Genomic DNA, 72,089 nt, shown 5'->3' with positions numbered 1-72,089 from the left:
ATTACCATTAAAATACAATTAAAACCCCAGTTAATACTCTCAGTCCAGGCCAGAAAGCTCGAAGAGCCAGGTCTTCAGGTCCCGGCGGAATGAGCGAAGGTCAGGGTCAGTCCTAAGCTCTACAGGCAGCTGGTTCCAAAGGGCCGGCGCACCCACAGAGAAGGCCCTCACCCTGGGTATTGTCCGCCGGCAATCTTTTACCGGTGGTACCCTGAGAAGACCCTCCCTGTGGGAGCGCACAGGACGAAGGGAGCTTGATGTCGGCAGCAGGTGTTCCCTCAGATATCCCGGACCCAAGCCATTTAGGGCTTTATAGGTCATCACCAGCACCTTGAATCTCACCCGGAGGGCAACCCGAAGCCAATGCAGCTCATGGAGTAGAGGTGTTACATGGGAGTATCGGGAAACCCCATCACAACCCACGCGGCTGCATTCTGCACCAGCTGAAGCCTCTGAGTGGTCCTCAAGGGCAGCCCCATGTAGAGAGTGTTGCAGTAGTCCAATCGGGAGGTCACGAGCACATGAGTGACTGTGCGTAGGGCATCTCGGTCCAGATAGGGCTGCAACTGGCATACCAGGCGAACCTGGACAAAGGCCCCCCTGGTCACAGCTCCTATATGGTCTTCAAAACTGAGCCGCGAATCCAGGAGGACGCCCAAGTTGCGAGCCCTATCGACGGGGGGGGTAACACCTCACCCCTGAGAGGGTGTCGAGCAGCTCGGACAGGGCTGTTGCCACACAGCTGGGCGCCAGGTATGTAAGCAACAAGCCCATCTGAACCCGGGGGCCACATCTCAGGAGGAGGGACTCACTCCTGCCAATGTGGACAATGGTGGTCTCCCGCGGACATAGAGTTTCCCTAATAACCACCGCCACCCTTCCACCCCTACCCTGAGCCCAACCAAGTTTCCGTAATGCATGCCAGATCCGTGCATTCCTCTTCGATCAAGTCACGAACGAGGGGGGGCTTATTAACAATGGATCTGGCATTAAAATAAACCAGCCTAAGCTCAGGGACCTTATCACCCTCACCCCCGGGTGAGAGGGTGCTAACCGGAGGGTTGGAGCGCGCCACCGCATGAAGACAGTGGGGGCGCGATCCCAGATGTTGCTGCGGCCCTCCGTGCAACCACCTGCCGCCATTCCCTATCGTCGTGGGGATTTGTAACCCCACCCCAGCACACACAGAACCAGTAGTCTCCATCCCCAACCCTATCCCGCCAGAACCCTTTACAGGCCCAGACTGAGTACCAATTAAAAATTCCCTCCCCACCCTGCTATCCCTCTCCTTCCCTAACCCTTTAAAATACCCAGCTAAAAAATGTATCAGGGGCCTCTTAATGCGTCTCCACCAGAGGCCCCTAGTTAAGCCCAGCCACCTCTCAGGGTCCCAACAATTGGGCCCGTCATCAAGGGAAATGATAGAAAGGGAGGCTGGTCGTATCCAGGAGGGAAAAACCCCCCTGAGGGCGTACAAGTCCGATCTAGAATATTGTAATCGAGCCATGAACTAATAATGTCCGTATAAGCCATTAAAACTCATTTTGGTGGATAGGGCCCATTGTTCCAGTTTGTCAAGATCTTTTTTAATCCTGACCTTGTCTTCTGGGGTGTTGGCTATTCCTGCCAATTTAGTGTCATCTGCAAATTTTATGAGCTCCCCTTCTGTTCTCTCATCTAAGTCATTGATGAAAATATTGAAGAGTACTGGGCCTAAGACAGAGCCTTGTGGTACCCCACTGCTTATTTCTCTCCATGTGGATGAGTCAAACTAGAAGATCTCCAAGATCCAGTCCAACTCTGTTATTCTATGTTCTATGTTCTCTTCTTGGCTACCAGACATTCTAAGCCAGACATGTCAAACTCGCGACATCATGTGACGTCGCGCAACGTAGCGGAGCTTTTTCTCCATTGCCGGCAATGGAGTGGGCGCGGTTTCCTGATGACGCATCTGGCCCATGGGCCAGCAGTTTGACACCCCTGTTCTAAGCTCTGCTGTCTCTTTGCTCTCTGGGAAGGAGCCCCTTGCTCCTTTAATTCCACTACAACCTGCTGGTTGAGGCTAGGGGAAACTGTAGTCTGAAACCAGTGCACTAAGCCATGTTGAGAAAAGCTGTAACTGAGTTGCCACAAAGCAAGTCTAACACAGTATATTTGGACAAACATTCTTCATTTATTCCACTTCTCAAAAATGGCTCATTCTTTTACTTCATGCTTTTTCTGTCCAAATCCATGCTTTGTATGCTTCCAAATTTATACGTGATCAGATACCTTGAAATTGGCTGCTTCACATGTGCTGAGTGAAAGAGAGTTAAAACTGAGCAGGCAGAAACAGAACAAATAAAAATGAAATCACTCTGTGTTTGTGCCCTGCAGTCTCATTTCTAACTTTTATGGCAAAAACAACAGTAGTGTAGGCCCACAATTGAGCAGTTTGAAGAGTTTGTCATGCTAAGTTTTGCTAACCAAAGAACATATTCACTAAGTGAATTTCATACAGAATCATGACAATAATAAAGCTCATTAAATAAAAAGCCAAACTTTTCACATCTTCAGAAATGTGTGTGTAATGTATTGGGCTTAATTGAAACACCACATGGTAAGCTGGAGCTAGCTAATGGTTCTCAGCACCTCAGACACCCTGTGTTCAGTGGTGTTATTGGCTGCCGCTAGGCGGCAATGGGTTGCTTTAAACCTATTGGCTGCCACCTAGGGGCCAGGCTATAAATTGCTGCAAGCTGCAGCCTAGTTCCCCAGTTCAGATCCTGCAAGCAAATACACATGATCATTGCTGAACTCACTCGCCTCGTCTTCGTTCCTGCGCAACGAACTCACTACACAACAGTGTGATTCTGCATGCAGTTAAGGTCAGGGACATTAATCAAAGACTGTCTTGTTTTTGTTCTTCGTACTCTGAACACCTCTTTTCTAGATTATGATATGTCTGGTAAATTGCATCTGCGTAATACCCATTATTTGCTTAACAACCACTGTTAAAACAATCATAATATCAGGTCCAGCCATGTGGCAGTCTCTTATGACCATCATGATTTGTGACCAAAATTCCAGTCCTAATTGCAGTCATAATCAAGGACTACCTGTATCCTTGCTATATTGAGTATGGGAATATAATCCTAAGAAATAATTTTAAAAAGTTCTTTTTATTTCCACTCAACTAGAAACAGAATATTACAGTAGTAAAATGGAGAAGTTATTGCTACACTCACACATACTGTATATACATATGTACACACTCATACACATATTGTACATGGACAGGTAATCCATTTTTTTACCCTCAGAATATCCCAGAACCACTCAAACAACAAAAAATGTTGTATATGTGACTGATTTTTCCCCTCATAAGACGGTTCTTAAACAATGAGTGTTTGAGATCTCAGTAGGCTTCCAGCACCTTAAGCTCACCAACTTACAGTACCTGCCCACCCACCAGTACTGGCCATGGCTTACTCTCTAGCGATACTATGTCATCAGTCAAAGTCCTGGGCCCTCAAAGGTGAAAGTGCACCCACATCTTGATTACAGGGGGATATCCACAAGTTATGGGCAAAGAATTAAGATGGTGGTCTACATGCTGCAATCAAGACTGTGCTCATTTCTATGTGCAGCACACATCAAAAATTGTGGCTGTTCAATCACACCATCTTGAATCTTGCAACCTGCAGACACCCCCCCTACCTATCTCTGCTTTAGCATGCATGAACATCACCTTCAAATTTTATCTATTTTGTCTCATACATAGAGTAGTAATGAAAGTCAATGAAACTAAGCCTTGCTTTCTAATCATTAGGAATTCCTCCATAGAATGGGTAAAATTGAAAAATGTTGGTTTGACATTATTACACTCTCAAACCTTAACTCCTGCTGCTACATGAATTCCAATCAGCTAGAGGTAAGGCATTTATAGAATATGAATCCTGAAGCAGAGCTGACAAGTTTATTTTTTCAGAGCAAGAGGCAGCTGTCCCAGACTACATTCTGTATTCATGACTTCATCATCATTTATTTTAGGATGTCAGAATTGAAGGTGAGTCCTAGATTGCACTAAAATGAGCAGATAATGAAGGACTGACTTTCCAAAACTATGTATTGTTTCCTTCACGAAGTTTTGTTCTGCATGTTTCTCTCTTGGTTTCTATCCTTTTTGAAAAATAGTTGAACTCTGTTGTCCTGCACTTCATCTCCTACTGTTTAAGGGTCATTATGATTACAGTTGGTTGCACAGTCAGCCATGTGTTTAGACTGAATTTGGCATTTTTAATCCACCTATCAAGTCCTTCCCAAGGATCTGGATAGGCAGATGTTGCTATTGTGATATGCATAAAAACATGAAATCATAGCTGCCAGTTCTTTACTGGTGTTGGTCTTCAATCACTCTGAGTTCTTCCCAAGAACCTAGGATGTTGTAATGTATCAGAATAGTGTATATGTGAATCCAAACTGTGGAGCCTTTTGTAATTGACAGATGGAAATTTTGTCAATGCAATTTCTAAGTGCCATCCACGTTTTTTTGATCTAGTACCCTGTGTGGCACTTCAAAAATGTGGTGCTAAAAATCATTTTTGCCCCTGAATTTTGGTTACATAAACTGGGGATACTCCAGGGGTGGCAAAAAAAGTGAGGCTTTAGGTCTACCTGTTGCCTCTGTCATAAACTATGATTTGAATAGTTCACAAGGGTTGACTTCCCAAAATATGCCAAGAACAAAAAAACCTGACTATGGCTGAACAATACGTGAATCCTGTGTTACATCACATAATACCAAGAAAATTCTAAAAGAAAGTTGAACAATGATTCTTCAGCATGCTGATCACTGTGAAAGAAGACGTGTGATCTTATGCAATGTGACCTATATATAAAGGAGTGGTTTTCCTGGGGAAAAAAGTTCAATTGACTTGGCTGATTTTTGTGTGCAACAACTGTCCCCCCCCCCAAATGATGCAAAGACAAATGTTGGCTTGGCTTTTGCTGATCGTCTTCTTTTCCAGGGCAAGCATCTATTTAGGAGCAGCTGAATTTCACCATCCATCCTGTGTATTTGGCAATCTGCTGCCAGTCATTTCCAGCCAGCAGCTCCTACCATCATGTGACTTTACACAGACCAGCCTGAAAAGTTATTGTTTGACTGTAGTGATGAATGAAAAGCAAATAGTTAACAAGTGACTTGAAGTCCCTAGAACCTCTGACCTTCCATAGTCCATATAATGTAATTTCAGGCCACCGGGTAATAAAAAAGGCAGAGGTAATATTTGCAGACATGTCTGGGATACTGTAAGTTATTTGTTCCCTTATGGAGAGTTATTAATTATCCCATATGGAGGCAGATGATAGCATATCTGTCCTGGCATTTATGCCGAGCAGTCCTGATTTGCTTTGAGATGCCTTTCTTCTGGCAAATGAGATGCATTTCTCTGTTTCCAGAGGATCTGATCAAATAAGTTCAACATCTGTTGTTGTTTTTTTAATTCATTTAACAATTAGACACTTTTTCAACAATAGGGAAGGGTATAGAAGTGGCCGCTTGCTCATACCACTGGGATGAAAAAAGACAAATTCTTCAACTGAATAGATATTTCCCCCCTATTCAAAGTACAAACTGAACTGTTTCACTGTTCTAGCAAGCAGATCCCACAATGTTAAAATGTGCAGTTCTTTTAAAAGAGGAAAAGTGGGAAGATTGCCGTACAGAGAAGTCAAAACACACGTCTTCTAAGCTGAAAGTCAAAATACCTGATTCAGAAGGAGAGTCTGTGATTGGAAATCTTAGTTTTTGGCCTCCAGTGAATTTAATCATTGAGCCTTGCAGAGGATATAGGATTTGCTTAGTTAAGGAAAGATGAGATACTGTTTCATATTTCAGGAAAATAACATTATTCCAAATCAAATTTGTGATGAATCTTACATCTCCCTGGACATGATTGCTAACTCTTTGCTGGTGACATGAGTCTGTTTATTAAAATTCCACCCTAAGAGCAAAGACAGGGAGAAAAAAGAAGGCTAGCTACCAGTTTTCATTGATCCTGTGGTGTTGAAGTAATATGTAAAAGGCACCAATTATCTTCAAATAGATCAGCAAGATTGTCTTTACTATTTTCAAGAAACAACAGGGAGAAGGAAAACACAACTATGGGAAGAAAGGAAAAGTTTGAACAAATGATAAGAAGTATTTAGGCTTCAGTAAATTATTTCTAATGCTAGTCTTGATAAATACAGAACCTTGAAGTTTGCAAAACGAATTTCCTCCTCTCGTTTATAATTAGTTTATAAAGGTGGAGTCTCTGAATGATTGGATATGCTTCTTATCAGGTTTCTCACCACATGGGCTGCATTGTCCTTTATCAGAGAAGTTTTTGATAGACTTGTTCTCAATCTCTTGATTGTTGATGGTAACTTTAGTGGGAGGGAATTCTCTGGATATTATTGCATAAAAATCAACTAAAGATATTTGTATCATCTAGGATTAAATGTTCACCTGATAGTCTAAATCCCATTATTGGGAGAAGGAACAGGCTGATTCTAAAGTTCCTGGGAGCAAGCAATTACATCTTTGATATAAGCCATCAGCATGTGTTAGATGGGTAATTACTGCATGTCTTCTAAATACCATAGTGGTTGCAAACAAAACACATGGTTTGAGGTCATAGACATCTAATATGATCAGCCTATAAAATTCTACAAATCTCTGCACAACTCTGAACTATTTTTATAGGTTTGTTTTTAATAGATCAGTGATTTATAGCTGGTTCTGGAAAATGTTGCTTCTAATGAACTGTATGTGATAAGTTTCCAGGTCTGCTTTCATATGGCCTTTGGCAATATCAGGCTTCCAATGTTCTGCCTTCCAGAATATTCCAAAGGGTGGAAGTCACCACAGAAAAGGGTCTTCTCCTGGACTCCACCAGCTATAGTTCCTTGGCCAAGAAGATCTGCCAGTACAAGTGGGGTGGGCTGATCACACAGGGTGAGACAGTTATTCCTATTTAACTGAGACAGTTATTCCTATTTAACTGAGACAGACTATAGTCACAATCTTGCAACTCTGACTATGTTTCCTTTCCTTCCCTGTTATATTCCTGAGAATCAAGAGGAGAAAGTCTATTTCTAATACTTTCCTTCCTCCCTGTTTCTGCGTCTGCTGCTGCTGCCTTAACAGCTTTCTCCAAGGTCATCTCTACAACTCCCTACAGACGTTGAAAAAATATCCTGGAAGAAGGCAATGACAATTCATTTCTGCTTTGTTATCAAGAAATAAATATAGATATATCACCAGGAGTTGAATTGAAATCAAGGGAGTTGATCATGAAAAATCTAAGCTAGATGGTAGTTGTATCTCACATCCAATAGTATTTGGATGTGAAATTACTAGGAAATTCCAAGGCTGGGAAGTTGAAAAAACATCCCGGATGAAAGCATTGGCCAATTGTTTTCCTATTGCTGCTAAGGAAAAATATAGACATATCCCCATAGTTAGTAGAAGCCAAGATCAATACTGGGGAAACACTGTCATCCCTAGACCCAAACAGTAGCAGCTGTCTCATCAAGAACTGGCACATTTGCAACATGCACCATATTTTGCTATCTAGATAGCCTAAAAGGTTCATTATAGCCAAATATAGAAATATGGATAAGAAATTAAAAATAACTACTATGTTATCTTTCTGGTCAAAAACAGATGATGCTATATGGGCAATATAGTATGCTCCAGACTTAAAACCTTCACCATTGATCACGCTTCCAGGATTTCATGGACAATGCATCTAGAAAAAGATTTATACACACAACTGGTTCACACAACACATTAACACATCACATTATAGTTAGTTTATGAGCCTAGCTAATACAGTTTGTAAACTTGATGTTGTGACCTAGCATGTTATGCAAACCCAAATTGTAGTTAATAGACTAGACCTAAACATTATGAAGGATTTAGGAGTCCAGTAATCTACATCCTCAAAACCACATTATTGCTAGGAAACAGCCCAATTGTCAATTGTCTGACTAAAAATAGGTGCTGCAATAAAATAACTTTATCTTAATTGTAACCTCCTTAATACGTCATAAGTCCTGATTAAGATACACTTATTAAAATTAAATTGATATTGTTTCCTTCAACAATACCACTCCCACCTCAGGAGAATTTCAATTACTTCTTTTGTGCAGCTAACTGAGCTCTGATTAAACCATCATTAGCATACAAATGAGAAGTTCATGCCAGGAAAACTGCACAAGCCATCTCAACCATTAGCAGTATTGTCTCAAATTAAAAATTATAAATACAGCCACGACAAGGAACAACAGGTTAGTTCTGACTTGTCTGCATCTCCCAGGGGAATGATTCATTGCTTACACTTCTCTAGACTTTTCTTTTTCACAATCTGGCTCCATTTCTGAAACTGGATTATGCCAGTAGGTGAGTGGAATGTTCCTATATTTAGACTTTTAGCAAACTCATTCGTCTTCTGAAAGAATAGGTGTTTTGCTCCTTCCATTGTTTCTCTTCTCCCCCTTCCCTCAATTAATGTATCTCAGTTAGTAGACTGCAACCCCTCACATCATTCTCAGTAGCCTATATAAAGTTGTTTTTGTTTCTGTCTCAAAACATATAGTATCCCGCTTCTAAGTGCCAGATACAATGACTTAGCAATGCTAATGGCTTGCATTTTATGCTGAGACATCCATTCCAGCAGCTTCCAATCAATTTTATCTATGTTTATCCTTCTGGAAGCAATTCAGAGGCTCACTTCATTCAACAGAGCCACTTGGCACAAGTCCCATGATTACCAAGATATGGATGGCAAATCATTAACATACTGCAGATCCTTCTTTACTAAAGGAAGGTGCATCTTTCCTGGGCTTTAAGAAAGATTTCAAAATCTTCTACTTTATGGAATGCATGGATGAGACAGCAAGCAATGCAGCAGCTATTCTTAAGCCATTAAATAGCTTCCACAAAAAGTGCAGGTCTCAGTCGCATATTGATTCAAGTGTGAGTATGTGTGTCTGTGTGTACATAAAGTTAGCCAAATCAGTTCATTGCCAGATGAAGCCTCTTCACTGAAATTGCAGATAATAATGACACCATTGGCATTGACAAAATCATCATTAGTCAATTGCAAAAGGCAACTTTGCTTGGAACAGCTTATGTCCTGCAATGATACCTTTAAAAACATCAAACAGCATCTGCCTTTCCCACATCTTTGGGAAAGATTTGATAGGTGGATAAAAATGATAAATCCAGCCTAAATATTTGGCCAGTCTAAACATCTGGTCAGTCTAAACATCTGTCCCAAAGTTCCATACTTGTTTCAACCCATTCCAGATCAGAAGTGTTATCTAATTGCTTTGGCATAGTTCATGCAAATCCACCAATTCTTCCTCTTCCTCCGAGGAAAAGATAGAAGCCCAGTAGTAGCTCTGGGTTGCTCAATCAGACATTCACACTGCCTGCATTTCTAGAAGCAACCATTTCTTCAGCCAGAGCCCCTGTTAACATGCATACTGCTACAAATCAGAAATAAAGCTAGTCTGGGTTCCCCACTAAGCCAGAAACATAACATTTCAATAAGCTGGATAAACTGGAGGAGCTGAAGCAAGCTAAATCTATCTGGAGTTGAAGCAGAAAGTGCAGAGATAGGATGGGGTGGAGACCACATTGCAGGAGAATCAAGGTAGCTAAGGAAGTAGCAGGTCAAAAAAGAAATATTTTTAAAATGTTTGGTCTTGCTTAGAAGATGACCTTGGAGAAACTATGCAACAGCAATTAAAAAAATAGGAGTAGGACAGAAACAAAACATTAGAAAGAAACTCAGCCTAGCTCTGCCTTAATTATTTTGAGCATGGGGGGGGAGAGTAAGAAGAATTTAATCAGGCTTTCAAGATTCATTTACTGTAGCCCATACTGAATCAATACAGTGCTAACCTTCTGATCTATCTCAAAAGGTTAACAATAGCATTTGGTGTTCAAAAACCATAATTATTCTGTGAACCACAGTTAAGAATGTTGATAAGTCTGGATTACTAATTACTCTGATATTTCTTATTTTGAAGACTAAAATGTTGAACCATCAACAGGACCTGTTGTTGTTTGTCTCCAGACAAACTCCAGTTAGAAACTTGTAACAGAGTGTTACTTCAAAATTATCAGTGTTATGAAGTTCCTATATCATTCTTTCTCCCACCCCATCCTCTCACTTTATCATACACATCCACCATCTCCTCAGAAAGAAGGGAGATCATTTTTTTCAAGGCCTACTGGGAATCTCATTCTGAAAGATGTAGAATACCCATTCATCTATGCATCATTTCTTGAGCTTTTATCTTCTACTGATGGACATCAGACATCCTGGATGATGGTAAGGAACCTGTGTAACTTCATGGCAAGTGAGCAGTTGGAGCAGTGTTTCTCAACCTTGACAACTTTAAGATGTGTGGACATGAACTCCCAGAATTCCACAGCCAGCCATGCTGGAATTCTGGAAGTTGAAGTCCACACATCTTAAAGTTGCCAAGGTTGCAAAACACTAAGCTACAATAATACCTAAGTTAGCCTTCATCCTTCTGAAGCCCTCCAGATGTCTTGGGACTCAAAATTCTCTAGCTAGCATGACTAGAAAAAGTAGAAAAGTGGGGGATGAAGGTCAGGATCTGAACTTCTCCAGCACATATTTCTTTTAAGTGCAGCCTTTCAGATTCCCAAAATACATGCTGAATGCTCAGAATATGCTAAAATAGGAACTTTGGTCTCCTATAAATTTAGAATGTGTTATTTTCTCATGCAAGGATTTAAGGATCCCTTTTTGCTTTAGAAAATTTCCCAGTCCTGGTGTTTTGGAGTGAGTAGGTGGGAGAGGCCCAGTTGTGAGGCTAGCTCCAGAACAGAGAAATATTTTAAAATTCACCTTCCAGTTATCATTAAACTTTTATTGCTTCAAAAGTAGCCTTCTTGGTTATAGTAACTCTTAAAGGGACATTTATTTCTCCAAAAGACGTGGCAGGAAGAGAAATAGATCCCTGTAATTTGTGTTTCCCTCTGTGATTCCAAATTCCAGTGGTAATTTTCAGTGAAAATTTTACAACTGAGTTGGGGGTTAGAAGCAGCCCATCCTATTTATTTGTTTTGGGGTTTACTGATTGTTGCTGTAATTATTATTTTGTTCTACCTAAAATATGAGTTGTCTTCAAAATTCAAGTATATTTTCCCTTCCTGTTGAGAGTACCCACCCCCTTCCAAAATTTTTGGATGGCACTATCCTTGCAAGAAATTCAGCATCTTCTTAGAGAAATAGGACATTCGTTACCTGCATTATAAGGAAATGGAAATCAACATAATGTAGACAAAAGTTTTTTTAATGGAAAACAAGTCTAATTTCTGCATAGAATGCAAGATATAATGCTCCTATTTCCCCCCTTTTTTCCTAGACAGGTTTTCCAAGATAAGAAGAGAAGAGAATGTGTAGTATAGATAATGCGATCTAGCTTGCCCCATCCTCCTGCTCCTAAAATCCTTTTGGCATTTTAGATCAGTGGGAAAGGTCAGTAGGTAAAAATTAGAAATGGGTTTAGCCTACAAAAACTCTTAGTTTCTGTGATGAAAATTAAAAGTGTCAGTACAGTAAGTTATCCTGGCACTGGATAAATCCATTTGGCTAGACTGAAATGTTGTGTTCAGAGTATTGTCAAAACCCCCAAAATGCTTTGTCATGTTGTATGTACCAGGCCTTTGTGTATTAACCCATAATTCATTCTTCTTTCCATGGATGTAGCCTGTTATATGAATACAGCAATGATGCCTTGTTAATCCTGGTTTGTTGTATAACATTTTGTGTGAACCTAACTTCAAAAGTCAGGGACAGAAATTCTTTACTTTAAATCAGTAGTTTTGGCATATTTATTCTGTTGGACTTGATAATTTCAAGAACATTCTTACTCTATTTTTAATTTTATTTTATTTAACTTCAGCAAATTGCACTTCTTTTTTTAAAAAAACAAACAAACAAAAACACCAGATCCCTTACCAGTTTATGGTTGTATATACAGTATACAACCAGGGATGCGGTGGCTCAGTGGGTTAGGACGCTGAGCTTGTCGATCAGAAGGTTGGCAGTTTGGCGGGTTGAATCCCGAGTGCCGTGTAACAGAGTGAGCGCCTGTTACTCATCCCAGCTTCTGCCAGCCTAGCAGTTTGAAAGCACGTAAAAATGCAAGTAGAAAAATAGGGACCACTACGGTGGGAAGGTAACAGCGCTCCATGCACCTTTGGTGTCTAGTCATGCCAGCCACATGACCACGGAGACATCCTTGGACAAGCGCTGGCTCTTTGGCTTTGAAACGGAGATGAGCACCAGCCCCTAGAGTCAGAAATGACTAGCACGCATGTGTGGGGGAACCTTTACCTTTACCTTTATACAGTATACACTAATTATAATATAACTGTAGAACTATTATGTAAAAACCTATGACCCTTCAATGTTAAATCAAGAAGAGATGCAAGACATCATTTCTTTCCATATGAACAGCAGTATTTTTTCATTTTAAAATACCTATCCAAATATAAGCTTGCATTGCATTTGTAAATCTTTGTTTGGATTTAGAGAATTTATATCACCAAAAAATGGGTGTAGCTTCCCCCAGACAGTCTGAGTATTACAGCTCCTATCATTTCCAGTCAGCAGATTCTGGAAAACCTCACACAGGGAAAGATTAATCTAATCTTGGGATTTTTGTTTTAAAAATTATTTTTAGGGTTCTTGTGTTATTCTCATTTTAAAAGAACTTCAAGTTGGCTTTGAAGCTAATGGGAATACTTGGATGTGAGGTCTCATGATTGGGAGAAGAGCTACTATTGATTATAGAAATGGCTTTCCTTATTTTAAGCCCTGAAATTGCAACATAATTCCTATAAATGCAAGTATGCCATAAAAGAATCACATATTTCAAAACCCTTTATACTTCTTTCCTTATTTTAGATTCTTTAAGGTTATTACATGGAAGTTGAGTAAGTTACAGAGGAAAAGATGGCCCCAAGCAAACTTCAATTTGCCAGAATCCCTAATACTTCAAGACAGGTTCTTGGTAAATAACATTGGCAGGTGGTTGCACACTTTGATGAAATTGTCTCTCTCTGCCAGACAAAAAGTCATGGTATAATGAGAGGAGATGATGAAGAACAACCATCCCAATATTCTTATGATCAATGGTTTTAAATCTATGGCTCTTCTATGAGAATTGTATATTCTCAACATATCAAAAATTGAGGAGTCCTGTTTTAACCCCTCCTTGAGATCTATTGTATTTTTTTCTTTAATTTCAGTTACGTATTATGTTACTATCTTCCAACAATATTCTATGTCTGGTTTTTTTAAAGGACATTTAAAGAAAATGACAGTAAAAGCACAGAGATCCAGATCAGATGATGATGATGTACAAAGATCAAGGTAACGTCTTCAACCTGATACCCTTCAGCTGTTTGGGGACTACATTCCAAAATGGTCCAGCAATTGTAGCTCTTGGCCATGTTGGCTGGGAATATTCTTTAAATCTAGAGAACAGAGACTGACTGCATGCAGAGAATGCTGAACCAAATTCCTGAGCAGATTTTGTAATCAGATTTTAAGACTGAGAATGCAACTCCAACTAGGATGTTTGGAGGTTTTTAGCCAAAGCAGACTAAACAGCTGTTTTCAAGAAAGATAACCTGAATAACCTGATGTTCAGGATAGTGTTAAATTGATTGGATATATGACCTTAAACATATATTCTCTCTCTCTGCTCCAGAACACCATGTCAACTGTACATTGAATTAGGGAGGAAATGTTGAACTGCTTGAAACACTTGGTTTATGGAGCACCTTGATTTAGCAGCCATGTAAGTGTTTATCAGGTTATTCAGATGACCCAGATCTAGAGTTATAAGAAAATAACCTGTTGTAATGGCTGGAGATGGAGCAACAGCTTGGGGCTTTCCAGGAATTTTGAATTCTCATGCCTAATCTTTGTGGCCACCAAAAATAGTTGTAGGATATAAAATAGAATCTTAAAATCCTGAAAATTGCCCTCAGAGGATCAAAGTGAAGTAATCTTGATCTTCTTTTTTACACCCTTTAGCTTTCCCAAGGTCAATATGATGTTTATTTAATTATTCTTATATTCTCCCCTCAAGTTAATTTATATTCTGTCCTCAAGTTAAAGTTAAACCTCAAGATATGAAAAAGGGCCACTATGAATATTCCTAGGTTGCACAGAATATTTGAAACAGTTTAAGACAGGGGTCTTCAAACTTGGCCCTTTTATGACTTGTGGACATCAACTCCCAGAATTCCTCAGCCAGCGTGCTTCTGGGAGTTGAAGTACACAAGTCATAAAAGGGCCAAGTTTGAAGACCCCTGGTTTAAGATCATCTCCAGGTCTGCCATTGGGTCAACAAGCAAAGTCAAGCATGAGCCATATGACCTCATAACAAATCCATCTTTTATTTTGAAGTGCTTTGCCTGGGCAGAATCTTTGGACCATCATTAGTGGGAACTCTGGCTTCTCACTGTCTTCTAGCTTTTTCGCTGAACATTAGCATTGTTCTTTTCAAAAATGGAACGAAGACCACCACAGGTTGGTTTCCAAAGACTTCTGGAGTTTGGGAGAGTGGATATAGTGGTGGGAAAATTTTGTGTGGAGGTGCCCTTAGAATGAAGGTTAGAATTATGAAAACCCAAATTCAACTCTCCATGAAACTTACTAGATAACCTTGAGTTATAATTACTGTTTATCACTTATCCTGCAGGGTTTCTACCAGCGCCCTGTGAGAATGTTTGAATTCTGTGAGAGATAACTGAAATGAACAAACCCAGGAGCATTTTATAGGAGACAGCTCAGTTTTATAATTCTAAGAATAATCTTCAGAAGCAAATGGAAGTATAGGTGGCTATACTGTTCCATTTTTATGTTACTTTTTATCAGCTTGGATTGTTATCCAGCTTGCAGGTTAGCATAGCCAGCAAATTCATAGATATAAGGAGCTATAGCTTCTACCCTAACCTATCTATAGATTCACCTGGAAAGGAACACAGAGGCTTCTGAAAGTAGATGTAAACAGTAATAAAGGGTCATGCTCATTTGTATATACAGAAGAATCTGTGCTGGGTTGAGCAAAGAGCATGGATCACAGTTGCCATCTGTTTCTGCACTGCAGAGTGTTCCAAGATCTTTATTGGCAGAACAAAAGAGTGTATTTTACTCATTGTTGATAAAAAAAACAAATGAACAAAATAGGAAATTAATTAGAAAAAATGTGCAGTATGTGGAAAAGAATATACAATGAGTTCTATGTTTATAAAACATACATATTAAATGTCCCAAAGGTACTTTTTCCAAAAGGCAACTGGACTTTCTTGATTTTTTTTTCCATTTGAAATGCTTCTCATCCAAGAAGCTCTTTCAGTTCCAAAGTTCTATTTAATTTTTGGATAAGAAGTGAAACATCTTCCCCCCCCAAAAAAAGGAAACCAAGAATGTCCAGTTGTTTTGGGGCAACCATGGCCTGGATATTGAGAATATTCTTAGACATATATATTAATTGCCTATTTGTGTTTAAAGCTATGTACATTAGATGCATACAAAAGTTCTGTATTTCATGGAAAATGTAAAGGGTCAAATTGCAATCCTGATAATTTTATGGGCACAGAGCTTTCCTGAGAGCAATACAGAAATATTTGGCCACTGCCATCTTCTGGGATATATTTTGAACTTTCTGACTAGCATTTCTTAGTGATCTCCCACCCAGATAGTAATGGGAGAAAGAAATATGGCACACATATGTACGTATATGTATTAAGAGCACTGGCTCTTAAACCAATTAAGAAAAGAAAGGAACTGAGATGATGATCTTTGAATGCAGACATTGCAAGAGCCAGTTATTTTTCAGCACTTTTCCCAGCTGACAAGTGACACCACTGGTAAATTTCAAGGCAGACTTCTGAGTGAATGTTTAAGAAGTTTAAAGTCAGTGATTATTCTACTCATTTTGTTTTTAATGAAGATTAAATAAACATGGGTGGGCAGGGCAGGAAAGGATTACATTTAAGCCCTTGCTGGCAACAAGAGTCCTTTGTGTAGCATTATTTCTAGCTTTAACACATGCCTATCTTGGAACTGTAGCAGAGATACTTGCAAAACTATTTGAAGCAAAAAAACAAAACAAAACCACATCCCAGTAAAATTGTTGAGGTATGTGTGTCCCTTTTCCAACCAGGAGTTACAGTCTATTTTAAGATCACCTTGACAATGTACATTTATAACCATGATGTTGGTACTTTGGTAGGATCTGTTAGAACTTGCAGTAATTCTTCCATCAGGATCCATCGCAAAAGCTGGTGATAATCATACTGCTGTGAGTAATTTCTAAGTTGATGTCTAGCAGACTTTCACATCCTGGATTACAGCATCTGCCTGTTCTTAGGATTTACTTGCATCACTTCCTTTTTTTTCTGCTTGTGTTTTATATGTCTATCCCTTCCCTCTTTTCGGTAGAGTTCTTTTTCAGATAGGGAAACTCTTTTAAAGGCTTAGTTCTTAGAGAGAGGCAGCCATCCTTTGCAGCTGCTCCGAACTGAAGCATGTAGGAGGCCATGGTAAGCTCAGCTCCTCAGGCCCATGGGTGGCTGGTTATTCTTATGATGTTTACATGTTAGCACAATAATAAAACAGCTGCTACAGATGGTGAGTTACTGTACATCATAGAATCATAACAGATTTAAGAATGGCCTACAATCAACGTGGGGAATACTTGGCCCTGCAGAACTTACTGAATTATAAATCTCATCATTCTTCATTTATGGTTATTCTTGTTTACGAGGCTGCTGTGATCTCTCATTTGGCAATCCCACAGGCTCTTTATTCCTGAGCTAGAGAACCAACCATGTACAGGTCTTTAACAGGGCCAATCCTAATATTAGCCACAAAAAAAGGAACATAAAAAGGTAAAGGTAAAGGTTCCCCTGCACATGCGTGCTAGTCATTTCCAACTCTAGGGGCCGGTGCTCATCTCCGTTTCAAAGCCGAAGAGCCAGCGTTTGTCTGAGGACGTCTCTGTGGTCATGTGGCCGGCATGACTAGACGCCAAAGGCGCACGGAACGCTGTTACCTTCCCACTGTAGTGGTCCCTATTTTTCTACTTGCATTTTTACATGCTTTCGAACTGCTAGGTTGGCAGAAGCTGGGACGAGTAACAGGCGCTCACTCTGTTATGCGGCACTCGGGATTCGACCCGCCAAACTGCCGACCTTCTGATCGACAAGCTCAGCGTCCTAACCCACTGAGCCACCACGTTCCTAAAAAAGGAACATATTGGATGGAAAATTTGAAAAAGCTCATAGAAGAGTCTACACAGTCTCTTGTCCAGGATTGCACTGAACATGTCGGGCTCCTTGCAGCAATTGACAAGTCCTTTAGCATCACTGCAAGGGCCACCTGTGAACTGGCTGTGGCTCCTGCCTGCAAATGCAGTTGTTAAAGTGAGTTTACAATGTGTTGCTTTCAAAACCCCACCAAAGCAACATGGGCAGGGCAGTTGATGGGCTATTCAGGGAGTAAGTAGGATTCTTTCTACTGTTGTGGAAAGGGAAATGCAGAATGGAAAATGAAGAAACTCAGGTCGCAATTCCTGCGATCCAAGGACAACCTGGTGGCCTCCAAAATCCTTTATAACTGGGTCCTTCTAAGAGCCTTTTTGAAGTTCATTCCAAATGCACAAGGTCATTACAATGAACTAGCATACTTTGGAGGGGACCTATCCCACTTGTATGAATATACAAATTTACTAGGATGGCCAGTGAGCAAGTACAGAGTGCTTTCCTATCACCAGTGACTAACAGCTACTGCCCCATTTATCTTGGTGTGTTTGATCATCCAGGCCTTATTTTTAAATCGGAATTTCCGGGAGGTTTCCTTTTAGTTTGCTGAGCATTATATCACGGTTGTATTATGAAATATTTTGTGAACCAGACTGGCCAAATGAAAACAGACTTCTGTTCTAAAGATAGAAAAGAGGATGGAAGGTTATACATCTTCAAATTGCAGATAACCAGGACAGAAGTTCATGTAAGCTTTCTGACACCTGCTCTGTAGATCATGGGCTGCAAACTCGAGATCTTTGCTCCTTCTAAGATAGCAATGGGATAGTTGTGTCTAACGCAGTTGGCTTTGAAGATTTTGAGGGAGGAGGGGTTATGCTGCTGAGCATCTTTGGTTTAATCCTCAAGGTAACCATATCCCTTGCAGCTTTCGTTGATATAATAATACCTTGCCAACACTTTGATGCTTCAAGGATAGTCCTGGCAGAAACAGATGATTCATCAAGGACAAGGGAAAGTAGAGCAATTATGTGGCTCAGAGCACAGGGCTGCAGGGAATTCTCCTCTCCCTGCTCCTCTAACGATTAACATCTCAATTGGATCTTGTCTTTTTATTTATTAAGGATTCCTCCTCCTTAAAAAACCTACACATTAATTGTCTTTAATTACATTGCCATATATTTTAGATGCTTTTTAATTGTTTGAAACAGAGGTTAACTTTAGAAATCTATTAGTAGTGCCTGAACGTATGTGAAGCCAAAGAAATCTCGGAATCTCCAGCTAATAGAAAACGGAGGGTACTATACAGAAAATGGGAAATTCTAAATCTGAAAACTGCACCCCCCCCACGTTGCTCTCAGGGAAGAGCAACTAAAATTATCGAAGGCCTGGAGACTAAAACATATGAAGAACAGCTGCAGGACTTGGGTTCAGCTAGTCTAAAGAAGAGAAGAAACAGGGGTGACACGATAGCAGTATTCCACTATTTGAGGGGCTGCCACGAAGAAGAGGGCATCAAACTATTCTCCAAAGCACCAGAGGGCAGAACAAGAAACAATGGTTGGAAACTATTTTATTTTATTATTTTATTACATTTATTTACCGCCCTTTCCAGAAGGAATCAGGGCGGTTTACAGGGTGATTAAAAAACCAAGATACAAAAGTTAAAAACAAATTTAAAAAAAATTATATTTGTCCCTGCATAAATAAAACCCCAGTTAAAATTAAGATTAATCCTCAGCCTGGGCCAGAGAGCTCGAAGAGCCAGGTCTTCAGGTCCCGGCGGAATGAACGGAGGTCGGGGGAAGTCCTCAGCTCCACTGGCAGCTGGTTCCAAAGGGCAGGCGCCCCCACTGAGAAGGCCCTATCCCTGGGTGTCGTCCGCCGGCAATCTCTTGCCGGTGGCACCCTGAGAAGACCCTCCCTGTGGGAGCGCACAGGACGAAGGGAACTTGATGCCGGCAGCAGGTGTTCCCTCAAATAATCCGGACCCAAGCCATTTAGGGCTTTATAGGTCATCACCAGCACCTTGAATCTCACCCGGAGGGCAACCGGAAGCCAATGCAGCTCGCGGAGTAGAGGTGTTACATAGGAGTATCAGGAAACCCCCATCACAACTCGCGCAGCCGCATTCTGCACCAGCTGAAGCCTCCGAGTGGTCCTCAAGGGCAGCCCCATGTAGAGAACGTTGCAGTAGTCTAAACGGGAGGTCACGAGCACATGGGTGACTGTGCGTAGGGCATCTCGGTCCAGATAGGGTCGCAACTGGCGCACCAGGCGAACCTGGGCAAAAGCCCCCCTGGTCACGGCTCCTATATGGTCTTCAAAATTGAGTCGTGAATCCAGGAGGATGCCCAAGTTGCGAGCCCTATCAACGGGGGGGTAACACCTCACCCCCCATCGTTAGAGATGGAATAGTCTGGTTGACCCAAGATGCCGATATGCACAGCCACTCAGTCTTGGCGGAATTGAGACGAAGCCTGTTTCTCCCCATCCAGACATGGACCGCCTCCAGGCAATGGGACATCATGGCAAGGGCATCGCTGGGTTGGTTCGGGATGGAAAGAAAAAGTTGGGTATCATCAGCGTACTGATGATACCCCACCCCAAAACCACGAATGATCTCACCCAGCGGCTTCATATAGATGTTGAACAGGAGGGGCAAGAGAACCGACCCCTGAGGAACTCCACAAATGAGAGGCCAGATCCGCACATTCCTCCTCGATCAAATCATGAATGAGGGGAGCCTTGTTAACGACGGATCTGGCGTTAAAATAAACCAGCCTGAGCTCAGGGACCTGATCACCATCATCCCCGAGTAAAAGGGTGCTAACCGGAGGGTCGGAGCGCGCCACCACTCGGAGACAGCGGGGGCGCGATCCCAGATGTTGATATGGCCCTCCGTGCAACCACCTGCTGCCATTCCCTATCGTCATGGGGATTTAAAGCCCCACCCCAACATTCACAGAACCAGCAGCCACCACCCCCAACCCCGTCCCATCAGGACCCCTAACAGGCCCAGACTGAGTGCCGGTTAAAGATTCCCTCCCCACCATCCTACCCCTCCCCCTCCCTAACCTTTTAAAATAACCGGCTAAAAATGTATCAGGGGCCTCTTAGCGCGTCTCAACTCGAGGCCCCTATCTAAGCCCAGCCACCTCTCGGAGTCCCAACAATTGGGCTCGTCATTAAGGGGAGTGTGGAGACAGGCGGTAGGTCGCGCCCAGGAGGGAGAAACCCCCCTGAGGGCATACAGATCAGCTTCGGAATAATGGAGACAAACCATGCAGCACTAAAATGTCCACATAGGGCAGATGTTACAGATATGTCCAAAGGGTAGTTCGATGGAAACTGATCAAAGAGAGAAGCAACCTGGAATTAAGGAGAAACATCCTGACAGTGAGGACAATTACCCAGTGGGATAGCTTGCTCCCAGAAATTGTGGCCGCTCCATCACTGGAGATTTTGAAGAAGAGACTAGACCGTCACTTGTCTGAAATGATATAGGTTCTCCCAGTGCTTTTTTTGTAAAAGAAAAAGGTGCCGGAACTCACATATGTCATACAACCCACCTTGCCTACCCTACAAGGTTCCATCCAAAAAAGGTGCCGGAACTCCGTTCTGAGCGTTCTATGAGAAAAAAAAGCCCTGGGTTCTCCTGCTCAGGCAGGGGACTGGACTAGGAGACCTCCAAGCACCATTCTAGCTCTATTCTATTCTAAAACCTAAAATCAGTGGAATTTGATGAGCTAAAGATTTTTTTCTCATAGGTCAGAGAAAATGCTTAATTCTGTATGATATATGCAATATATAATCTTTTTAAAGTAAAACCTACAGTATAAATGCTTCCAATCTCCAACTTCTAATATGCAAAGGAGTGATCTCATTGATCTAGGTAATTAGTTATAAATTCTAGAGGGACAGTAGAAGCAAGCCGCAAGGAAAATGTAGAAAGGAGAAATTGGCATTTTTAATGATTTATGCCATCTGTGTGGAGAGGATTTGCACGTATGCAAATAGTTTTTACATTGCCATATAATATAATAGGACAACTTCATTATGACCCAAATATATGATTCAGCTTTTATTAACATGAGAAAAAAATGGACAGAATTGGAGAGTGCCCCATTTAATCAAACATTTTGCTTCCACCAGAACTTGTGCTAAATGCTGTATCTCAGAAATGATGTATATTGAGCATAGCATTCTTAGTGCCACTTTGAGAGTAGCATATAGTCATTGAGTATAATAATCACCTCCTCCATGAATTCCATTTCTAAAGATAATCGCCCGGCCGCCCTGTTTAGGGTAACTCGCTCCCTCCTTAATCAGGAGGTGAGGGAGGATCCCTTACAGGGACGAGCCGAGGAGTTTAGTCATCATCTGGCGGACAAAATCGCTCAGATCCGGACCGGTCTGGACTCTGACTGGGCAGAGTCTGATGTGGAGGAATCGGACGGTCTTGAGCATGTTATCTGGACTGAGTTCGATCCTGTTTCCCCTGATGATGTGGACAGGATCATGGGGAGACTGAGCACCACCACCTGTTTGTTGGACCCGTGCCCCTCCTGGCTAGCTTATGCGGCTCGGGAGGGGACACGAGGCTGGTTCCACGCAGTAATAACTGCTTCTTTGAAGGAGGGTGTCTTCCCTGCCGCCTTGAAGGAGGCGGTGGTGAAACCCCTCCTCAAGAAGCCTGCCCTGGACCCGGCTGTTTTAAATAACTATCATCCAGTCTCCAACCTTCGCTTTTTGGCGAAGGTTGTTGAGAGCGTGGTGACGCATCAGCTTCCTCTGTTCCTGGAGGAAACTGATTATCTGGACCCGTACCAATCGGGTTCCAGGCCCGGACACAGCACGGAGACGGCATTGGTCGCGCTGGTGAATGATCTCTGGAGGGCTCGGGACAGGGGTTGCTCCTCTGTCCTGGTCCTATTAGATCTCTCAGCGGCTTTTGATACCATCGACCATGGTATCCTACTGCGGTGTCTCAGGGGGTTGGGAGTGGGAGGCACCGTTTTACGGTGGTTCTCCTCCTATCTCCTGGGCCGTTCGCAGTCGGTGTTGACGGGAGGGCAGAGATCCGCCCCGAGGCCTCTCATTTGTGGAGTTCCTCAGGGGTCGGTTCTCTCGCCCCTCCTGTTCAACATCTATATGAAGCCGCTGGGTGAGATCATTCGTGGCTTCGGGGTGGGGTATCATCAGTACGCTGATGATACCCAACTTTTTCTTTCCACCCCGAACCAACCCAGCGATGCCCTCGCCGTGATGTCCCGGTGCCTGGAGGCGGTCCAGGTCTGGATGGGGAGAAACAGGCTCTGTGTCAATCCTGCCAAGACTGAGTGGCTGTGCATATCGGCATCTCGGGTCAACCAGACTATTCCATCTCTAATGATGGGGGGGGTGAGGTGTTACCCCCCGTTGATAGGGCTCACAACTTGGGCGTCCTCCTGGATTCACGACTCAATTTTGAAGACCATATAGGAGCCGTGACCAGGGGGGCTTTTGCCCAGGTTCGCCTGGTGCGCCAGTTGCGACCCTATCTGGACCGAGATGCTCTACGCACAGTCACTCATGCGCTCGTGACCTCCCGTTTAGACTACTGCAACGCTCTCTACATGGGGCTGCCCTTGAGGACCACTCGGAGGCTTCAGCTGGTGCAGAATGCGGCCGCGCGAGTTGTGATGGGGGTTTCCCGATACTCCCATGTAACACCTCTACTCCGCGAGCTGCATTGGCTTCCAGTTGCCCTCCGGGTGAGATTCAAGGTGCTGGTGATGACCTATAAAGCCCTAAATGGCTTGGGTCCGGGTTATCTGAGGGAACACCTGCTGCCGGCATCAAGTTCCCTTCGTCCAGTGCGCTCCCACAGGGAGGGTCTTTTCAGGGTGCCACCGGCAAGAGATTGCCGGCGGGTAACACCCAGGGATAGGGCCTTCTCAGTGGGGGCGCCTGCCCTTTGGAACCAGCTGCCAGTGGAGCTGAGGACTGCCCCCAACCTCCGTTCATTCTGCCGGGGCCTGAAGACCTGGCTCTTCGAGCTCTCTGGCCCAGGCTGAGGATTAATTTTATTTTAACTGGGGTTTTATTTATGCAGGGATATATATAATTTTTTTTAACTTTGTTTTTAACTTTTGTATTTTGGTTTTTAATTACCCTGTAAACCGCCCTGAGTCCTTCGGGAATAGGGCGGTATATAAATGCAATAAAATAAAGAAAGAAAGAAATAAAGAAATTGGATGAATTTAGACAAGGTTTTCCACTTATAATTGCCTCGTGTGCCATTCCCAAATTAATGTACCATTTCTTCTGATTGTGCAATCAGTCTGGAAATATCCTCAACTCATGGACATGATCATAACTGATCTTGGGAATCCCAAATCAAGTGCCAATCCACTTCATTTAATAACACTGAGTTGTAGTAATACCCAAGATTGACTGAAGTGAGCTTTTCTATAGAGTAAGGCAGAGGTCCCCAACCTTTTGGGCACTAGGGACCGGTTCCGTGGAGAGAGGTTTTTTCCATGGACCAGAGGGGGTATGGTTTTGTGTGCTGCCTGCATCCCACAGAGGAGGCTTTGCTTGTTTGTGCGGACCGGTTGCTGGCATACCGTGGCCCAGTCCTGGTAAGGGATTGACAGCCCTTTCAGCTGATGATTACCATTGTGACATTTTACATATAATAATGTAGCCTTTTTCTTTAAATAAAAGCTATTGTAAAATGTTTGAAATTGTACCAATTGGTATTCCCACCCTGAGATGTCAGTATTATGAAGATGAATAATGTAAAACAGGTGAGCTCAGATTGAACCTTTTGATCAGGGCCTATTTTGTTCAACACACCCAGGAAAGGTTAATTGATATTTTATTAGCAGAAGCTAATCATTAAAGGAAGGATTCATGAGAGTTGGAACTATTTTTGAAATGGCTCACATATCCGTATCTAAAGAAGAAGATTGGTTCTCCAGTTGATGCCTGGGTGGAGTCAGTGATAAGGGATGTGAGCCCAGGGCAGGTCATTTCAAAGGAAGATGCAGAGAAGAAAAAAGTGAACCAAGAAGTTCTTGATGGCATTAGCCAAAACTGAGGATGCAATCTTGGAAAAGTGCTGGAATTGTTCTCCTGGGATCCTTGTCCTGAAAGAGTACCATTGTTCCCCCAGTGATTATATGCTTGTTCATAACACATTTTCTCATCCCAAGAAAATCATCCTGCTCTTGAAACTACTCACTGCTCAGGAATGTTAGGAATAATACTTTTAATTGTAATACTAGTTATGTAGTATTCTTGTTTCATGTGTGTTTCTTTACTATAATCATTGGAATAACTGCATAAGCCAGCCTTTTTCCAACATGGAATCCCCATATGAGTTAGACCAGAGGTCTCCAAACTTGGCAACTTTAAGACTTCTGGACTACAACTATGGTGGGCTGAGGAATTCTGGGAGTTGAAGTCCACAAGTCTTAAAGTTGCCAAGTTTGGAGACCCCTGTGTTAGACCAGGGGTCTTCAAACTTTGCCCTTTTATGACTTGTGGACTTCAACTCTCAGAATTCCTCTGCCAGCATGCCTGGCTGAGGAATTCTGAGAGTTAAAGTCCACAAGTCAAAAAAAGGGCCAAGTTTGAAAACCCCTGTGTTAAACTGCCTTTACATGCTTGAGTTTATAACAATGAGTTGTTTTATTCAATCATTTTGAAGAACTGTATAAAACAATAAAGTGATAGATACATGGCCTACTGCAGTGTTTTTCAATCATGGCAACTGGACTTTAACTCCCAGAATTTCCATCCTGGCTGGGGAATTCTGGGAGTTGAAGTCCACCCATCTTAAACTTGGTAGAGGACAGGAAGGCCTGGAGGAACGTTGTCAATGGGGTCGCGATGGGTCAGACACGACTTCGCAGCTAACAACAACAACAACAACATCTTAAACTTGCCAATGTTGAGAAACACTATTCTATAGAATTTTGAAAATGAGAGAGCCAAATCTGTTTCATTTGTTCCTTTCAAATATAAAAATAAAACATTCCTCTAGCTTCCAGGACATCTAACCCACAATTTACTTAATCAGAATTTACTCAGTTAGATGGTTTCACCTTAGCCTTTGAAGCATCAAAGAGTTGCACCAGTTGGTTTCACATGTCCTGCCAGAATTTCCCCAACTACCTTTGAACCCACCCAGTTATCTGAATCCTGACACTTACTTCTTTCTGCCTAGCCCTTCTTCAGTCTCTGGCTGGGTTTTCCCAGCTCTGGGGGGGGGGGGGGGGAATAAGGTTGGCTGGTATGTTGCTAACTTCAGCCAATGGACCATTGTGAATTCAAATGAGTTGCTTAGTTCCCAAATAAACTGAGCAATGTACTCAGGGCATATTGGCCGGCATAAGGTGGATTCATTTATGATTTGCTGGCACACCAAATCAGTTAAAGAGTAAGGAGCTGCATTCACACAACATGCTAAACTCAGTTAGCATTAAACTTGTTAAAAAAGATGTCGAGACTCTAGAAAGGATACCGAGAAGAGCAACAAAGATGATTGGGGGACTGGAGGCTAAAACATATAGGAATTGGGTATGTGTAGTTTAACGAAGAGAAGGGTGAGGGGTGACATGATAGCAGTGTTCCAATATCTCAGGGGCTGCCACAAAGAAGAGGGAGTCAAGCTATTCTCCAAAGCGCCTGAAAGCAGGACAAGAAGCAACAGATGGAAACTAATCAAGGAGAGAAGCAATCTAGAACTAAGGAGAAACTTCCTTACAGTTAGAACAGTTAACCAGTGGAACAACCTGCCTCTAGAAGTGGTGAATGCTCCAACACTGGAAGTTTTTAAGAAGAGACTGGACAGCCATTTGCCTGAAATGGTATAGGGTTTCCTGCCTGAGCAGGGGGTTGGACTAGATGTCCTCCAAGGTCCCTTCCAACTTCTCCTTCTCCTTCTCCTTCTCCTTCTCATTATTATTATTATTATTATTATTATTATTATTATTATTATTATTATTATTATTATTATATTATTATTATTATTATTATTATTAAACTTCACACACTTCTTTTGAATGCCAGGAAGGCAATTTTGCCAACTGGGCAAACCCACCCTTAGGGTTTACAGGTCAAGGTATTCTACAGATCTAGTAAGCAGAAGGAATCAACCGTTGAATTATTTTATTTTATGTTATATATATATTTTTCTTTCTTTAGTTGCCAGGCGAATCCTGCCAGCGTGGCTATTCAAGGGGTGCACGAACTCGCAAAACTGGAGTCATTCGCTCACAGCGGGGGCATCGCGCGTCCGTGCGAACGCGACTCCTCGGCGTAGAGGAAGCTCTGCTGCCGCCTCTGCTCTTCCTCCCTCCTCCTCCTCCTCCTCCTCGGCGCGGAAGGAGTTAAGTTTGGCAGCACAAGACCCGGTAAGGGGGAGTCGCCCGAAGCCGAGGCAGGCAGCGCAAACATCGCGGCGCATTCCTGGGTAGCCCTCAGCTGCCAGCATCTGATTAAAACCATCTCTCTCGCTGTGAGTGGCTAACTAAACAGAAGGCTGGAGTGCGGCTGCGTCTATTTAAGCGGAGTTGCCGGAGCTGCGCTTTCGCCGGCTCCAGTGGGAAGCCTCATGCGCCAAGCGGGTCGGGGGTAAGCCGGTAAGTTGGCAACCAAGCAAAGCGCGTCTGTGGGAGCCTCGGAGGGCGAAGCTGCAAAGGGATCGCGGTAGGCTGCGCGCTTGGAAACGCCAAATTGGGTTAAGAAGGAAGGAAGGAAGGAAGGAAGGCGACCGCTAAAGAGACGAAGCCGAGGCGGTCGCGGCTTGGGAGGGAAGCGTCTTCCGCGGCTCTCTTTTCTCCCTCGGCTCCCCCCCCCCCAAAAAAAAAAGAATCTCGCTGAATCTATTCCTCCCGGCCGGTCGCCTTGCCGAAAGCGGCTGCTTTGCTTGAGCTGCTTGCGAAATAAGAGATTTATTTATTTTTTCCTGATCTCCATCGGAGCTGGCTGGCTTGCTGAGCGCCGAGCAGACGCGCATGGATTATGTGGGCTATTAAACCTCTATGGAGACAGATTTTTTTTTCCCCTCTTAACGTTTTCTAAAAAGCTTTTTTAAAATTTTGTTGCCCCAAAAATGGGGGAGGAGGGAAGAGTGCTCTAAGACTTGTTCGAGGAATCCAGAAATCTTGGAGGGTGACGGTAGGAAAAAGGGAGTTAACAGAATGAATGGAAGCACATAAGAGACCGAGCGAGCTGTATGTAAATATGGTGTCTTGTATAGGAAACTTGGCTTAGAGATTACCTTTTCAGCATGGAAAATACCACCCTAAGAGCCCAGAATTTCGTGGCGGGGGGGGGGGGAGGGTGTTGACTTCAAAAAATAAGTATTGGTACAGCCTAAAAAAAAATGTTTGCAGCTGCTGAAAAGGAAAACTTGGAAGAGTTGTAGAATAAAGATTGCAATGAAATTTCAGGAGAAATTGCAAATTCCTCAGAACTTGAGGGGGGTAAAATAGAGTTGTAGGCATTTCCTCTAATGTAAACTCACTTGTTCATATGCTAAAAATGTTAAATTAAGCCCTGCTACTTTGAGTCACTGGACAATGTTCTAAACATAATGGCTTTGCCTGGAGCAGAATTTCCTCCCAGGTGTAACATTATTCCTGCAGCTCCTTCCTTGCCCAAGTGAAAACAAATAGTAACTTCCCCAAGCAGCCCGAGATGGAATGATACGGTTTTTCCAAGAGCAATGGCTGAATGGTGCTTTATTTTGTGAGCGAACTTAGTGAAATTAACTTATGCATGTTTGGCTCATCTTTTGAAGTTACGGTATTATTGTTACTTTTAGAAGCCTCTGACGGGCTTGTAGCCTTCTGTTTCCTTCAACCTGCTCACCCCAATCACTGTTTGTTACAAGGGGAAGGCTAAACCTTTCTTATGGGATAAAATGCATATTTAGTGTCAGCATCTGGAAGCATCTGTCTGTCTAAAAAAACCCAACACTGACAGTGTTATGTGAAATAATAGTCTATGGTTTTAGTAAGATGTCTTGTTCACCAATGAAGATGGAAGCAAAGATTATTTGGGGATTGCAGGATTGTGAACAGACATATTCTTGCTTACAAAAGTGGATTTGCCATTTTATCTGCTGGTTCTGTTGGTCTGCCTTCTAGAGCTGAGCTCATACCAAGTTAGCTTCATTACTAGGGGGGGGAAATGCTTTCCTCACTGGTTTTGGATTTAGGAAGCCTATAGCATACACCCTAATTTGTACTGTAGGGAAAGCTGCTGATACTCTTGTAAGGAAAATTGTCTCCAGCTGTATGTAGACATCCTGCAAAAGCTTAGTTGAAGCTAGAAAAGGGAGCTAAGTAATTGCACTGTCATACAATGGTTTCTTGACTGTGAAGCAAAAATGAGAGACCGCTGACTGTACCTCACAGGTGTGACAAAGAATGCAGGATATAGGAGTCAAGCTGTGTTGTGGCTTCTATTGATGAAATAAAATCTAAAGTAAGTAGGTTTCATGATGATCTGTGTATAACCTTGATTAGCTGAGATGGTTGCTGTTCACTCAGCTTGTTTGATGTGTTAGAGTTGGCAACTACATGTCGAGGAAAATAATTTTCAGCAATGCTTTTGTGACCTCTGATACAAAAATTTTCTCTTGGACTAAATGTCCAGGAAGACCTGGAAAGTGCTTTGTAAGCAAAAGACTGTGTGAGTGAAGATGTAATGTTTAACTCTGGTTAAAAATGGCTTCACCGGGCTACTGAATTTTGGAGCAATTAGGATCAAGGAGTACAACTTATTTATTTTTATTTATTTTTATTTTAATTCCATTTATATCCCGCCCTTCTCTGAAGACTCAGGGCGGCTTACAAGCTTAGCAGTATGAGGAAGTCTCATTAGTAAACCAGCCCCTTACAATGGTTGTGCAAAATCTTAAATACTCATTGCATTCTTTCAGTCATGTAAACCACTGAGTCATCTTTTTCAGTCCCAGCAAGGGGCTGTAACAGCAAATAGAGATATAGAGGATAACCAGCTTAGCCTGCTCTGTACAGCTGAGATACAGCCAGCAGGAGGAGGGTTCATCAGAAAGCTGGTTTCAGCAAGGTTTTCATAATCTAGTTAGTCTCTCAATATGATACCCTCCAGATATGAGATCACAACTTCCAGAAGCTGCCAAGTGTGGGGAAGGCAGATTATGGATAGCTTGAAATGTATGGATGTATGTAATGAATGTATGTAAATCCATGGGATTCTTAAAACAATGGGACACATAGCTAGTGTCAACCTCAGGTTATATTAGCCATTTATTGTGTGGAGCTAAATTCCTTGTGAGGCTACTGAATAGGGCAGTTGGCATCAAATCACGGTTATGCAGAAACTTTGCTTGAATGTCTTCATTTTTGTTGTAACATATGCTGAGAGCATCTTCCTCAACCCCTTGGATTTCTTTGGATGAAAACTCCTGTAATAAATTCTGAGGGACCTCTGAAATGTAAACATTACAACATGTTTTTCTGAAGAGTTGCTTCTACTGGAAATTAATTGGAAGGCAGTTGTGATGATGAGGATATGACTAATTTTCAGCCTTTAGTTTTTCACTAATGTTGCCAAGCAAGGCACGAGGGCTTTGCTGAAAGGATATTTGATAGGAAGGAAAATGAAGAAAGGCAGATGAGTCAATTTGCCTTCTAGTCCAATTGTGTTTGGCTACAATTTCTACAACCTGATGTTTTGGTTGTGCTGCCTGGAACTTATGGGGACTGAAGTCTAAATCATTTGGAGGTGCCTGACTGCTTATTCCTAGGTCTGTTTTATATATTGTGTTAGTCACCCAAGTCAATGACCTTAATGCATCTATCCTGGGCCTCATTGATTTTCAATACCATGAACAATGGCATTTTTCAGGATCACTTTCGGTGAGTTGGGAGGCACCATGTTGTAATGATTTTTCCCTAATTTCACTTGCTTCTGGGGGGAAGTTGTCCCATCCAAGAACTTGGCTTTGCAGTTGTATCAGGGCTGTACCTTCTCCCCACTAATTTTAAATATCTACAGGAAACTACTGGTGATGGTCATTCTACAACATGGTGTACAGTATTATCAGTACGTTGATGATTTCAGTTGTAGATCTTTGTCCTTGGTTGAACATGTGTGGCTGTCAAAGTTCTGGCATGGTATTCAGATATTATAGGACTTTGGTTGAGGAAGAAGAGTCTTTGGCTAAACTTTAGGAGCCGTGGTGGCACAGTGGTTAGAGTGCAGTAAAAAAAGGTAAAGGTTCCCCCGCACATGCATGCTAGTCATTTCCAACTCTAGGGGCAGGTGCTCATCTCTGTTTCAAAGCCGAAGAGCCAGCGCTTGTCCGAGGATATCTCCGTTGTCATGTGGCCGGCATGACTAGACACCAAAGGCACACGGAACGCTGTTACCTTCCCACCGTAGTGGTCCCTATTTTTCTACTTGCATTTTTACGTGCTTTCAAACTGCTACGTTGGCAGGAACTGGGACGAGTAACAGGCGCTCACTCTGTTACGTGGCACTGCAAGTCTGCGACCATCTAATCGACAAGCTCAGCGTCCTAACCCACTGAGCCACCTTGTCCCTTAGAGTGCAGTATTGCAGGCTAATTCAGCTCACTGCCAGAAATTCGATCCTCACTGGCTGAAGGTTGACTCAGCCTTCCATCCTTCTGAGGTCAGTAAAATAAGGATCCAGGTTGTGGGGAAAATATGCTGCCTCTGTAAACCAGTTAGAGAGGGCTGTAAAACACTGTGAAGCAGTATATGAGTCCAAATGCTATTGCTATTTACCAAAACCAGATTTTCCATTCTTGGTTCTACTCAGGATTGTTTTCCCCTACTCAGAACTAGTCCCTACCTTGAAACAATGCGATCTGGTGGGACTGCCCTCTGGAATTATCTCACCCCTGACCCTACTGGCCTTCAGAAAGACATTTTAAAATATGGCTTTTTTTCTTGTGGATTTTAACAGGGATTGTTCAGGTTTTTTTTTCTTTTTGTTTTATTGTGCACCTACAGGAATCACAGCATTTGAGTCTGGAGGCCATATAAATTCTTTAAATAACTTAAATAAATGAAAACCATATTATGGCTCAAAGGTGTATGCATCAAAAGATTTTGGCTTAAAATCATTTTAACATCATTGGGTTGCATATGTGAACTTAATTTATCTTGTATGTGAGTTTTATTAGAACCTGAAATTCAGATGAGATTATTACATTTATTATGGCTGTCCAGTCCAAAAGACATTGTGCAACATGCAATATACAAAAATATCAAAACAGTTAAAACATTGAAGCAAATGTGTCAACCTGGGCTATAATAATCAGGCACGCAACCCCCAGGCCTTCTAGAATATCCCCAGGTCTTAAGAGCCTTCTAGAGCCCCAGGAGAGGGGAAGCTATATGCATTTCTGAGGCAGTGCTGTTACCAGAAGGCAGGAGCAGCAGCCACGCAGGAGGCATATTTTCTTTGTTCCCCAAGATGGTGATGTTTAATTGAGGCGACCCACAGTGCCTCTGCCTGAAGTTACTGGGTAGGCAGAAATGATTGAAGATAGGAAGTCCTGCAGATTACTAGGCCCTATGCCACAAAGAGCTTTATGGGTGATGACCTTGAATTGCATTCAGAAGCCAGTTAGCAGTCAATGTAGCTTGCATAATAACAGTGGTACGAGGCATGAGATATGCCCATTGCAGTTTCCACCATTGTATTTTGGAACAGATCTAGCTTCTGGATGGTCTTCAAGTGCAGCCCTCTGTACAATTCACTGCAGTATAGTGATCCAGTTCTGAGATCTCCAGGAACTGGTGAGTGACTTCCTGGTTGAGGAAAGGGTGAAATTGGCACACAAGATAAACCTATACAAAGGCCCTCCTGGCCACAGCTGACACCTACTCATCAAAACCAACACCTCCTCCAAGATAAAGGATGCAAATGTACCTAACCAAAGTGGGCTCAATCAATGAGCCACAGTTACTCAGTTTTATCAGAATTGAGCTGAAGTTGGTTCCCTATCCAGTTGTTTAGGTTAGTATACAATTGGCTTCACTCATGCAGCTTGGCGTTGAGATGTATAGTTGGGTCTCATCCATACACTGATGATACCAAAGCCTTAACTTTTAAATTCAGTTCTTAGTGAAAACATCTAAGTACATTGTATTGTCATTGAATTTTCATTTACATTCTGAAATTCCTACCCAGCGGAAATTAAGCAAAAAGGTTCAGATTACAATATATACCACTTGTCTTAGGACAATAGCAGTCATCCTTTGGACATGTAATATACCAAGATTTATCAGTTTTTATGCTTCAGATGTTCTGCATTTATAGAGAAGAATACAGATTGTATAGCAATCTGGTGTGCATGCTGCTTTTCCTCCAGCAGCTTGGGGGATTGTACCTATTACTTCATCCTTCCCACAACAACTCTGCAATAGGTTGGGCTGGGAGCTGTGCAGAGTCATCAAGTGAGCATCCATGGCCAAGGATGAATTTGAATTTAGGATCTTGGCCAATGTTCTGGTCTTGTGATTAACTGAATACCCATGAGAAACACGCAAGAAGACAGAATATTCTCTTGCGTGGTTCCAGTAACATAAAACAAAGGCAATGAGATAAAAATCAACCTCAACATAACATAGTGTATAATTAACTTTCACCTGTGACTGCTGGAACCATCAACAGAGGATTGTAAATTAATGATGAGCATAATCCATCAATTGCTGTACACTTGACAGCAAATTGCCTTAGTTCTGGAATCCATCTATTGGCCAAGATAAACCTTGTATCATTAGACTGACTCATGGGTGGAACCAATAATTTTTTGGCATCATTGCAGTCAGCCTTGTGACAAATGCATTCCCGTGCCTCCCTTGTAGACTAACAAAAGCAATCCTTGCTGTTAAACATCATGCTGTCTCCTAACCTAGAACCCAACAGTGCACATTATTCCTAAAACCTTACTCCATGTTCCTTATGCTGTTTACCCCAACTAGTTTGACATAACGGGGTCCTTGCTTGCATGTCTAAAGGGAAAACATTGCAAATCATGTGTCAGGATGCCATGAACTAGCTTTTTCAGGTTTGTTCCTGATATAGAGGGGGTAGTCAGCATGTGACATGATGACAAATATATAATTTGAAAGTATCTTAGATTGTCTTCTCTGTCAGAAACAGCTGGGAAGGTTTTGGAAAAAAAACTTGGCAAAAACATTTCAACAAATTTAAGTTTGAATATAAACATTTTAGGAACTTAGTAGTGGGGTTATTCTTGTAATCATTCAAGAAAGAATCAGAAAAATTGTATTGATCTGTCTTGGATGCTATAAGTAAACAAAGCAAATAAGGAATCCAACTTTAAATTCTAGGAGGAGGAAGTGAGGCCCCAGTTGTACAATCTTGAAAAATAAACTGTAAATATTTTCTTTTAGGAACAGAGTGTCACAACAGAATTTTTTTTCCTGAAGCAAAGGGATTTGTGCTTTAATTCATTTTTACCTATGCAAACTCTAACATTCTTATAGTCCTATGCAGATTCTTAAGCCTCTGGATAGCTAGAATTAATAAACTGGCAAATATGTACTTACAATGGAAGAATAATGTATATGCCATAAATAGGGGTATGGGGTACAGAAGAGCCCACTGTCCTGATCTTGAACTGCCAGATTGAACTGTGACATCCAAGTCTTATTAGCATGTCCATGGACAGATGTTTTAAAGTTGTATCTGGACTGTTTCATTGCAGACTTATTAATTATACAGGAACAGATTCTTTTACAGTTCCTCCATCTAATGTGAACTACTAAAGCCTAGGTACAAATTTTTACATTTAAAAGACTTCTATAGCTAAGCATCTTATATATAACTCCTGCCAGCTACAAAACCAGATAACTGATCCACAACTACCAATCCATCAGATTACTTGATTTTTGGATCCAGAAGGTTCTGATGAAGGGTGAGGTTTATTTATTTCTTTAATTTATATGCTGCCCAGAATTGTTCAACAGTGAGATTGGTGGCATATAAATTATTTAATAAACCTCACCCTTTATCAGTACCTTGGGGAAAAGCCAACCCTCTCAAGCCTGCCCAGAAGAAGGGTCAATGGAATCAAAAGCTGTTGAGACTGTCACAGCACCTCTGCCCCAAACTTTCCAGAGGTCATCCAGAAGTATGCCCAATGCAGTCTGCACACCCTCTGAACCCAGTCTGAAAATGGTCCTGATGATAAGTTATTGCATGGTTCGATATATCTTATTTACCCAATATGCCTTAGAAATAAATCTCTTCCTGGGGAAGTTTCCAAAATGTCTTAATTTAAAAAAAAAAGCAAAAGCAGCAGAGAATAGTGCTCTAGAACAGAGATGTCCCCAACTTTTCCGGCTCTGTGGACTGGCACGGTGGCAGAGGGAGAGGGAATGGTTTTGCACACTCACCCAACGTAGCCCAGTTCTCAAGCCACCACCAAACTTTCTGGTGCCAGTGAGGAAAAATAATCTTCCATGGACCTGGGGATGGTGTGGGGAGGGAGATGGTTTCACGTGCAACCTACTGTAGATCTTGTGCATGCACAAATGAAGCTTTGGTCATTTGCCTGCCACTTACACAGGCCAGTTCCTAAAAGGCCAAGGACTGGTACCAGTCCACGGCTCGGGTTGGGGACCCCTGCTCTAGAGTGAAGTTAGGTGATCAAACAGCCTTAGTTTGAATCCTGATTCTGCTTGTTAACCTTTATAGATAAGTCTTCTCCACCTCATTCTCCTTGTGTGATGTGAAGAATAGTGATTGAAAATATTACTGTGATGGTAATTGACATAATTAGTGCATATGCTGTTTTGAACACTACAAATATTGAAATGTAAAATCAATATTGGACGCTGATGTAGAAATTTGAATGAGAATGCCATCCCTTAAGAACAGTATTAATGCTCATATACTCAGTTCTGTTTATGATTCATTGATAGGAAAGGAATACAAATCCATTCTTCAAAGGAAGTACATTTGCTGATGACTGAAATGCTATGTAGTAAAATGTGCTGGATAAGCAAAAAATGCCTTAGTTTCTGAACCGGATGTTGTAGTTCTTTTCACAACTTCCCTTTTGAAGTATGTAACAATTCATGAATTATCCTCTTCTTGACTTACCCTTGACTCAAGGATATCACCATTCTTGGTGGTATGAATATAAGAGATATACTGATCTAGCAGATTCTTGGCATAATTTCTCAATTTAAGTGCTGTATTAACTTACTCTATTCCAGCAGAATGCATTCAGTTATAATATTCATGTGCGTGGCTGAGCAAAGGAGGAAAAATTGTGTGTTTGTTGCTAAGTAAATGTGTTCTTTCCTGGCTATTTCTAAACAAGTAAAGGAGTTGTCTTTTCTCCAAGGAAGAAGATTAATATGTGTCCTACACTGATGAAAATAAGTTGGCTGAATTTATTCAACATGACTTGTCTTGGTTACTGAATTAATTCACCTGCCTGGGTTTTCCTGGTTTATTGAAAAGTACACTGATCAAATTATAAAACGCAGCCAGATTTTAACAGTGTATTGGATATACCTTTTAACTTTGAATTTTTAAGTGATTTAAAAATAAAGACCAATCGGAAGGCACCAAAATCTATTGCTAACATCAGTTGTTAGCAATAGATTTTCCTAATTAAGGTGAGATTGTGTTCTTTTGCGCTGACTTCTAAATTTGCCTACATCTTTGTCTATGAATAGAAGATGGCATTCCTTTACTATTAATCAAGGAGAGAAGTAACCTAGAAGGAGAAATTTTCTGACAGTTAGAACAATTAATCAGGGGAACAACCTGCCTCCAGAAGCTGTGAATGCTCCAACACTGGAAGCTTTTAAGAAGATCTGGACAGCCATTTGTCTGAAATGGTATAGGGTTTCCTGCCTGAGCAGGGCGTTGGACTAGATCAGGACTTTTCAACCAGTGGTACGGGTACCACCTGCGGTACATTGGCACCTGGCAGGTGGTACGCAACCATCCTAGAAAAGTGGTAGCGGGGGAGGGGAATGAGCTGAACCGATGGCAGCACTGCACAAGCCTGAGCGAGAGACGGCTGGAGCTGCAGGGCTGTCAGGGCTCAGCGGAAGTGCCAGGATCAGCGCTTCTTTGGGGCTGTCAGGGCTCAGCAGAAGTGTTAGGATCAGTGTCAGGCTCCAGCTGGAGCTCGGCACTGATCCTGGTGCTTCTGAGCCCAGAAGAAGCACCGATCAGCTGGAATGTTGCAGCATCTCCAGGGTCTTGTCATTTACATTCAGATGCTTGGCAACTGATTCATATTTATGATGGTCACAGTGTCCCAGGGTCATGTGATGTGACCAAAACCTGCTGCAACCACCCAGCAGAGGGGGGGAGGGAAATAAAAATCAAACACACACACTCCTGCTGCCAATCCTCAACAGAAATGCTCACAACAATGAAAACCTCAGACAGGAGGAAGAGCGCTGCCAGGTGGGCAGGCAGGTATCTTGCTCGGCTGTGGCTTGGGGGGGCACTTTTTTCAGTGCCATTGTAACTTCGAACAGTCACTAAGCGAACTGTTGAAAGTCGAGGACTACCTGTACTTCATCACTTTTTTCCTTTTTCCTTTTTTGGGGGGGCGGGGTTTATCAAGTTTTTGACACCTTGCTAGGCGACTGGTGGAACTCGGATGTTGCCATATCCTAAAAGTGGTACAATGGGTGAAAAGGTTGAAAAGCCCTGGACTAGATGACCTCCAAGGTACCTTCGAACTTTACTATTATGCTTATGATTATGACTATACTTTGGTAATGCATCAGTTAGCTTGCACTACCTGATTTCCCAAAGAAATGGGAATTAGATATAGGAACCATAAATAGCTTTTGATTGGACAAAGGACACAATTTTCTTAGAATGTATTTGTAGCTCTTGACACAGCTGCATGCAAATTACTGTGTTAAATATTGGTAATTTTTTTTCAGTTCTTGCTTTTCAATTTTAATCTTTATTACGATATAAAAGTAGTACCAACTTACAGCTGGTTGTTTAAGGACTGTTTGTTGTCACAGTCATGGAATAGATGCTTTTTATGGCCAGTAAAGCATTTCTAGGCATTGTAAACTGTTGTGCTGCCCTCCTGTTTAGTCATATGACCACATTTCCGAGCAGTCTTTCAGAATTCTGGTTTCACTAGCCATTTTCTCCCCCAGAGAGAAGGATGCTAGCGAAAGATGTAGATTCCAAAAGAAAAAATACTGAAGGCTTCTGAAAGGCTCTGAGTCTGTTTTCTGAAATGTATGCATTTGCTTAGTGACCGTGATAGCAAGCTCAGATTGTGGTTGTTGAGCAAAGCAGTCATACAGATACTCTACTCAATGACTGCAATGACTCAGGTCTAAAATTCTGGGTTCAGTCGTGATTCTAAGTCATGGTTCTATATGTATATCTGTGTGTATGTGTGTGGTGGCTCAGTGGGTTAGGACGCTGAGCTTGTCGATCAGATGGTCGGCAGTTTGGCGGGTCGAATCCCGAGTGCTGCATAACAGAGTGCCTGTTACTCGTCCCAGCTTCTGCCAACCTAGCAGTTCGAAAGCACGTAAAAATGCAAGTAGAAAAATAGGGACCACTACGGTGGGAAGGTAACAGCGCTCCGTGCGCCTTTGGCGTCTATTCATGCCGGCCACATGACCACGGAGACGTCCTCGGACAAGCACTGGCTCTTCGGCTTTGAAACAAAGATGAGCACCGGCCCCTAGAGTTGGAAACGACTAGCACGCATGTGCGGGGGAACCTTTACCTTTACCTTTATATAGATATAGTATCCTTATTCTCGAGGTGATTCCCTCATCCAGGATTTTCCCAAAACCATACCTCTGTAGGCTAGGCTGAAAGTGTGGCCAGAAGTCACACCATGAGAGTCCATGTCTCAGAGTGGACTATACTCTGAATCTCCCAGTTCAGCATCTTAACTTTAGCTCACTAACTTTAGAAGACTATTTTAATAACCAGATCTTAACATTAAGGCTTAAAACACTAAAACAACCACAAATTCTTTACAGTTTGCTATTGCAAGGCCATTGCTATAATCAAAGGGACTCTGGGTGTCCAAAACAAGTGGTTCTGGGCCAAAGGTTACCCATTTTAATTCCCTTTCTTTACTGGGGAAGAAAATGGGAAATGATCGAAACAATCTCCCCGCCCCCCAAACAGCATGTTCACTATGTTTGAAAACCATGCAAAACACAAAAAGCTACATAGTTTCTTAAATTCTACAAGCTATGTAAATTCTTAGCAAGATGCAAGAATAGGATAAGCATTCTAAGACTTCCTATGTATTTGCCTGTGAAATGGAGTTGTTGTTGTTGTTAGCTGCGAAGTCGTGTCCAACCCATCGCGACCCTATGGACAACATTCCTCCAGGCCTTCCTGTCCTCTACCATCTTCTGGAGTCCATTAAAGCTCACGCCTACTGCTTCAGTGACTCCAGCCAGCCACCTCATTCTCTGTTGTCCCCTTCTTCTATTGCCCTCAATCTTTCCCAGCATTAGGCTCTTCTCCAGTGAGTCCTTCCTTCTCATTAGGTGGCCAAAGTATTTGAGTCTTAGCTTCAGGATGTGGCCTTCTAAAGAGCAGTCAGGGTTGATCTCCTCTAGGACTGACCGGTTTGATCACCTTGCAGTCCAAGGGACTCGCAGGAGTCTTCTCCAGCACCACAGTTCAAAGGCCTCAATTCTTTGGTGCTCAGCCTTTCTTATGGTCCAACTTTCACTGCCATACATTGCAACTGGGAAGACCATAGCCTTGACTATACGCACTTTTGCTAACAGGGTGATGTCTCTGCTTTTTAGTGTGCTCTCGAGATTTGTCATGGCTTTCCTCCCGAGGAGCAAGCATCTTTTAATTTCTTGGCTACAGTCCCCATGTAGAGCCTTGGTGGAGCAGTGGGCTAATGCCTCCTTAAGTAACACCAGCTGCCAGCAATTAGTGCAGGTTCGCATCCCACCAGGCTCAAGGTTGACTCAGCCTTCCATCCTTCCGAGGTAGGTAAAATGAGGACCCAGATTGTTGGGGGCAATTAAGCTGACTTTGTAATAATGCCGCTTGGGGTGTGGGTGAAAGCCCTAATAAGCAGGCATATACATAGAATGAAGGCTACTGCTAAGCTTGTAAGCCGCCCTGAGTCTTCGGAGAAGGGCGGGATATAAATGGAATTAAAATAAAAAAAAAATCAAAAAAAATCTGCAGTGATCTTGGAGCCCAGGAAAAAAAATCTGTCACTACCTCCATTTCTTCCCCATCTATTTGCCAGGAATTGAGAGGGCCAGATGCCATGATCTTGGTTTTCTTAATGTTAACTTTCAATGTGAAATGGAGACTACAGTATTAATCTTGAGTAGTTGCTAGACCAGTGTTTCTCAATCTCAGCAGCTTGAATATGTGTGGACTTCAACACCCACGCTGCCTGGGGAATTCTGAGAGCTGAAATCCACACATCTTAAGTTGGTGAGGTTAAGAAACTCTGTGCCAGGCTATGGAGAGATCAAGCATAAGGCATTTACTGTTCGTTGCCTGGGTACATTGAAATAGACCTCAAGGTAGTAAAAATACCCAGAGCCAAAATGAAAATAAACAGTAGACTTATATAAGATGTCTATGAAGTTCTGGGATAATTAAAATGTTGTGTATGTAATTGTAGCTTGGGGTTAATACCTGCTCTGGCAACCCTGGGCATCGATACAGTTGGCAGTCTGGTTAGCAATGTTTCTCATGCTACCTGATCTTATTGCATAACTTACTTTCGATAGCTGCCTGTCAGCTCTCATCAGCTAATTTCCCTAATTTGTGAAGGTGAAGTGAGCGTAGGAATGTTCTCTTCATCAATGGGGGGCAGTGCAGGTCCATAAAGAGAAATTAAATGAAAGGACCTTGATAGTGAAATGGTTACCCTTTTGGCAGGACTCTACATCCCATTCAGTTACCATTTGAGCATAGACCAGTTTAAGAGACACCCTTTCCTTCTTGAATGAAAGGTGAATATGGACAGTCCTTGCTTAGAGACTGCCTCGTTTAGTGACTGTTCCAATTTATAATGGTGCTAAAAATCAACTTAGCAACCAGTCCTCACATTTATGACCTTCACAACATTTCTTTGCTCTTATATTCACTTGCTTATTTACCCCATATCAAGATGTCCTAAAAGAGAAAGAACCCAATTCAGCTGAAGAAAGTAACGAGAAACAATGGAAAACTCATGTAAAATCATAAGCCCTATCACTGTCACCTAGCAACCACTTTGCTTAACAACCAAGTTGCTGGTCCCAAGTGTAGACACTAAATGAGGACAATCTGTACTGCTTCCGAGATGACTACTTGTAATCATGAAGAACTTCCTTCAGATAATTCTTCTTTCTGTTTGAACTGAGGTACCAAGATTTTTAAAATGTAACCACCTGGGGCCAGGTTTGCACATTAGAATAAGTCTCAGCTTGCTTATAGTTCATTGAATGAACTCTATACCAAAATATAAATTGTGGTTTACACGAAACCACAATGACTGGGGTGGTACAGCCTTGTAAGCCACAGCCAAATTACAGTATGGCTTAGCTGTACAATGTCAGAGCCATAATCTTTCAAAGTTCTTCAACTTTTGCTAATGTTCAGCAGTGGGAAGCCTTCAGCAAGCATTCATATCTTTGCATCTACAAGGGTCAAAAAAGACCTTGAAAACGCAAGCTGTGTTTCTGTCCCTGATCCTGCTGGCATATTTGTAGCATGAATGTAACTCTGAAAATAGAACTTGACTTGCCAGTCACACAGTGACCCAGCTATTCAGTCCCATCCAACATTCCCATTTCCTTCTCTTGTGTGCTTTCTTTGGGTTCTGTCAAGCAATGAAAGGCAGAACCAATGCAAGGCACAAAGCTGAACAGGTCTTGGGTGGAGATTTATGTGATCCGCGTCATAGTAGGTCAAGGCTGGCAGGCATAAAGGATTGTGCTATTGTACAAGGCATAACACGAGCAGCCTGGACTATTGCTTGCCATTTATAAATGTCAGGCCACTTTGGCATTATACAAGCTTTGTAACAACGAGTGATGGAGAGTTCTTTAATTTTCTCTTTTGACAGATGCTCCCATCTATTACTCGGATACATATTTTCCAAGTGTGAAAACCACTTCATGGGATAAAGTCTCTTTGGCTTTGAAAGCATTGCTTCTTCAAACTGGGTGAAAAGTGGGGTAATTCTGTTTTGAGGACAGGAGGCAGCGAAGTAAGTTTCCCTGGCGAAATCCAGCATCAAACTTGGAAAATTTTCAAAAATTTACAGGGAATAGATGGGGTGTTGATAGCAGAATTATCTTTCGATATTTCAGTACTTAGGAGCCTTTTGATATCGTCAGCAAATCATTAAAAGCCTTGCAATTCCTATGTCTTCCAGAGGGACCCTCCAAGATTGATTGATTGAATCCCATTTCTACCCTGTAGTAATCAAAGAACACGTAGCTGCTTAGAGTACATATAAATTAAAACATCCAGTGTGAGATTAAAAGTTACTAAATCATAATAACCATGTCCATCGAAACTATGTTAAAAAAAACACCAAAACACAAAAAGCAACAACAAAAGAAAACAGAATAAGGAAACTTAAGAAAAGTTTTCCTGAAACAATTAAGTTTGTAACATTTCGTGAATGCATGTGGAAAAGTGGGAGAAGAAAATGAACATAACTCCATTGGACATGACAAGCCAAGTATATATCCGAGCAGCCAATGGTTTTCCAGAATTGCTAAAGCAGGGTCACCTAATAGTTAAACAGTTCAAAAAGGATCAAAATGAGTGGAAGCTTTTCCAGAGGACCTGCTCTAGAAACCTGGCACCTAAAAAAATTGGCTGCTTGTTCTTTCCCATGGCTGTTTTTTTTTCTGTCAGGTTTCCCAGAAAACAAGAATTCACATAAAAGTAACATTTGGGTAGAGCAATCTAAACTTTCTTCAACAGACAATTATGGTGTTGTTGTTTCCTGTTTTGTTGTTTTTGTTTTAGGATGGTAGATAATAAAATTAAATTGAAAATTAAATTAAATCCTCTGATAACATCCACAGATTTTGTACCTTAGTAGTAGATTAGTACAGCGGCCCCCAACCTTTTGGGCACCAGGAACCAATTCTGTGGAAAAAGATTTTTCCATGGACCAGAAGGGGGCGTGGTTTCGTGTGCTGCCTGAATCCAGCGGATGGGGCTTCACTTGTTTGAGTGGCCCGGTTGCTGGTATGCCATGGCCCAGTGCCGGTTCACGGACTGGGGATTGGGGACCCCTACATGCTAATCATGAAAAAAGTTTCCTTTGTAGGATTACAGGGGTGTCAGACCTGATTACATCATGGGCCGTATCATGACATATCGGGATTTCTTTTGCCCTTGCGGGGCTGGGGTGGCCATGGCCTGCATTCAGCCTGTGGGCCTTGTGTTTGACATGCCTGATCTAGAGAGCTCTCTAAATCATCCCACTATAATGTTCCCAACCTGGTGCTCATGCTAGGAGTTTTGAAAACTGAAGGACACAACATGAGGTAAGCAAAATGTTTTGAGTTTTAAACATTCTGACCTGGAACAGAAGCTGAAATAGTTTTTTTTCCCCCAAGGCTAAAACAGAGTCTTTTGACCTTGAAATATTTTATACACCTCTCACATTAGATTACTTGGTATTCAATAACTTCCATGCTTTATTCTTTAAAGTTATCCTGATGTGTTGGAAAGGTTGAAGATAATGTCCCGGGATCATTATATTACACATCTGGAACTTCTTAAGGATCTTTTATAAGAAGCTTCAAGAGCTATCTTTTTCTGGAACTACCAGTTATTCATAGGGAATATGCAAAGTTATGTATTCCCAAGAACTGTAGTTGTCCTCCGATGCAATCATAATCCATCTTTATGTTCATTCAGCTACAACTTGCATCATACCTAGTTACTTACCTAACATGTTGGGGAGTTGCAATTCAACACATCTGGAGATAGTAGGTTTAAGAAGGTTGCTCTGATAATAGTTTTGAAGGAAGAAAGAATTCTCTTTCCTTGGTGAATGTACTACAGCAGGGCTTTTCAACCAGTGGTACAGGTACCACCTGTGGTACATTGGCACCTGGCAGGTGGTATGTGACCATCCTAGAAAAGTGGTAGCGGAGGAGGGGAATGAGCTGAACTGGTGGTAGCACCGCACAAGCCTGAGCAAGAGATGGCTGGAGCTTGCAGGGCTGTCAGGGTTCAGTGAAAGCTCCAGGATCAGCGCTTCTTCGGGGCTGTCAGGGCTCAGCGGAAGCACCAGGATCAGCACCAGGCTCCAGCTGGAGCTCAGCACTGATCCTGGTGTTTCTGCTGAGCCCAGAAGAAGCGCCAATCAGCTGGAATGTTGCAGCATCTCCAGGGTCTTGTGATTTACATTCAGATGCTTGGCAACTGATTCATATTTATGATGGTCACAGTGTCCCAGGGTCACGTGAAGTGACCAAAACCTGCTGCAACCACCCAGCAGACCGGGGGCGTGGGAATAAAAATCAAACACCCCCCCCACCCCACTGCCAATCCTCAACAGAAATGCTCACAACAATGAAAACCTCGGACAGGAGGAAGAGCGCCGCCGGGCGGGCAGGCAGGTGTCTTGTTTGGTTGTGGTTTGGGGGGCACTTTTTTCAGTGCCATTGTAACTTCGAACAGTCACTAAGCGAACTGTTGAAAGTCGAGGACTACCTGTACTTCATCACTTTTTTCCTTTTTCCTTTTTTGGGGGGGCGGGGTTTATCAAGTTTTTGACACCTTGCTAGGCGACTGGTGGAACTCGGATGTTGCCATATCCTAAAAGTGGTACAATGGGTGAAAAGGTTGAAAAGCCCTGGACTAGATGACCTCCAAGGTACCTTCGAACTTTACTATTATGCTTATGATTATGACTATACTTTGGTAATGCATCAGTTAGCTTGCACTACCTGATTTCCCAAAGAAATGGGGATTAGATATAGGAACCATAAATAGCTTTTGATTGGATGATGATAAATATCAGAAAAATGTTTAACCACTATTGGTGAACTCTTGGCCACAACCTGAAAGCCATGTGCTTATATTTTAGAAACAGTAGTTCTCACTAAAGCAGGCATCTTCAAACTTGGCCCTTTTATGACTTGTGGACTTCAGCTCCCAGAATTCCTCAGCCAGCATGCCTGAAGTCCACAAGTCATAAAAGGGCCAGGTTTGAAGACCCCTGCACAAAAATGTTCTGAGATTGAATGTGATTAGTTTACAAAGAGAAAGGTTGGTAATGGAAGTTAAATCCAACTGTGCCTAAGGTCAGTTGGGGTCCTAAGGATTTTCAAATCAGCTACGCAAGGACAGTTTCCTCTTTTTGCTGAAATAGTGAAAAAGCAAAGCTCCAGAGTTAGCTGGAAATCAGGAGCAAAAGTCTTCCTTAGCTGAAGAGCTTGGTGGGATCAAAGGAATCACAGGGACTAAAATATTAACTTGTTAAGGATGCAACCTTTGTACTTCAAAAACCCATGTCAGCATTCCAGTAGTTTCAGCTGAGAGATACATTACAAGCAGGGAAGAAAACATGGTTCAGTCTTGGGTTGAGTGGGGGATTCTCTTGCAAAGACTTTTCTGTTCTAATAAAGGAGAATATTTGTAGCTCAGGGTTGAAATGAGATGGCCTTGATGCTCTCTGGGCTTGGTTGTTTTCTTGCAGATGTTTCTTGCTAGCACTGACAAGGTTACCTAGTTTGGGTAATGAATCTATAAGAAAACCAAGCTCAGAGAGCATCAAGGACCCCTCACATGTCTGTTCCTTGCTAAAAGCACAGTGGGGGACACATGGATACCAGTAGGAGAAATGCTTGTATATCTCTAATCAAGAGGACACAAATCTGCAAACCTGGCTATGTTTCCCTGTCCTGGGGCATTGAATGTGCTAAGGGCCCCATTTCCTGGCTGTATTGTTAACTGGCCAAGTATCTTGTCTCCATGTGTATTTAATATGGATCTTTTTAGTGTTTTTGTTTTAAAATGTTCTTAGAATTTTTAATTGTAAAGTGTTTCTTGAATTGTAAGCTGCCCAGAACCATTGACTGAAATGGGTGGCTATAGAAGTTGAATAAACAACACACATTTTATTGTAACTATGGTAAATAAAATGTTTTGATGTGAAGACTGCACCTGATGCCCATTTTTCGGTAGGATGCTGACCACATACTAGTTGATCATAAGCATTTTCAATTAGTTATAAATGCCCTTTTAAACCAAAGACTTCTGGAAAATAGATGCAGGATAGCATGTGTATTTATTTACTAGGGCCTGTATGCTACTTCAGTCCATTATTCAGTAGAAATAATGAATCTTTCTTAAGAGAAGAACTGGAATATGGAAGGAAACAGCACAGAGCTGGCCTTGGTCAAACTAAAAAAACCAAAAACTTAAATATGGGTGAGCTTTATTTATTTTAATTTATTTTTTATTTTAATCCCATTTATATCCCGCCCTTCTCCGAAGACTCAGGGCGGCTTACAATCTAAGCACAAATCAAATGTGCTTAGCAATAGCCTTCATTCTATGTATAAGCCTGCTTATTAGGGCTTTCCCCCCCCCCCAGCGGCATTATTACAAAGTCAGCTTAATTGCCCCCAACAATCTGGGTCCTCATTTTACCTACCTCGGAAGGATGGAAGGCTGAGTCAACCTTGAGCCTGGTGGGATGCGAACCTGCACTAATTGCAGGCAGCTGGTGTTACTTAAGGAGGCATTAGCCCACTGCTCCACCAAGGCTCTTATGAGGTAGACCAGGTTGGAAAATTGGTTCCACAAGAAGACTAGAACTAGCTTTTATTGAGATAGGGCTATCAAACCAGAATCTTGCAAATCTGCCTGAGTTTTTCCTTCGTTCCCTGTTATGATCCAGGAAATCAGGGAAGACAATCTGAGTCTTTTCCTAGTAAGTTCCTGTCTACCCACCCTGTGTCTGTTGGTCTCCAAATGACTTCTGGTTGCCTTCTTCAAGGCCTTTTCCTCAGTTTCTTATTTTACAAAGTCAGTAGGGGAATGGGAAATCACAAAAAACTCTCATAGCTGTACAGTAGACTGAAATGAACAAACATCTTGGAAAAAAGTAATGATGTTTCCATATTGCTGCCAAGAAAATTACACGGATATGCCCTTGTAGTTGCCAGGAATTCAGCTTGAATCCCTGAATGTTTTACCGCCAGCATCCAATAAAATACTGCATAACAAAATGTTGGGGGAAATATGAAACTCCTGGGTTCTTAAGGTGCAAGGTCTGATGATTTTTCATCATTTTCCTGCTTTTAATTCAGGTCAAGGATCCAAGAAAAATGAAGCAATGGAAATGAGTTACTTAAAAATATAAAAATATCAAAACTTCATCATACTTGTGGCTAATAGGAAACTTCCCTGAGTGAGGCAGGATACAATATCATAGCTTCCGGAGACTAATATTTAAGAATGTTCAAACTCCAGTGGCTGTGACACTTGTACCTCTATTCTAAATCCTTTGAAATCCAATCTTAATTAGACTTTCCAAACTTGACTAGAAAAAGCAGGTGCATTAAGAACATTTGGTACTTTTGAGACTTTAATATTTTCAACAGGCTGGGTTAAGTACTTGGTAAGTACTTTGGTAAGGCCACACTTGGAATACTGCATCCAGTCACCATGATGTGAAAAAGATGTTGAGATTCTAGAAGGAATGCAGAGGAGAGCAACAACAATGATTAGGGGGCTGGAGGCTAAAACATATAAAGAATGGTTGCTGGAATTGGGTATCTCAGGGGTTGCCACAAAGAAGAGGGAGAAACAAGGTATTCTCCAAAGCACTTGAAGGCAGGACAAGAAGCAATGGATGGAAACTAATCAAAGGGAGAAGCAACCTAGAACTAAGGAGAAATTTCTTAACAGTTCAAACAATTAATCAGTGGAACAACTTGCCTCCAGGAGTTGTGAATGCTCCAACACAGGAAGTTTTTAAAAAGAGACTGGACAACCATTTGTCTGAAAGGGTTTCCTGCCTGAGCAGGGGGTTGGACTAGAAGACCTCCAAAGTTCCTTTCAACTCTATAACAACAACAACAACAATATTGTATAGCTTGTTGCAATAACCTTCCAGATTCTATGGCTATGTGCATTCTGAGATTCTAACGCATTCCAAATATTCAACAGTCCTTATATTGTTATAATATTTCAAAATGCTTGTCAAAGGAAAGACTTTTAGTCAAGCAATTATTTTCGCATAATCGGGGTTCAGATAGCCATTTTATTTTGGTTTATTTGATGTAGACTTCCTTGTACCAAAGAACACTGCATGACTCTACTTGCTTTATTGAAGTGCCTTGAATTGAAAGTGAGAAAGCATCACCTAACCTACCAAAGTCAGTGTATTGGAGGGCCAGGTTTAACTTACGATTCATATTGTTTGACAATAATGCGAGTTATCATTTTCCCCAGCAGCAGGTTGGGGAGGACTGGTTTGGTAGGAATAAATGAGGTTATTCTGCAACTGACTATTCTATTTTAGCCTCATTGGAAAAGTAGAAAGATTAGTGGTTTCTCAAAAGTAGACAATATGGGCAGAATGATGCCATATGTGGGATTTAGTGGTTCAGCTGTGGCTACTTCTTAGGCAAAGTTTTGGATTCCATATGATCATATAGACTAGAGCAGGGGTTCCCAACCAGGGGTGCTGGCACCCCCTGGCGGTGTGAGACGATATTCCAGGGGGTGCGAAAACTTGGGTTTAGAAATTTCAAAATTATAGTGTGTATGCATAATTCATTGTCATTATTTCACACTTTTGTAAGGGGTGCGAGAATATATCAGAAGCGTTCTAGGAGTGCAAGGTATAGAAACGGCTGGGAACCACCATCAGGCAACCCTCACCTAATCTGGTATTGAAAACCAACACCTGTTCGCAGGATTTACTGGGTTGCTATTACTTGCTACAGCATTACTGGAAGTCATAAAATAAATGGAATGGGGGGGGGCTTGGCTCTGTCCATAGCCCCATCCCTCTTTCCTATGTGAGCCAGTTTCCTTCAGACCACACGTGGGATATGAGATCTATGTCATCTGAGCTAAAGGTTCTGATACAGTTTGCTATCTTGTCCAATGCCAAAAAGTCTTTCTTTTTTATTATTCCTCTGGATGCAATAATTGCTGATGGAAAAGCAATTGATAATATTTTGACAAATTTTTTATACATGAGATGGGGTTCTGGCACTTCGCTCAGTTACGAGGGGTGTTAGGTATGTATGTGTAAGATTGTCTAGTACAGTGTTTTTCAAGCTTGGCAGGTTGAAGATGTGTGGACTTTAACTCCCAGAATTCTCCGACCAGCATGGCTAGCGTGGGGAATTCTGGGAATTGAAGTCTATACATCTTCAAGTTGTCAAGGTTGGGAAACACTGATTTAGTCATTATTTTACCACCAGTTTGCAGTCTCATGTTTATATTTCAGTTTTTTCCCCAAAGGAAGGTATCATAATGAAATACTTTCTCTAATGTAAAATTTTCAGATCAAGAAGCAAGGGGAACCAGAGAGGCTGTAGAATGATAGGGAATTTATTATTATCACTATTATTTTTAAACTACTGTATTATGCCTTTCTAAACAAAGCTATCCCCTGGTAGCTTGCAGCATCTTAAAGTTACAATTCAAATTTTGAGTTTTCATTTATAAATGAAAACCTGCAACTGGAATATACTTGTGTATCCAAACAAAGTGAATTAAATTGTTTAACATAAAAGTTCAAAATGTATACAGACACTCATGCGTGCGCGCGTGCACACACACACACACACACACACACACACACACACACAAACAGAGAACATAAAATAATGCCAAGGCCACTTTGCAACATTAGAGTAAACTCATAATACAGTACTTAAAGTATCTAAGAATGAGGTACAGAAATGGGCTTCTTTTAAGGGAAGACAGTATTTAAAAGATTAGATAACGTAATCTTTTGCTGCTCATCATGATGCGGGAACAAAGAGGAGCAGGACACATCTCTAAAAGTGCATTTCAACTAGGAGAGATGAGTGTTCAGAAACCTTTTGATTGGCTTTTGCAATGATGAATTTACAGAGTAGGGAAACCTTTTGGAAAAGAGGAAACAGTCATGTTCATTTCCAGCATGAATACTTACCATGACCTATTTGAATCCAAATTGGATTAAGTCCATTAATCTTATCAGTTTAAGAATCATTCTAACATCAAAAAGTTGATTACACAGTTTATGAATGAATTTGTAACTGAATGATATCAAGATCTTTCTGGTTTTTTAGTGTTATTATCAGGGAATTGCAAGATAGAAAGCTTTTTCACACCATTGTAATTATTATGGAGGTATCTGACTTTCTCTGGGATTGGAAACTAATAAGCAGCGTTGCTCCTTATCTGTACTTGGATGGAAGGTCATCAAAATGTCAGGGCTGTAGGCAACACTGGAACAAAAATAATACTGGAAAAAGGCAATGACAAAACAATTATATACTGAAAACAAACTGCTTTGATGTTCCATGAAGTCACCATCAAATTCAATTCAAAAAACAATTTACCTTTACTTCTAGTACAGTTGTAAAGCACATGCTTTCCATGCAAAAAAATTCTATCATTCAAAGTCATATTTAATAAGACCTAGAATTGGAAGAATCAATGACATACTGAAGTGAGATGGACAACTATTCTATCCTAATGTAAACAGCTTTTATAGCTTTCTGTTTCTTGAGTGCCACATTTGAAATTAACAACAGAGATGCAGAAAATCTACCTCAGAGCTTGTTAAAAGCGAATGTGGACTTTCTTTACCACTGATCCTGGGGGACAGTTGAGCTGCATTTTTTATTTTGGATAGACAAGTTTCTGTTCTACATCCTACCATATTTAAAAGCTTCTTTTCTGGTTGGAGGTTGCCATACTTAAAAGGACTGAGTTTTTGGCTGGTTGGGGACCTTTTCCCAGTTGCTTCCTAAAATGTCCATATGATAAGAATATACTGGAAAAGATGCTCTGGGGTTCAAAGAGTTCAATATTATTGTAAATGTGCTGGGCTTTTTAAAAAGTTAAGGAAAATGGAAAAGACCTAAGTCATCCATTTTAATTTTTGGCCTCATCTGACTTTAGGTCATCAGATCTGATTCATTTTTTTTGTTGACTTTTAATGAGAGACACACAGAGAGAATGGAGGTTTACTAGATCAGACATTTGCTCCCAAGTGGAGATCATTAAATAGCACAGATCTACTTTCAGTTGTTCCTTCCTACTTGAATGCAACACAGACTGAAATAAATCAATTTTGTGTTCTGAAGGTCAGAGTGGTATGCTTGTCCTCTGAAGACCAGAAACTGGAGATCAGTTTTATTATTAAGCCCGGTCTTTGTCTCTGGAATTGAAGCTGGCCTCTCACCATGTCAAGTGAAGCAGAAACAGTCAGTGTCAACAGTCAACAATCAACTGCCCAGCAGCAAACACCACTCAAACTACAGCCTTCCAAAAAAGAGAAAAAGAAAGGTAAGGTGTAAAAATGAATCAGAAGGCAGATCATTTCTGCAACCATCTGGAAAAGACTAGAAACAAGCACAGCCTGGTGCAGATCAAAATAGGATGGGGGATCTAGTTGCAGTACAGTTTTAAATCAGACCACACTCATAATTTGGTGCTTGAAATTGTCCGAATGACAGGATATATTCTCTGATGAATGAAATGCGTGAATGTATCTGTGAGTGAATGGCATCTGGGAAAGCAGATAGTATGAGGAATTGTTTGCAGGGGAGTCTTGTAGTAGAGGAAAGTATGTGAAGGTTACAACAAAGTTTGTGTCAAATGTACCTTAAGCATTTGCAAACTGATGCAAGAACAGAGAATATAATTTGGAAAACATGCTGATAAAATGAATAGATTTGGTGTGTTCAGTAGCAGCACATCCTGAACCTGATGTTTATGCATCTTTAATATATTTTATAGGGTACAAAAATATACATCAGATATAATGTTCAATCTTTTTAGCATGCTTTTTATTTTATGTTATACTGAATCAAAAACAAACTAATTTAGAATCTTGCATTAGACTGCCATCTTATGGTCATGCCAATCCATAGCAGAATTCTTTGAGTTTATTATAACCTTGGTTCTTTCAACTTTTATGTGTATGTAACTTTCTCTTCAGAGAATTGACCTTTATACAAAATTATAGCTTGAATATATTTATGGCTAGTGCAAGGCAAAAGAGTTGCTACAGGCTGAATGTCTGCTCATTGCATTCAGAAAAAGAACTAATAAAATGCATATATTGTACTCTGTTATCTATAGCCACAGCAAGAGTTCAGATAGACTTACATGAATTAAACTGGCTTTTCAGGATTGGAAAAGACAGAGGAATTCCTTTTGGCCAGATTTCAAGGTGATGGGGTAAAGTACAAAGCCAAATTGATTGGTGTTGATGATGTTCCAGAAGCACGAGGAGACAAAATGAGCCAAGATTCAATGATGAAATTAAAGGTAGGGTTGAGTCATTTCCTGCAAGTTTAAGTCTTGTTAGATCTATAGATTGTCATATCATGTACATAGGGGGGGGAGGGTTTGTCAAACAAGAGTATCTCCAGCATTGAGAATGTGATAGATTGTGAGGTCCTTTATGCTCTCTGGGCTTGGTTGTTTTCTTGCAGGCATTTCATTACCCAACTAGATAACACCATCAGTGCTCTGATAATGATGGTGCTGGATTGTTGACATTAGACAGGATGTGCTTGTAAATCTAGATTTACCAGAATTTTAGGAGTAATTCATTATTGCATCCTGACACAGACTTAATTTGGAGATGGGCCAAATGTCATGTTTGTGACTTTTGTAAAACTAGTATTTGAAGAAGAGAAAAATACCTAGAATTTGCAACAAAAAAAAGAAGGGGGGGAACATTGCAAGAACAATGAGTATTCCAAAGCTTGTATAAATTGTATTCAGCTTTCTTGCTTTTAGATAGATGATAGATAGATATGTAGTGTTACCCCCTCAGAGGCCACCAAAGGCCAGGCCCTCCCAGCCCCACTCTCCTCCGTTGTGCTCTGCAGCTGCGCTCTCAAGGTGTTAGGAAAGGGTCTTTTCTAGCAGAAGATCACGCAAAGTGAGGAGGTGGCAGACTCTGGTCATCAAAGGGGGGCTTTCAGGAACAAAGATGACTAGCCCCTAGCCCCAATAGTCAATGCGTGGTGGTGTTTAACAGCCCCAGGCAGTCATAGCAGCAATAGTCAATGAATTCACAATGACCGTTTGTAAACAAGTGTGGTGGGGAAAACCCCGGCTCCAGGCAACGATAGGAACACGAACGAAGGTAGTCAGCGTTCTTCAGCGTTCTTCAGTTGCCCTTGCAGCTCACCCTGCAAGGGCAACTGCCCACAATGTTTATAACTTGCACAAGTAATAATCAAAGTTCGGATGGCCACTAGTCTCCAAAGCAGTAACGACCAGCCTCTCCTCTTCTGTCATCGCTCACAGTCTCAGGTCTCATCGGTGTCAAAACCCCTCCACACTTTCCTTTATTGTTCAGATCTGAATTTAGCAACCCCAGCAACTTTCTCTCTCCTCTTGCCTCTGCTGGGGATATCCCCCCCTGCGAAAGAAACCAGTAAAATTCCACTTTCTCACTCTCTCTCACTCTATCCTTCCCTCTCCTTCACAGAAAGGATCAGCTAAAACCTCAAATCCCTCTCGACTCTCTCCAACAACAGCAACCACCCCCACCCCCTTTCTTTCCTTCTGCCTGATCCATGCCCAAAACTGGCAGCAGCTGTCAGAGCTTTCCTCTCCCCGGGCAGGCTCCTGCAAAGCCTTTCAGCCAGCCCTGCGATAGATAGATGATAGATAGATAGATAGATAGATAGATAGATAGATAGATAGATAGATAGATAGATAGATAGATAGATAGAGAGATGATAGATAGATGATAGATAGATAGATAGATAGATAGATAGATAGATAGATAGATAGATAGATAGATTAGATTAGATTAATAACCTTTATTGATAGTTTTTACTGTGAGCACATTGGCACACATTAAAAATAATTTTTTGTTGCTTGCTCTCAAAAGTGAACACATACATAACAGACATTTTCAAGACTTGTATATTTTCTAATATAGTACAAACAATGTTGGTAAATCTCCATATTTTGAAAGGTGACGATTCTGACAGGACTGCATAAATCAAGGGATATATTAGATGCAGCCAGTCAAGGCAGGCAGTTTGTAACTTTGTGGGTTCATTGTTCTTTGGATGGAAGCACTAAAATTGTTTTTACAGGCGCATTTAAGAAGAAGAAAAAAACACAAAGTGAAGTGAACTGATTTGAATAATGACACTTTTTTATTTGTTTAATTTATTTTACTTTATTTAATTTATGTATTTATTTAATCGGTTCATATAACATGCTGGCTTTTGATTGATAGGGAATGGCAGTTGCAGCCCGTTCCCAGGGACAGCACAAGCAGAAAATATGGGTGAACATCTCTCTTGCTGGAATCAAAATCATGGATGAAAAGACTGGGGTGAGTTGCTTCAATAAAGGGAAACAGCCGTGTTAGAGTGGCAAAACGAATATGTGCATCTGGGTTAAGTACATCCTGTTCTTAACTTTAAAAAAATTACCTGCCTGCAAACTTTGCTGCACTTTATGAAACACCGTGTAAAACTGGATTAGCTCTGATATGCAAACAACCAATGAGGAATTAACATTGAGGCAGAACTCTTGCTAAAGCAGGGGTGTCAAACTCAATTTCACTGAGGGCCGCATCAGCATTGTGGTTGCCCTCAGGGGGCCGGGTGGGTATGGCCAGGGTGGGTGTGGCCTGCTGGGTGGGCGTGGCTAGAGTGCGTGTGGCCTGCTAGGTGGGCGTGGCCAGCTCTACATCGTTCACATCAAGGGTACCTATGGGGGCCTGGGCAGGAGTGGGACAGATCTGAGGGTCTCTGGCAGGAGGAGGGTCTCTGGGCCAGGGCCAGGGCAGTGGGGGCCGTTCCCTCACTGTTTCCAGGATGGCTTCACGGGCCGCATGAAACCACTTTGCGGGCCGGATCCGGCCCCTGGGCCTGGTGGTTGACATGTCTGTACTAAAGGAAAAGCAACTACTGTAACACCTTCAATCACCATTTGACTTCTTGTCCTGTATTCCTTGTTCTAAATTGGAATGTAACACTTCTCTTATATCAAGTACTTTTAACCCTCATAACAATATCTGGGTTTTCAGGTTCTGTGATTGGTGTATAACATATATTACTTATTCAGGAGCATGTAGCTTTCTAGATCTTGGTACTGATAATTCAAACTACCTGTTAGACTGTAATGCATTTTTTTTGCTTTTTGCTTAGTGTAATGTATAGTTGCTTTAGCCAACCATCTAAGGTTAAACAGTGACATATGAATCTACAGGTAGTCCTCGGCTTATAACAGTTTGTTTAGTGACCATTCAAAGTTACAATGACACTGAGAAAAACTGACTTAGGACCATTTTTCACACTTATGACCATTGCACATCCCCATGGTCACATGATCAAAATACAGACGCTTCGCAACTGACTCATATTTATGATGGTTCCAGTGTCCCAGGGTCACGTGATCACCTTTTCTAACCTTCTGATGAGCAAAGTCAGTGTGGAAGCCAGATTCACTTAACAACCATTTTGCTAACTTAACAACTGTGGAGATTCGTTTAACAAGTGTGTGTGTGTGGGGGGGGAAAGGTCATAAAATGGGACAAAATTCACCTAACAAATGTCTCGCTTAGCAACAGAAATTTTGGACTCAGTTGTCGTAGGTCGAGGACTACCTGTGTTTTATCTATCAGAGTAAAAATTGTTTTAGAACTATTGAGCATCAGCTAAAGTGAACAAGAGTGAGAGCAATCCTGATTAGAAAACAGGCTAAACAATTAAGTGGGATATGCAAACATGTCAAGTTGCTTGTCACGAGTTCTGTTTACTTTGACAAGGGATTATGCTATTCATGGTTATTTCTATGTCACTTGATTTGATTCTAGGTTATTGAGCATGAACATCCAGTCAACAAAATCTCTTTTATTGCTCGGGATGTGACTGACAACCGAGCCTTTGGCTATGTCTGTGGAGGAGAAGGGCAGCACCAGTTCTTTGCCATCAAAACATCACAACAAGTAAGAGGATATTAATGCAAAGAGTAATGGCAAACAGCACAAGAATAACACAGGTTATTTTAGGCTGCTGCTATTGTGTAGCTCAGAAGAAGATTGAGATAGAAGCTATTGTCCCTTGCTACCCCCTGCTAATACAAGAAAGATAAATGTGACACCTCACCCAGCCAGAAAGGATTGTCCATCTCTGGTTTAAAGTAAATTCTATGATTCAGGTTCTCCATGAACATGCTACATTCATAAACACATTCTATTGGACAATCATTGCTAATGAAATTTCTGTTGGATTGATCTATTAATAATAATTTGTGATCCCATCTATTGCATTCAGAGTACACATGAGAAGCATATTGGACCAACACATGAAAACAAGAGCTGTGCTTCATTCTGGCTGAGAATTATGCCCAAGTTCCTTATTTCTTAGATGCCGAAGAAAGGTGATCCTAGAGAACTGCAGAGTTGATTAGTAGCTGGGATGCTACACAATTCCTCTTAGTTCTCCAGGCCTGGAGTAATCTTTTCTCCTAAGATAGTGCTTAGCACAATCATTTATATTTCTTGAAACTGTTTATCTGCCTTTTAAAGAACTTGTAATTCAAGCACTTGAATTACCTGCTATTTTAGAAAATGCATCTCACTTCATTCTTTTCTTAGGCTGAACCTCTGGTTGTAGATCTGAAGGATCTCTTCCAAGTAATCTATAACATGAAGAAAAAAGAAGAGGATGATAAGAGGAAGGTAATGCTGCTTCATGGTAGATTTCAGACTACTTTCTAATTGGATATAAAGCAGAAAAATGCTTCAGTTGATTCCCAAACGTTTGCTACATCTTGAACTTCTAACTAAATTATAGGGTTGTGTAGTATCTTCAAAGGGGCCCTTTGCTTTGATAAAAGTCTGAGCACACTGTTTGTGCATAAATACTGTGGTGCTTTGCTCTTAATTGGTGGCCTGGACATGGTGCTTCAGTTCACAGCAGTGGCAAGGGAGGGAAGTTGCTATGACTCTTCCAATGCTCTCATTGGCTGCACAGCCCAAAAGCGGCATCTCATTGATTCAGCAGCCTGCCATTTACACTTAGGAAAATTCCTTTTTTCCTTTTTCAAAGAATGTATGGCTGTTGCCCTGCTGGGCCAATATTGCTGCCAGTCTGGGGAGAAGGGTAATTTCAGAGGCTTTTTTGATTGAAGAGTCCCAGAGTGCCCCTTTGATCACATGACCATGGGGATGCTGCAACAGTCATAAATTTGAAAAATAGTCACAAGTCACTTTTTCAGTGCTGTTGTAACTTCAGTCAATAAATGAACTGTTGTAAGTCAAGGACTATCTATATCAGGGGTGTCAAACTGCCAGCCCATAGACCGGACGCATCACTAGGAAACTGCGCCCACCCCATTGCTGGCAATGGAGAAAAAGATCTGATACGTGATGTCGCGAGTTTGACATGTCTAATCTATAGGTAAAGGTAAAGGTTCCCCCGCACATGTGTGCTAGTCGTTTCCAACTCTAGGGGCTGGTGCTCATCTCCGTTTCAAAGCCGAAGAGCCAGCGCTTCTCCGAGGACGTCTCCGTGGTCATGTGGTCGGCATGACTAGATGCCAAAGGCGCACGGAACGCTGTTACCTTCCCACCGTAGTGGTCCCTATTTTTCTACTTGCATTTTTACGTGCTTTCGAACTGCTAGGTTGGCAGAAGCTGGGACGAGTAACAGGCGCTCACTCTGTTACGCGGCACTCGGGATTCAACCCGCCAAACTGCCGACCTTCTGATCGACAAGCTCAGCGTCCTAACCCACTGAGCCACCGCGTCCCTGTCGTCTAATCTATATAATCAACTTAATGCTATCGGGGGAATTCTGGGAGTTGAAGCCCACATGTTTTAGAGTTGCCAAGTTTGAGAAACATTTGTCTAAATAACTTTTCATGAATATTCTTGATGCAAGTTTTTTCTTCTATTTCAGAATGAAGAGGCCAGTAAAACTGAGGTAAGAAAAAAGTGTCTTATGGGGAAAGTTATTTATCAAGAGATCATAGCAATAGATTTCTTAAACCTGACTTAATTTTGTTTTCTTCCAGAATGGTAATGATGAAGCAACTACTGATCAAGTTGGCAAAATAAAGCTGGTATGTAGAACTTTCTAACATGAAGAGCAGGTTACATTTGACTTGGGAGGCCGGTGTGTGGTGTAGTTGGTTCACATAGTGTGGTGGGATGGAGGGTTTGTTGTCACTGTGTGTTGGGGGGAGAGAGCACGGGGGGAGGCTCAGCTAATCTCAATGTACACATGTTGTACTTTGACAATAAAAAGGTTTTATTTATTTATTATTAATAAGCTCTTGAGTGGTGGTTAAACCAAAATGGGTTGCATTATTGCCGCAAACGTGACTGAACTGATATAGCTAGTTTGTCTCATAGCTTAATGCAACAACAGCTTGTTTTTTCCCCAGCATTCCTATGTCTGCTGTTGTTTGGATTTGAATGACTTGTACATTGAAGTGTGGAATCCTAACTCTTACAAACTTTGTATTTAAAGGGTGTTGACCAGATGGATCTATTTGGAGACATGTCTACTCCTCCAGACCTCAACAGTCCCACAGTGAGTAGAAATCAATTACTGCCTCCAAAATCAGGAAAAATTTGAAAGTCCTCTTGAACGTTCTCCCATCATTCCTGGATGATGAAGTGATTCTATATAGACAGTCCTCTCTTCAAAGGATCTTTCTGGAGGGACCTGGAACAAACTGCAGATTGTACTATTAATCAATGCCAGAGGCTGGTTATCGCTTTGTAAAAGGATGGATACAGATATCTAAGGAAGAATACCTAGCATAAATGGGCCAAACTGAGTTTCCATAAAGTATCTTTGCAAAGCTTTGGCTAACTTGATGAACAATGGTAACTTTAGTGATATGTATAGAAACACATTGCAGTCCAGAAGGATATAATAAATGAGTATAAACAAAGAAGCTTGAAGGAAGAGATATGGAAAAAATTAGCAGAGTTTTTTTTGAAGAAACTAGCTTAATGCACTTGGTGTGATAATTAGCTAGATTTGGAAAGCTCTTGATCAAACACTGCTATGAGCAAGTCATCATGAGACTGGCATCCAACAATGTATATTCAGGGCTGTTTCAGTAAAAACCTGTATAGCATCCTCCTCCTACCACTGTGTCATAATCAGGTATAGATAATCATGGTCTCCAGTAGAAATGTTTTCACAGTGCATGAAGCCAATCCAGTTGATGAATGTGAAAATGCACTCAGCAATCTAAACTCATGTCTCCTTGTTATAAACTGTGGCTGTTTTGTGGTTCAGGCTACAGTCTGTATTTGGAAGAGTCATCGTTTCTTGTTAGAATGAAGGAGAATTTAAAGCCTAGCTAATTGTTATTTTGATTCTAGTTCATGGTAACTATAAATGGTGCCTACTCTGACATTTAATCAATGCTTAAGTCATAGAAAAAGCAAAAACTGTTGGTTAAAGAACTACCAAAATGGTTGATATCATGACTGTTTTTATATATTTATGATTTTAATGAAATGTTGTGTGCAGTCCAAAGACACTTTTTGCAAGATGGATGGCTATATAAATGTGATCAATCCATAAATAAAACAGAAGAATAGATGCTTATGTATGCATGTTCCCATCCTGATTGGTTTGATGTATGTATTATCCATTATAAATCCCAACTCAGATTGAACATCTGGCTGAATAACTTCACAGTGGGGTGATAGTTAAAAAGAAAACGAAGAGCAGCAAAATGCCTTTCTGACATAACATGCACATTTTCAAAAAAAAATCCATTTCAAATCTGCTTGCTTATCATTTTTTTAATCAAGAGCTCATGAGACTACTTGCACATGCTAATCTGTCTTCTTTCCCAAACCTAATAGGAGGAGGAGGAAAAAGAGATCCTGTTAGTGGATTTAAACTCTGAGATTGAGGCTCCTCCAACTTCTCTCAAAGGGGAGGACCTTTTCTTGAACGACATCACGCCTTCCCTGCCATTGCCAAAGCTACAACCACCTTTCTTGCCTGAAAACGCTTTTTCTGCAAACCTCAGCTTCTTTCCTACCCCCAGTCCTGACCCTTTCCGTGACGATCCTTTCACGCAAGCTGACCAATTGGCACCCCCTTCCCTTGATTCTTCTTTAAAATCTTCCGGTCAGAAGATGGAGAACAGTGGTGTGAACGGGGACATAGACTACTTTGGGAAAGAGTTTGATCAGATTTCCAACCGGACTAGCAAGCAGGAAATGTCAGCCAGCCAATGGCTGCTCGAACGTAAATCAGCACATTTAGCGGTGAAGACAACTGACGGGGTCCCGGAGAGAGAACAGAATGGTTTCGTGGCCAAATCCCCCTTGAGTGTCTTTGCAGAAAGCTCTCCCAAAGGAACGCCTGTGCAGAATGGGTTACAGCTAGACTCTGATAGCAGCCACCAGACAATGCCACAAGATTCCATCACGATTAGCCCACCTCCACAAAGTACAAAGCCAGGAAGAGGAAGAAGGACTGTTCAGGTGAACGTTGGGGCATGTGCAAAATGGTAACATGCATGTTTTCTACTTGGATTAGGTGAAGGAAATTCTCTGCCTTTCTTCCTGAAAGCTTTGCTGGCAAAAAAAAAAGCTGATTGCCTTCACTCTATAAATGCTGCAACCACTATGAACTTAACATTTTCTCTGTAGAGTCATTCTTTTCTAACTTTGCTTTCTTTCTCCTAATGCTGCCATATATTTATATCTTGGGGTAAGTAAGACACTTGAACTAGTAATGCATGCATTAAGCATATTGCTTTGGAAGAAGCACAGTGTTTTCTTTCTTTAGTTCAGGTAGCCGGATCTGGTATGGGAGATTCAACCTTGTATAGTAGACCCCAAAGGTCTGGAAGTGAGGTCAAGGAAATACCTAAAAAAACCTTGGTTTTCTCATATAAACTGAAACCAGGACAGGGTAACCCTCCTGAATTAAGAAGGATGGATTCCAGCCATCCAGTGCTAAGGAGACCCACCTCAACAATAAGCTTGGATTGAAAGATTTTTGAATGTAGTATTTTCATTTTTTTTTTCATAGAAGGCCGGTATGGGGAGGGCAGGTGATTAAAATTAGGAGTATGCATGATAATTGGTTGAATACCATCAATTCAGGCTGCTTTAGACTGATTTGTGCCGCTCTGTGAGGCAAAAGCAGCACATGCAGACACAGGCATATGGATCAGAGATGCAAGGAGCACAAGTGAGGCTCTACAAAACGTTTCAATCTGCAAAATCGAAACTGTTTTGCCTCATGCCTGATTTTTCTCTGCCCAATGAAAGCAGGGCTAAGAGACAATAACACCAAAATTGAAACAAAAACCTGTTTGCAAGCAATTTTAAACATTGTTAGTTCATGTGAATCTACAGTAAACTAAAATAGGAAAGAGGAGATGCAGAATGACCTTCCCTGAATCTGGATACTTGCTTATACCCTCTGCATGTGCCTATCTGAAATTAAGTATAATTGATCTTTGAGGAAGGCACAGCTCTGTGTGCAAACCTATTCATACTTTATTTATTTAGAAACATATGTTGATTGATTGGCTGATTGGCAGACTGAAGTTAGTTCGTTTTTCCATTCTAATGAATGAGAGGCACTGATTATGCTTTGGAATTTGGACTTAGAGCCAGATCACTCAGCCAAACCTAATACAGCATTCAGGGTTTAACAGGGTTTACTCCCAGTTAAAAGTCTATCTTAAAAATGTAAATTTTAGCATTAACTACTAAGTGATGAAAAGGCTTGTCCATTGTACTAGACTCTTATCAGTTAAAATAAAGCTGAAATCATGCTGGAGCAAAACATTCTATGCTACAACAAAACATTGCAACATACAGCCAGCTGAGATACAAAGTTCCATATTTTATCTCCCAGGAAAAAATCTTATTGGTCAAGTCTGTCACCCTTAGGCTTCTGTTAGATGGTGGACTTGGACAACTGATGAGCTGACTTAAGTTGGCCAAAGGTGCTGCTGAGGTTTATTTCCAGTAGAAGAAAATGTATGAATATGTAGCTCTGGTTTGAACTGTGGACTTCTTGATGGTCTCTGAGCTTGGTTGTTTGCATGTAGACATTTCATTACCCAATTAGGTAACGTCATCAGTGTGAGTAAATATAAGGTTTGCTATCTGTTTATCTTCCTCTGCCAATTTTGGTGGGAGATTAGTTTCCTCCTTGGTGGTTCCTTGATTAGAGTATTTTCTGCTTAATGGTATGTCTGGTGTTGATCCCTGCTTATCTGAGTGTTAGCTGCTGGAAGAAAATGTGTTCTAGGTTTTTTGTTTCCTTCTTGGATTTTTTTTATTCTTTGTTTTGAACTGTATGCAGTTTATCTCCTTTTGTCTACTGATGATTGATTTGTCTGAATACCAAGCCAAGAATTCCCTAGTATTTTTCAACTGGCCTTAATCTAAAGCATGGGTGTCCAACCTTATGGCTTGCCTGGATCACACTGAATGAAGAATTGTTTTGGGCCACATATAAAGTGTATAATATAGTTAATGTATATAAATCACATAATAATGTTAAAAGTTTGTGATCTTGTGGGGCTGTATTATTAGCTGTTCATGGATTAGACATGCCTGATCATAAGTGTAACAGTTTGCTAGTTGAGACTGTGCTTGAGACTGTCTACCTGTTCTGAAATTAAGGAATTTTTTCAATAAGAGGTTTATTACTTTATCAAACATGGATAACATCTTTCCTATAAGACAGGGGTAGGCAACCTCGGCTCTTTTATGACTCATAAAGAGCCGAGGTTGCCTACCCCTGCTATAAGAGCTGACCCACCAATTTTTCCCTGCAATTTTCCCTGAGAGGTAGGTTGGGCTTAGATTGATTTGGCCAATGAGTTTCTATGGTTGATTGGATCATAGTTTCACTTAGTTTCCCAAATCCTAGTCCCAACGTTTTGCTTACTATCTTACACTGATTAATTATCATTTTATTGCAACGTGGTTTGACTGTTCTGGCACTGGATGTGCAGTAGCATTAATGCTACCATTTAACTAATTCTAATCTTGTTCACTTCTTCAGGAATATATTTAAAATATGCTTCTGAGTTTATATACAAACGTAATTACATTCTCTAGATGTTACTCTTTTGGGGCTGTTTGTTCAGCTTGTGTGCTGCCCAGTGCTTCTGCATTAGAGAGACTGCTTGTCAAAATGACACAAAATTGTACTTTGCAATATAATGCTCTTGGCAGTTGATGTTACCTCATCATTTACAGGAAATTGCACATGAAAGCTCTGCAGGCCACAACTGTAAACATTGCAAAGTCTTCTTTTGTTATTTTTTTCAGATATTTAGAAAAGATTTTACCCTATCAAAGGGAATAGGCTTGTATTATATATCTATATCTATATATCTGATGTTTCTGAAGCATGCCACCCTATTTAATATGAATTGAAATCATTTGTCTGGGAGCTGATCACTCACATCTTACATTTCTAGTTTGGTTTTGCTGCTGGGATGTCGCAATGTTGCTGAGCAGATTGGGGTGCTGGTAGCATAACACAGGACTAAAGACACTTAACTTCAAATAACGTAAGACTTTCTGTGCAAAAAGCAGCCTTTCCAATGAAGGCTTCCTTTGGTTTCTTTCTAGAATGCAGCCAGTGACTTGTTTGGTCCTGATGTTTTTGCTCCTGGATATTCTGCAACAAGCACTCTCAGTACTGCAGGACAGCCTTCTGGTGTACAGACCAACCCACTAGACCTCTTCAAAACCAGTCCTCCTACAGCAGCTCCCCTACCTGGACTAGGTTGGTAAAGATTGTGAGACGTGAACCTAGCTACATATTACCTGACTATATTGAATGAATTGTGCACATATACTTAGTTTACGGTCCATAAAAAGGGGGTTTGCAGGGTAAGCAATGGATTGGTTAATCGTGAGAAAGTATGAGAGTGAAGGTTCATTCTCCAAGCTTGTGGGCTGGTTTCTGAGCATTTCGTTACCAGGCTAGGTAACATCTTCAGTGGAGTTTAAGGGGAGAGAGAAAGTGAGAAAGTATGTCAAGCAAATCTCAAAGGTGCTTTTTCAAAAGGCAACTTGCCTGCTTTTTTCCCTGAGGAAGAAGACAATGTTTTGCTTCTCATCCAAGAAGCTTCATCGGTTCTGGCAGGAAGGTGGGGGCAATGGAAGGATTAGTTCTGAGAGGATGTGGGGGGGGGGAAAACTGGTTGGAAGGATCATATTTCTTGCAGTCATCTGGTTGTTAGCAGCTGGATGACTGAGAATCTCCACATTATGTCAAGCAAATCAGTCCTTATGATCGCTTTTGGAAAGGCCTCTGGTAGTGGAGGACACCATTGGATACAACCCTGCAAGAACTAGACCAGAGGTAGGCAACGCAACCTTGGCTTTTTTATGACTCGTGGACTTCAACTGCCAGAATTCCTGAGCCAGCCATGCTTGGGGGGGGGGGGAAGGGAGAGGTTTCCAAGCTGAGCCATGCTGGCTCAGGAATTCTGGGAGCTGAAGTCCACGAGTGACCGGCCATGTTGCTATGGCTGGTCTTTTCTCTGCCAGTTTGGAGGGAATGCAGGCACTAACTGGAGGGTTGCAGCTCCCCCACATTTCTGCAAAAGCCTCTTCTTGCTGGTTGCCCCTCCAGGGCAACTCTTCAGCCCTTTTAGGACCCCCCAGCGATGCGAAACTGGACATGGAAGATGAGAGCCATCCTCCAGACATCCATAATGGCAGCATTGGCAAACCGGAAGCCTCTATTCTATTAACTGTTTTTAATTCATTGAGTTTTTTTGTCCTAGCTCTACATACATTGAGAAGTTCAGGTCCTTGACTCCCTAACAATTATATACTGTACTTCCAGGTTAGAGCTTGGGAAAAGTAGTGCTGATTTGTGAGGCTACAGTCCCAAATTTAATAAAGTGACTTTGAAAGTATTCGAAGTAAAATGAGAGAGAATACAATCTGAAAGTAAAATGATACAGCATATTCATACGTGGAATTTTTCAGAATTTTTAAGTCCACACAGCAAAGTCACCAGATTTTTACAAAACAATTTACTGCAGGTTAATAATTCCAGCAAACTCTGCTGAGAAAGCCTTCTTGCAAATAGATGGGATAAAAACTGAAGGAAATCTAATAGAGATACATACTGTAGGGAAGAATATAGTCAACATTTATGAAATCATATTGATAATGCTTTTTGAGTTGTCCAGTGATGAGTTTATTTAAATTAGTCATTTTATTCTTCCCCAGGTGGTCTGTCTACATCAGCATCCCCATCACCAGCATGGGGTCCCCAGTCTACGGCTTTCAGTCAGCCACCCCTAGTGTTTCCTGGAACTGCTCTGAATGCTCAGCCAGTGAAATTTACACCATCCCTTGGTTTTGGTGCTCCTCAACAAGCATCTGGTTGGAGCCAGCCAGCATCTTTGGCAACTCCAGGCCAGACTCCAGCTCCTGATCTCTGGAGTCAATCTGTGTGTGTTTCTCCATCCAATGCATGGGCACAGCCTCCTACTGGTGGGAACCCTTTCCATATCAACATGTTTCCACCTTCTCTGGCATCTCACCCTCCATCTATGCTGTCCTCCATGTCATCTACTAGCCCTCCTCCTCAGTTGCCTCCTAGAACTGCACCACAGAAGGAGTGCAGTGTAAAAAAAGAAAGTGATGCCTTTACTGCTTTGGATCCTCTGGGTGATAAAGAGATAAAAGATGTCAAGGAGATGTTCAAAGACTTCCAACTGACAAAACCACCTGCTGTGCCCGCAAGGAGAGCAGAGCAGCAACCACCAGGTAACACAATAGAGGTTCCTCAAGATGTGGCTGACCACGATAACCTGGAAGCTATCTGGCTGTTGTAATCATCTGGTCTCATTGAATAACCTTCTAATTCCATGTCAAACCTCTTCTTGACCATAGATTTATTGAATGGCCTTGAATAAGCCTTTTATATTAGCTAAGTGACTGATGCAAAATGTATGGTATGTGGTAGCATATGATACATTTGACTTTACTTTTCAATTCAAGTATGTCTGGGGTAGTCAGTACCTAGATAGAGAGCCCTTGAACTCTGTACCAGTATTCCCAATCTACGCAGACAGGTAGAATTCAATACTCAGAATTCCCCAGTCACTACTTGTAATTCTGAGAGTTGTTGGCCAACAGGTGAGGAAGGGTGTTATATATGCTGTCTTGGGTTGGCAACAAATGTGATACAACAATAATCAAATAGATTTGAGCTTTGAATTTGACACGGAGATTTGTTAAAGTAAGAAAGAGGCATTGCTGCATTCCTGAGGCAGCAGAAGTCTCTCTTCTTCATCCACAAAACCACCTTCCTTTCTTTAAGGCTACTTCTAGAATTCCTGGCTTGCTAAAGAAAGTCACATTCTTAATATGTCTGGGACTTTTGTCCTTGGCTGTTTATGAAACTGCGTGGTTATAAAAGTGCAACTTTGGCTGCTAAAGTGCTTTCATCTGTCTGAAAAAAGGCACTGAAGATTTTTCAGAAACAAAAGTAGCAGTAAGTGGTGTTTAGGGAGGAGAGGGACTAGGAAAGTCAATCGGGAATTTTCTCAAAAGCTTATAATAATAAGCCAGTTCAGGGAAGTCAAAATGAAAGCTGCAGAGTAATTTTAATAGGCTGTGAAAATAACCTTGGGAGACAGGAAGAAGAGACATAGCCAGGGCAATGGTCAGAAAAGTGATATCCCAGCCCATAAAAAGAATGGGAGTGGAGAAAGCATGCCAGAAGAGACCATCCCTGGTTCTCTAAGTAAAGACAAGGGAGGGGAGAAGTTCTAACCTTACAATAAAGATAGTGTTGACACTCATTATTTTGGTTTCATGTCTGCACTAACTTGAAAGTTGACACTACTCACAATAAAAGAAAACAACTAGGTCCCTGAATCCAATGCTGATTTGTGTTGGTTGCATGGAATCTGGTGATCATGTATGTACAGTATGTGGTGTTGGTTGCTTAGTTAGCCTTGACATGAAGTTTGCAGAAAGACATTATGTATTGTTCTAATGGAGGTATCCTCAATTTGGGTGCTGCTTCCTGTGAAGTTCATGTTTGATGCCAAACATGTACTTCTTTGCTATAGAACAAACTTCTTGGTGAACTTTTTATAATGTAATTAGGATATTTTAAAAAAGTGTTCCTTTCTTCAAAACAGGGCCTCCAAAGCCAGTTCTGAGACAAAATGCTGCGCTGCTTATTTCCAAGCCTGCTGAAGACCGCTTTGAAAATCCTTTCAAGATAGATCGTTTTGCTGCTCCCTCCCAAGGTTTAGTAAGTATCTGGAGTCCATTTTACATGAAGTGACTGATAACATTAACTTAACTGTGGGCTAAGAAAAAAACAATAGGTGAACATAGAAACTTTGTGCTCAAATAAATAGACTGTATTATAGCTTAACTCAGTGGTCCAGTTCACACAAATATTAAGACAATAGCTGGATTGCCATAAAATGTTAAACCACAAAATCCATGTTAGCCTGGTTTAGAATGTTGTGTGAAAAGACAAACAAAAATTTTACATATAGTTATGATCCAGTGTTTTCTCTCAAGCTGAAAGCAAGTGGGCTCCTATAAGCTATTAAATTGAATAACAAAGCTGTGGCTTCTAATTGTGAGGAGCAGGAATGGGGAGTTCCCAGTAAAGTAGAAAAACTTTTATCTGGATGTTCTTCTTAGTACTTTAAAAAAAAGGTTCTCAATCACAGTGGAGACACTTTATGGAGAGAGGATCTCCTTTCAATGGCCTAAGAGACTTTAAGGTTAATCAAATTTGGTCCAGCACATTTTTGAAGCCAGATTTAGTTACTTAATAAAACATAACATTTCTCTGTGTCAGCTAGTCTTGTAGGAGAAACTCTGTAGCTGATTGATGGATGGAAAAAAATAGAACTCATACTTACAGTTAATATCTAATAGGCTGATAATACTGGAAAATGCTACGGATACTTTTAATGAGACATCTAAATATCTATGGGTTAGGAAAGACCTCTTGGTTGTTGTTTTTCCCCCTAAAATGATAGTTTTAGATACATGTACTGTATAATTCTCAAACTACCTTTGATCCACAGCTGGGCTGTATTCAACTGGGCTAGATGTGGGTAGACTATAGAGACTGCCTTGATGCTGAACTATATGACCCATTAAAAGTTTTGGGCCTGAAGAAACCAAGTATTGTGGCAAATATTTTGAAATCCTCCATGGCTTGCAGTTTTTCAAAATGTTGAAATGCCTAAACTGGACTTTCATCTTTGTAAGAAATCTACATCTAGATTTTGTAAAATGTAATTATTATGCTTAATTTTCCCCTGAGAAATACATGCTTATAACATTAGCTGCTAGAACAGTAGTGTTTAGTTTTGCTTCTGTATGTCGAAAAATTCTAAAAATATAGTAGTGCTCGTGTACCTTTGTCTTGGAAAAAAGTTTGCAAAATATATTCAAATCATGATGAAAGTTTTCTTTTTCCTTTTCTCCAGATTACAGCTCAACAACAGCAATTGTCTTCTGCTCCTTGCAATGATCCTTTCGGAAATCCATTTGCATAAATTAGGTTGGTAAGTGATACTTAATGTAGTTATTATTCGCATATGATTAGAACATGACAGAAAAGAAGTAAACATATACACATAATCCACATAACTATACAAAACATTTATGGAGATATGGCAGTAGCCTCATGACGGGATGTCCAGTTCATCTATCCAGGTGCTTGCCTCTGGCATTGCTTCATGCAGCTATTCTAGGAAACCAGAGAATGTATGTCATGGGCAATCTTGCACAATATGGTTAATTGTTTGCATGTCAGCACCACAATTGCTACAAGGGCAATCTTTCCATTCCCACTAATACATGGCAGATGCATTTCTTCCAGTATCATACCTAATTTTGTTCAATTTCATCCAGACAGAGGGAGGCAGGTCAAAACTAGGTGGCTCAATTGAGGGATTACTAATAGGTCACAAGAAGGTACCTTCTTGGACCATTCCTCTCTCCTGGTAGATGTTAAATGTTTTGCATGCTGGTCAAAGGGATTTCAATCTTGTGATGGACTGTGCATTGTCACGATGAACAGGATGGCCTTGTTCAGCATCCTTGACCACACAGCTAGATGAGAGCTTGTCTTCTAACATGGTATGATATTGCTAAGTACCAGTAACCAGCGCACAGGAGTGGGATGCAATGACCTATAAAGCCCTACATGGCATGGGTCCGGAGTACCTAAGGGAGCACCTGCGGCCGGCATCAACTTCCCTCCGTCCAGTGCGCTCCCACAGAGAGGGCCTCCTCAGGGTGCCACCGGTCAGAGAATGTCGACTGGTGACCCCCAGGGGGAGGATGTTCTCTGTGGGCGCGCCAGACCTTTGGAACCATTTACCGGTTAAGCTCCGGATGGCTCCCGACCTTCGCTCCTTCCGACGTGATCTAAAAACCTATTTATTCGAACAAGCCGGCCTGGTCTGATGGGTTTGGGATTTTAATTATTGATTTTAACTAATTTATTGTATCGGGCACAATTGTTTAATTGGTTTTAATTTTTGTATTTTGCACTTTTGGTATTTATTGCCCTGTACACCGCCCTGAGTCCTTTGGGAGAAGGGCGGTATATAAATCAAATAAATCAAATAAATAAATAAATAAATAAATAAATGTGCTAGAGATGATATGTGTTGTCTGGCAGAGTTGGACATAAACCATTTGGTCATGGGCCCTGTTAAGCCACATGCTGGCACAATATGCAGTGTGGAATCAACCAAAGCCAGGGTTGTCATTCATAGGGTGTTATCAACAGCACCCCAAGGCATCCCAGCTTTAATGTACTTAATGTATTTTATTAACATATTTAATTTAAATTGATGCATTTAATTTACCTAATGTAGTGGTAATCCTATTTAACTTGGCTTTTGAAAAAACCTATCTGAACTCAACAGTCGCAACATTTTAAGGCCTGATATACCAACAAGGGCTTTTGCCTGATGGCAGGAAGGGCCTTTTTAAATTGAAACAATTAAAAATAACTAAAATCTTGTGCGGTCTTGTAAGAATATAGTTCTCTTACATAAGATTTCTAAATTTCAGTGTTCTCATTTGAAAATTTATGAGATCTTTTTTGTGAGATTTGCCAATTTCACATGACTTCTATATCTTATTTAATTATAGATGTTGCAAGTGTTATTTTGGGATACAGTTCTGATATCCAGACATTCATAGGCATTCTATTGTCAACCCTGTTCTAAAGTACTCCACAGTTAAAAGAAAAGAAAAAATACTTGTATATACATCCAGGTAATCACCTTTTTAATGAAATTTCTTTCCCACAGCCCACCAAATGTGAAAAGAAAACAGGTGTTATGGAATGCAGCTGTGAGATGCCCACAGCCAGTCTTTCATTTCTCTCCACCACAAGTGGGAGTTATTGGCAAAACTATAACTGGATTGTTGGATCAAACAGATACAAGGAACAACTGGACACTGAGCTTGCTGTCTTCAGTCTGCATCACCTGCCTCATTCTTCAACTTTTGGATTCATTCAAGTTAAGATCTTGGAACTCCTTAAGCCAAGGAAACAATTAGCTTGAGACCAAACTGGAACCGGTGGTTATTTTCAGCCCGTGTGGATGGAAGAAAACACTCTTTGGTGTCTCTTAGGCCCTCACTTTCCGTTTTCATCAATGCTTAGAAGCACTAAAAGTGAAAAATGAAAGAAAAATTAATGGTTCTTTATGGCGAAAGACACACAGTTTTGTACTCACTTATGCACAAGGGAAGTCCATGATGGCAGCAGCATTGAATTGCCAAGAACATAAAATAGTCAAGTGTATTGTAGAGTTTTCCTACCAATATTATTACAATTTTTTAAAAAAACCCTTCTAGCACTCTATTTACTGTCCACCCAAATGTCAAGGTGAAAGAATATTTAAATTATGAAATGGGCAAATACTGTGTTACTCCTAACTGGTGAGTTCTAAAAATGCAATTGCTAGCTCTAAAGTATGCAAATCAAAACATCTTTGATAGCATCTTGTCCAAAATAACAAATTTCCTAGAATATATTTTGTTATGGATTAGTCTCTGGCAAGATTCTCGATTTTGGAATCAGTGCTGGAAAAAAGGTAGATACAAAAATGGATAAGTGGGGTTTAAGATAAGTTATTAAACTGGAAAGCAATTGTACTTCGAACAACTAGTCTGAGCAAAATGTTATTCATGTCTATTAATTATGACATGACTAGAGGCTGATGATTCACTCTTTAAATGTATTAATAAGTTTGGCAAAGCTATTGTTAACAGCCAGATGTCTCTCCAGTACAGCAGTTACCAATATAAACTTGAAACAGTATCCATGTTTAAATGTTTAGGTGAACACAACATGGTGATCTACTTCCTAATAAAAATACCAAGTCTCCAGTGATCCGTTCAGCTCTGTATAATACTCTATTGCACATTCCTGTAATACAAAGCTCTCCATATATGTGTTTGTCTCAGACTGAAAATACAGAAACTTCTTCTGGACTGTGTTACAATGTACAAAGTACTCTGGTGTTCTGGCAATTAATTGTAACTTCATTTCAATTTGGCACTCAGAGGAAATGTTTGATGATTAAATATTTTCTTTACTTGTGTATGGAAGAACGCCTGATGGACTAATTTCAGTTTAGTGATTAGATGGACTCATATTAAGTAGAACAATTTAATGAAACCAGGATTTTTAATTTCTCTAAAATATAAGCAGTAACTGAATGCCAGTGGATGGTGCTATTGATCCAGTGGGTTGGTATGTAACTTGAGATTTTGTATTATGATTATGAATTAACAATACAAAATAACCAAACAGTTGAAAATGAGGGTATCCCTGTTGAGTGCTTATAGCTGTTGATTCTGTTCTTTTACCAACTAAGCATCTAAGTAGGTGCACCTGCAGCAGCAGAGATGAAGGCAGTGGTGGGATTCAGCCAGTTCGCACCATTTTGGCAGAACCAGTAGCTAATTTTTTGTTGCCCAAGCCCAGAATAGACTTCCGAAAGTGGCATCCACACAGAGAACCGGTTGTTCACATATTTTAATCCCGTCAGTCAATGGAGGGTTTGGTTAACTCAGAGTTTTCCCAGCAAGAGATCCAGTTCAAGACACCACATAGTGAGAACCGGTTGTTCACATATTTTAATCCCGTCAGTCAATGGAGGGTTTGGTTAACTCAGAGTTTTCCCAGCAAGAGATCCAGTTCAAGACACCACATAGTCCTGAGCTGGATAGGAGAAGGAAGAGGTTGGCAAGATTGATGTCAGGCCCAAGTCCAAAAATGAGACAGAGATCCAAACAAGTCCAATCCTTTATTTGGAATTATATGGAATATCCATACAGATATGTATGGGGGAAAGATAAGGCTTTTGGAATGGCTGTTGGTGGATTATATTGAACTGGCTGCTATGGAATATAAGGGTTCAATAATGCTAGTTCCGGTATAGGCACAAAGCCAGCTGGGTG

At 41.2% G+C, this 72,089-nt stretch overlaps 1 protein-coding gene across 3 annotated transcripts; it reads left to right on the top strand.

The window, feature by feature from the left end:
* The first annotated feature begins 26,894 nt into the window (after nucleotides 1-26,894).
* Nucleotides 26,895-71,309, top strand: DAB2 (DAB adaptor protein 2). Of its 3 annotated transcripts, none has more exons than XM_081318710.1 (15): nucleotides 26,895-26,994; nucleotides 50,719-50,920; nucleotides 51,768-51,907; nucleotides 53,850-53,948; nucleotides 55,437-55,568; nucleotides 56,220-56,303; nucleotides 57,526-57,549; nucleotides 57,641-57,688; nucleotides 58,099-58,161; nucleotides 59,460-60,089; nucleotides 63,216-63,372; nucleotides 64,836-65,378; nucleotides 66,764-66,879; nucleotides 68,084-68,157; nucleotides 69,926-71,309. In XM_081318710.1, the coding sequence occupies exons 2-14, from the start codon at nucleotides 50,818-50,820 to the stop codon at nucleotides 68,150-68,152; spliced, it is 2,208 nt and encodes a 735-aa protein (XP_081174836.1). In that variant the 5' UTR covers nucleotides 26,895-26,994; nucleotides 50,719-50,817; the 3' UTR covers nucleotides 68,153-68,157; nucleotides 69,926-71,309. The 3 variants fall into 3 exon arrangements, with proteins under 3 accessions (XP_081174836.1, XP_081174835.1, XP_081174837.1); XM_081318709.1 differs by having other exon boundaries at nucleotides 68,084-68,161; XM_081318711.1 differs by lacking the exon at nucleotides 59,460-60,089 and having other exon boundaries at nucleotides 68,084-68,161.
* The last annotated feature ends 780 nt before the right edge of the window (nucleotides 71,310-72,089 follow it).

The sequence above is a fragment of the Vipera berus genome (assembly GCF_964194415.1).
Source record: "Vipera berus genome assembly, chromosome: 2".
In the NCBI taxonomy this organism is placed as follows: Eukaryota; Metazoa; Chordata; class Lepidosauria; order Squamata; family Viperidae; genus Vipera; species Vipera berus.
Note: the sequence above shows the minus strand (reverse complement) of the source record. Positions and strands in the feature narration are given on the sequence as shown.

What these genes read in the sequence shown, in the direction of transcription:
- DAB2 (XM_081318710.1), top strand. Translation starts at nt 50,818, where the DNA reads ATGTCAAGTGAAGCAGAAACAGTCAGTGTCAACAGTCAACAATCAACT. An exon ending in CAAAAAAGAGAAAAAGAAAG is followed by an intron (nt 50,921 to 51,767) that starts GTAAGGTGTAAA and finishes CTGGCTTTTCAG; the next exon opens with GATTGGAAAAGACAGAGGAA. An exon ending in GAGGAAGAAGGACTGTTCAG is followed by an intron (nt 60,090 to 63,215) that starts GTGAACGTTGGG and finishes GTTTCTTTCTAG; the next exon opens with AATGCAGCCAGTGACTTGTT.